The 72,089-nt window shown below is 37.3% G+C and overlaps 4 protein-coding genes across 8 annotated transcripts in view; all 4 read left to right on the top strand.

Moving 5' to 3' along the window:
• LOC139120028 (alpha-adducin-like) overlaps positions 1–3,032 on the top strand; it is an 11,947-nt gene extending 8,915 nt beyond the window's left edge. For all 3 annotated transcript variants that reach the window (XM_070684042.1, XM_070684041.1, XM_070684043.1), the window contains exon 8: positions 2,698–3,032. In XM_070684042.1, the coding sequence (XP_070540143.1) occupies positions 2,698–2,763 (66 nt within the window). In that variant the 3' untranslated portion in view covers positions 2,764–3,032. The remainder of the gene's footprint in view (positions 1–2,697) is intronic.
• Positions 3,033–6,391: 3,359 nt separating this feature from the next.
• On the top strand, positions 6,392–9,990 carry LOC139120659 (alpha-adducin-like). The gene is made up of 4 exons (XM_070685185.1): positions 6,392–6,406; positions 7,402–7,557; positions 8,169–8,399; positions 9,841–9,990. The coding sequence occupies exons 1-4, from the start codon at positions 6,392–6,394 to the stop codon at positions 9,988–9,990; spliced, it is 552 nt and encodes a 183-aa protein (XP_070541286.1).
• A 4,364-nt stretch (positions 9,991–14,354) lies between these two features.
• Positions 14,355–39,909, top strand: LOC139120031 (alpha-adducin-like). The gene is made up of 8 exons (XM_070684048.1): positions 14,355–14,373; positions 22,191–22,336; positions 22,784–22,939; positions 29,838–30,068; positions 32,015–32,158; positions 32,714–32,812; positions 33,281–33,466; positions 39,482–39,909. Exons 2-8 carry the CDS (start codon positions 22,274–22,276, stop codon positions 39,542–39,544), a joined length of 942 nt encoding a protein of 313 aa, XP_070540149.1. The 5' UTR covers positions 14,355–14,373; positions 22,191–22,273; the 3' UTR covers positions 39,545–39,909.
• Positions 39,910–45,021: 5,112 nt separating this feature from the next.
• On the top strand, positions 45,022–54,164 carry LOC139120030 (alpha-adducin-like). Of its 3 annotated transcripts, none has more exons than XM_070684045.1 (8): positions 45,025–45,106; positions 47,464–47,537; positions 48,074–48,229; positions 48,813–49,043; positions 50,461–50,604; positions 51,900–51,998; positions 52,352–52,537; positions 53,760–54,164. In XM_070684045.1, the coding sequence occupies exons 2-8, from the start codon at positions 47,475–47,477 to the stop codon at positions 53,823–53,825; spliced, it is 945 nt and encodes a 314-aa protein (XP_070540146.1). In that variant the 5' UTR covers positions 45,025–45,106; positions 47,464–47,474; the 3' UTR covers positions 53,826–54,164. The 3 variants fall into 3 exon arrangements, with proteins under 3 accessions (XP_070540148.1, XP_070540146.1, XP_070540147.1); XM_070684046.1 differs by lacking the exon at positions 45,025–45,106 and adding an exon at positions 45,864–45,903; XM_070684047.1 differs by lacking the exon at positions 51,900–51,998 and having other exon boundaries at positions 45,022–45,106.
• Positions 54,165–72,089: the final 17,925 nt, after the last annotated feature.

Here is a 72,089-nt window from a genome sequence, read left to right on the forward strand (position 1 = left end):
TCTCAAATTCCTTGATTCTGTCGATTTCCGAGCAGATTTGTATGATAGGAATAGGGCTTAGCAAGTAGGATTGCTTGAATGAATCCACGTAGTGCAAGTAATTTTTGGAGTAGTAGAACTTTCCATGATAACAGGGGCTGCTACCATTCAGGATTTTAACTATTATTATTTCTGCCATTTACATTTCTTTTGCGCACTTTTTTCTATTACAGATAATAGATGCAAATAGATCGGTTAATGAAAAAATATGTTCCAAGCAACCATTATAAAACAGAAAGATTTTCATTTAGACTCAAACTGTGGCCGCGACTTTTGGGCGGCGACAGTTTTTTCAAGAATTTTCACCTTAGCGCTATTTATCAAGAACACCTCAGTAGTCTTTGCTTCAATATGAAACAGGAATAAAATGAAAGATTTTGTTTTGTTAAATTTTGTACGATATACAAAAACTTACGAGTGCCAATTTCACTACTAAAATTAAGGGATGCAGTGACTTTAGATAAACTCAAAGCAGTTTTCATGTGACCCTTATCCTGCCCCACATGTACATGCACAAATAGACCCTCGAGAAAAACGTTTTACTCGAGGGTCTATGATGCACATTACCATCAGAACACGATTGGAACTAATTTGGGGTAATTGGATGGTGAAGTAATGTCGGTTTAACCTGCAAATGTAAACTCATCTGCTTTGCTTTTTAAGTCAAACACTTGTTTTTATGAGTAATTTGTAATATTGCAACATTCAACTATATGGCTCCTAACACTTTTGAGAATTTGAAAAATATGAATATCCAATTATCCCAAATCAGTTCAAATCCTGTTTCTGAAAATCACTAAAGATCCTTTCGTAAGACTGCTCGATCAATACCAAGCACAGAATCATGGAGATGAAGTCTATTCTCGCTTTGATACCTACCAAAGCCGTTTAAAGAAAATTCTGTTTGCCATCCTTGGATTTTTGAAAAACCAAGTTGCCAGCCAGGGGAAAAAACAAACACAGACAAAAAAAGGCAATTGTATTACATAAGATCATTTTTATGTGGTTTCTTTTGGAAAAATATTTTTATTTGTAATAGTGTTAACATTGTGTCTGTTTTCTTGATTTTCTCTGAAAACCTGAGCACGCCAACGGCAAACAAAGAATTTTATGTAACGCGCCTAAGGCTAGGTACACATACTCTCCTTAAAGGGGAGGCTGAGAATCTAGAACATTTTCTTAAATGTGTTTAGATACCCCAAAACTCAAAAACTATTCAAGTACCCCTCTGCCAACTCATAATGATTTTGAATTCCCCATCCCCCTTGTCTCCAGTCCACAAGGTCTTTAGCGAATTCCATGTTTCAGTGTCAGCACACGTCTTTGTGAAAAAGCAAAACAGTGATCACTATGGAAACACTGAAACTATAGGTGACTTCCCCTCACCTGCTAAAAAGCACATGATACTGAATTGGAAGCCTACAATATTATCTGGAACGGTATTTGACATTTTGTGTATAAGAAGCAAAGAGAGACAATGATAGGCTGCCATTTCGCTAGTGTTGCTGAAAGTTACGTCATCAGCATAAACTCAAGGAGAAACCATGCTGTGCTTTTTTCATCACTGATACATTTGTTTAAACATAAATTGGCATTGATGGTTTCAGTTTATCATTAATTAGGTACTTCATTAGCTGCTTGGCAATTTCCAGTTTTAAGTGTCTCCTCATCATCACTTTCAAGCTTGTAAAAGTTTTCTCCCTAAACATGAATATTCCTCTGTCCTTTTATAAAGTTGCGATAAAAGAAACATTCTGCTATTTGGATTATCACCTACTACAATAATGAAAACAAACGATTCAGGAAATATAGAGAACTAAAAACATCATTCCGTGTATGCCTCAATCTGACTGCTGTGTGCTGGTGAAGGGGTTTACAGTACCTGAAAAGACCAGTGACATTCTGGGCCAGGTCTACACTGCCCCCAGTCGCCCGGCTTTTTTCGGCAGCTGAGTTACTTGCTGTGGGCCAAGGCGTTCACCCCACGATCTACGCAACAGCTTATCATTCGCTCATCGATCTGCTGATGTTTAATCCTTTAATTTCCTATATGTTTTGATACCTATATGCCCACAGACTTGGAGCAAGTCTAGACCGGGTCTTATTACAGTATAGGTAGGTAGGTGAAAGTGTCTAGACAATAGCCAGAAAAATTCATTAATAGCCGGACAATTTAGCCAGCGGTGGATGTACAGTGACACGCTGGAAATTATGTTTTGCGATAACATACATTAACATGGTCATATTTCGCTACAACATTTTATCCCTCTTCGCCTGTGGCCTGTCACTGTGAGTCTTTTAAGAAATCATATATTTCTTATGATACTTCCAATCATCAGCATAATTTCTTTTTAAGTCAGCCCTTTTAGGCCCACAGCATTTTCAAAACTCCCCAACATACCCTTGTTATGTTCAGCTTCCCCTCAAACCCTTTAACTCCTGGAGTGTATTTGTGCGCAAACTCAGTTTTGAATTTAAATCCAGCCGAGAGTAACCTTTAAGGTAAAGTGACATTTTATTCATTTAATTATTAGCTTCACACAATTATTAGCTTCCACTTATTTACCAACCCATTTTGTTCAATGGAATATGGGCAGACTCAACGGCAGAATATGAAGGACCTGAGAGGTATTAAACCTATCCCTACTGATCTTGCAGGGTTTGAAGACTGGATACAAATACAAAAAGATGCCAAAGGCATTTCTTGAGAAGAAAACACAATGATACCAGAGACGTAAAGGCAAAACTGAAGATAACATTACAACCACAGGGACGTATGAGAAAGGATATGAACTATACTCCTTCCGTTTACGTGATTGCTGTTGCTGGCTTCTTTCTTGACCAGCGTGAGAAATCCTTACAGTTAACGAACTCTTTTGCATATCACACACAAAATGACCCCTCGGGAACGGCGATATTTTCTGTGACATATATAGTCGACTTGATTTCCATAACTTTAAAAGATAATAAAATATGACATTTTCGAACTGAAATGAATGAACTTATTTAATATTAACTGGGGGGGCATAAATTGTGCGCCAAATATGGGGGTTGTGTCAACCGGGCAAAAGTTGCTTAAGCCACATTGCAACATCATGGTGAATGCGACCTAAAAATCGTATTTCATATGAATTGTTTCTTATGAGCTAGAAAGTGCTTCGCAAGTCGTAACGACCAGGCCGAGACCAGCGGCTGGAACAGATGAAGTAGGTGTGACCGTAGAATACATGTAACTTTAAATTCTGACAATTTTTTTGTACTTTTGTTCCATGTATCAACTGTTGGGGGGTGGGGGTGGAGGGGGTTCGCAGCACAGGGAGCGTTCAGTCATTTTGCCAGGGTGGGCTGGGAAAGCAAGCGAGGGGATGTTATCTGATATTTGAAAACTGCAAACGGGAGACATATTTTTTTCAAACAATACAGAGGATAATCACGCGATTTTCAAAAATTCTACCCTGTCAGAAAATCTTATTTCAGTGCACCGAAACATCCCAGGAAATAAATGTGATTCTCTATGTGTTTCCATTCCCTGAAACAGGACACCGTGATCGGAAGACGAGCACTGCTTTACACATTCGACACGTGAATGTTGGTATATGTTAAGTGTAATTAAAGGCGTAGTAACTGTGACTTTTGATTATTGTTTTTCAGGTTTTTGTGGCATGTATCATCAACAGTTTCTAAGCGTACTTCCCCACAGCGTATTTAATGAAATACCCTGTACTCAGCTTGTTGACATTGATTGTATATCTGTGTCCTTCGTTGTTAGTGTTAATTCAGGAAATAGACTTAAATTTTAGTCTATAACAATTAAAGCACTTGACACGTTACATCGACAATACTATAGGTATTTCAAAATTCCATAGGAAGTAGACTAAGAAACTGTAGCTGATACATGGAACAACAGTACAAAAAAATTGTCAAAATTTAAGAGTTACAAGTATTCTACGGTCACACAAAAGAACAAAACTGTTGACGTATCGAATTCCTGTAGCAGTGGCGTGCACCGGAGACGTCATGAAATATTTATCATCTTCTAAGAAGGGGTCATCAAAATGTTTTTGAGTGCATAGAGGGGTTATATTACTTTGTCGGAGGCGCGAGGACATATTGCCGACCTACCCCGGCTATAATAACTGAATGCTGTCGTAGGATGAAAGGCAGGTATTCATTTCTGAAAGAGATCGGTGGTGGCGCGATTCTGAACATGGAATAAAGTTACGAAACGTCTAATCCTTCCGTAGATATCAATCCATGCAGTATTTGAAGGAAGAAGAACACTTGTTCGTAAGGAAATAGTTTTTTTTCAAAAATACCCTCTGACACCACTTTTGTCGGTTCAATGCGGACTAGACGTATCTATTTTTCCGTCATGTGACGTGTTTTCCGGAGAGAGAGAGAGAGAGAGAGAGAGAGAGAGAGAGAGAGAGAGAGAGAGAGAGAGAGAGAGAGAGAGAGAGAGAGAGAGAGAGAGAGCACTCTGGCCGCAACACCTGGGATACCACAGCTTGTAATATTCACTTTATATATTTCTTATCGCTCATTAAAATAATAATAACTACCGGTAATTGTTGATGAAAAACACTTTTCATTCATAATTCCCTATTTTTACCTCCAATAAGAAGTTTTGAACATTACTTTCTTCAACATCTATCTAACAGCACAAATAAAGGGGGACTTTATTGAACATTTATCTTGCACTTTTAATTTGCCTAACTTCAGTCAAAGTACACCAGAAACATGTTTTTCCCTCACTGCCGGTGAAAGCTTTGTTACAATTTCTCATATGCTAACATGCACAAAAAATGAGTCAGTCTCGTTGACTTTATACGCACTGCGCTATTTCGGCTAGCACACAGCGTAACTGTTGTTGCGTGAGGGCAGTATGACCATGGACGCGTATCAAGTCTTCATGTTTTTGATATTATGCAGTTACGCAACATGTCTCCTACAGTTTCATGCAGGGGGCTTCACACACTCAGTAGTGTTGTCTTTAAAAAATAGTGCGCGATTCTACCATGTCTCAAAACAATGCCCATAAAAATGAGTCTTTATACCGCCATGTTACAAACCAACTGATATTTCACAGAGTTTGGTAACCACAGGTTTAGGTATTCAAAGTGATTTCGGAAAAAATAATCGACGCCGTGCTTAATTCCTTGACAAACCGTCACCACCTGAAAACTCATTTGCATAAAAATCACACGTCTCCTACAGCGACAGACGCAAGGTGAGTTCCTGCACTCTCTTTCCTGTACTGCTCTACTTATTTCTGCCGAATGCATTCAAGACGAGACAACTCTACCGGCCGTATTTCGAAACCAGCAGGCAGAGCACTTTACATTGATTCATCCTACTTGTTGGTAATGTTTATCGGTGTCTAAAAATTCACTGTAAAGATCCTTCAGGATTCAATATTTTCGAAGCAAAACCCAGCGATCGATCGAAAGAACTAAGAAGAATGTAAACGCTGTTATAACATAGCGTTCCTAACACCAGGGGAGATGTCCATATTACCACATTCATGGCAATGATGTTAAACGTACAGTTCTTACTTTTCATTAGGAGTGAATGACCTATTGAAAATTAAGGTTAAGAATATATATCGCGCGCTTTTGTGTCATACCGTTTATTGTAGTGCTTATATGACCATTAGGTGACAGATATTGATAAAGTTCAAGCGTGCGTATGTTCTTGTAGGGCGATAGGAGACAATTATTTTAATAACCTTGTCCAGCGAATACTTCAATTATTTATCTTTAACAATGATAAATCATGGACCGTGTGAGCTAGGCAGTAACTATTTTACATCAAACATGAACGTAAAACGTCGATGCAACAGGGCAGCAGTCTGCAATCACTGGTTTTCGCATGAACTAATCACACGGATTACGCCTTTGTTCTCATTATCGGAGGTTGTGAAACGTTCAGCGATAAATATGACAAAGCAACCGCTGACCTTTCCAAACAAGAGGAAACCAGTGAAAAGCCGCTAATAAGCTGTGTTGGGAGATATATTGCCGTTTGAGTGACAACGTGAGGTAATATCGAGACCGATTGCTCCGTGCAAATCAGCCTATAAAATGATCATGAGTCTAGTCCAAAACTCTCTCCGCATAAACAGATTGGTCTGACTCGACCTATAGTAGTGCTTCTGATGTGTTGGGCCATAGACCCTAAAACAGCGAATCTATGATTAGTGCGTGCATGTGTTACACACGTAAAATTACACGTCAAGTCATCTTTGGTCATTGTGTGGCTTGTGAAGAAAGGTTTGAATACAGTCCGTGCATGTAAAAAATACGGCCTTTCATGTATTGTAAACAAGCTTAGACGATGTTATTTGGCAAAAATGGCATTTGTTTCAGTTAGTTTCAGGTCAGTATTCCCGCGTTTTCATAGTACAAGTGATGAAGTTCACCGAATCTTACCACGTACGGCCTTCTGCCTTTGGAAGTTCGTTTCTTGTTTGATACTTGGAAATCAAAGACGCTTCTGCATTGTCGTAAATGATAGGTCGGACGGCACAAAAAGCTTAGTGAAAAATATAGCGCAGTCAGTATAAACACGTGACTTTTCACCAAAAAATCCTGACAAGCTGATGACGTCGTGACTTTTACATGATGACGTAATAAGCAGACAATTGTTTTGGCGACGGGTCGTTCTTCAAAGGAGAGTTGGTAAATTTGATGTGAAATTTACGATTTACCGGGTGAAATTCTCAAGAAATATTTTGTTATGTTCAGGCATTAGAAAAATCAGTGACGTAAAGAAGTTATTAAAATACAGAATAAAAAAACAACAATGGCTATCGAAAGTTTTGGCTTCGAATTTTGATTGATTCTTGGAGTTTTCAGATAAATTATTTGTCTAACATCGAAAATTTTTATTTCCGTCTGTTTCCACTCAAGACTTCGAAAACATGTCATCGTCTGAAGGTTTAAAAGGAGACTTTGGGAAGATTTTATAAAGTCGTAGTGGAATTGTAAGTACTAGATATTTTTTCACATAATATATTTAATAGTTTATAATATATTATACTTTATATTTTTGAGTCTCTTTGAATTTCCAGTTTGATGCTGAGATGTGACACTATGAATATTGTTCAACAATTACCTCCAACGAAACATTTTTTTTAGTTCTGAAAAATGACGAGTGAAGAGTGCTTTATTTGCAAAGATATCGAGGACACATTTCCGTGTGTTATATTGCAATGTACAAGGTGGGCTTCAAACAATTGAGTCAGTGAACCTGGAGGAGGAAAACTAACTGTCTGCATGAATATCACGTCCATGAAAACGCACAACAAAAGCAGGCAAATAGAGTTAAAATTGACATTGTTGTACTCTGCATTTCTCTCAGGCCGGTCCTCACCAATACAAGTTTCCAATATGTGATGATGACTTGGATGGCCTTAACGCCAGTCCGGAAGAGAAAGAATTGAGATACAAATTAACTGCAGTCTACAGATTGGTCGATTTCCATGGATGGTCAAACAATGTCTTTAATCATATAACAGTAAGTTTACATGGTCCGAATGAAGTAAGATTACTTGTTGAGTACAGTGTTTAACCTAGCCCTTTGTTCTAAACTAGTCACAATATCTGAAATTCCAACCTTCTCTTTATTAAACCCGCCGACAGCGACCCTTTTCTCAAGTTACATGTACATTTCGCGAAATTTTCAAAAAAGTAAATCATATGCGATATTAACGGCACCACTAAAGTTTGCGTGGGCTCGGCGTCACACGTACACTTAAAACCTAGTTAGGAAAGACAATAGTAGGTCGCGCTAAGTACAATGCAAATATGATGGTAATTAGAGGTTGCGTTTTCCGTCATCAGCAGATGTTTTACAAAAAAAACGGAATGTACATTGTGAACTTCGATGATAAAGTATGAACGCAAATTTAATTCAAAAGCATCACGTAAGTAAAACTGATGTAGCAAGTATGCTTCAATTATATCATTGAATGTTTCACCATGCGATCCAACATGCACTTTCCATTTAAACGTATAACATGACTGTTTAAAACGTTATTCTCGCACACCCGAAACAAGTTCTTCAACAGTTGACCAAAACAAAATATTTCCAATTATCAGAGGACGATCACTTGCTGTTTCATGTAGGTCACTGTGTCTAAGGACTGTAAGCAGTTCTTAATCAATCCATTTGGACTGATGTTCTACGAAGTCTCAGCTTCCAATTTGATCAAGGTTGATCTTGAGGGCAACATCTTGGAACGTGGCAGCACTGACTATGGTTGCTTTCTCCCGGGTTGGTTGCTGCAGTCAGCAGTCCACGCTGCTAGACCAGACTTACAGTGCCTCATCAATGTGCACACACCGGCTGGAACTGCTGTGAGTATACCCCTTTAAGTTGCACTAGGTCATCTTACATTCAGTTATCATACTGGTCGTGTTTACAGTTATGTTCAGAGTGTCACACTTTTCAGTCAAACGAACTTGATGGATAGCTGATCTTATCAACGGCTTAAATTTGAACATCGTGCTTATGTCTCATTTATTTGTGATTAGCGTGTATTGCTTGTAACCTTGAATTCTAACGGCTTACAATAATTTTGCTTGTTTGCTGTTAATAAGTCGTCCCGATTATAAGCTATTTTACCAGAAATTAATCCAGGTCGTAGTCTACATTCAGTCTGGCGGTACGTAACTTTAGCCCTTCATAATTTATTGTTGTAAAATGGTATAAATGGAGTTACCCAGCAAAATTAATTTCAAAGTCTTAAATTTCTGAGCTTTGCGATCTGAACTATGCAGGCGACACAGAACCACATTCGGACTCATAATGTCTTGCAAAATAAACATTTTGCTAAAGCTACGTTCCCCTCTGTCATCAGGTAATGCTATTTGTGCCTTTTGCTACACACTAGAACCACATTATCGATTTACCTTCTAGATGCAGGATACTCTATATTAGTAACAAAGAGAAGCCCAGCAAAAGCCTTGCTGTGTTCCTACTGATTTCTAGGAGGTGAAATTTACGAAAATCAATCTTCCAAGGTTTTTATGCTCTGAAAGCTAGTAAGGGACATCTCGTAAAGCATAAAAATAATCATCTCGTAAGCACGAGAAACTTTCTCGTGAGCAAGAGAAACTATTGCTTGAGTAAGACAAACTAGCTTGTTAGCAAGAACAACTATCGCGTGAGCACGAGAAACGTTCTGTCTTACAATATTCACAGCCATAATCTCCCAACCGATTGAAACGAAAAATGAAATACTGGGGCCGACCCTTGTCGTTACAAAAGCGATTAACATCAGTTCAAAGATATTTTCAATGGGACATATTCGTCAGGAGATGTCAAAAAATCTAGGGACAAAGACGAAGTCACTACCATCGTATATTCGTGAGTTGTCGCTCAGCAGGAGGTAAACGAACCTCTCACAGGAAGGGAAGTTATGAAAAATTGTAACTTCATGCATTTGCGGAACGTTCTTCTTTGTTAAAAGTTCGAAGTAGATCTGGTAATACTCTGCGCCCTTTCCATTTTCTTTTAAATGCCTAAAAATCTTAACGTTTCTCTACTACAAATTACTTTATATATCAAACAACATAGAAATATGTCTATATGCAGTGTACATGCTTCCATTTCCCTCTTATCAGCCATCTCTTTTAAGGTTACACTTTGACATACGGTCTCAAAACGGCCTTGTCAGATTCGAGACAGGCACAATTTTCGAATAGATCCTGTATACTATGCAATCTGAGGTTAGTAATTTTGAGCTTCTCTCCTTGTTGACTGAGATTTTTTAAACAAGGATAATTTTCCTTGTAGGTGTCAGCTATGAAATGTGGGTTTCTCAAGTGTTGTCAGGATGCACTGATCGCCGGCGAAGTAGCTTATCATCCATACGGCGGGTTTAACATGGATGAGACAGAAGTGAAGTCTATTGTCGAAAATCTCGGACCCACTGATAAGGTATAACCATTACATTCTTTACAAGACTCATTACGGTTTTGTGACCAATTCGAACAACTTCAGCATACTGATGTAGGCGTCATCAATCACCGTTATGATTGATCCAAGGGATTGACTTGTACTTTGCTTAAAGTGGACAACTTTGTAACTGTTCAGTAGATACGAAACGTATTCTTTTATATCGAAATGACTACTTTTGAAATCGCTAGCTTGAAGACTAAAAAAGATGGGGGCTCTAGTCTGCAATCCAAGCCCATGGTTTCCGACTGTGCGAGCTAGGAGACAAAAAGTGTTCACAGAGGCTGAAACCCTTGGTTAAATGGTGCACTAAAACATCAGATAGACAACATCCTTACGGTTATGTGTTCATCATGAAAAGGCCAGTTACATGGATCTTTACCAGCAAACATCGGATCACGAGCAGGACAGTTAGGATGTGTGTTGACTCAAACATTTGCCTGTTATCAAAAGTATGAATTGAATTGATTAGTTCATTTTACACAGATGCTATAATTTAACATACCAAAACCGACTGATTATCAATTGTGGGTACTAGAGTGATACTTTGCGCATATAAAAATTGAAAATTAAAATTGAAACAGGACGCCACAATAAAACTCCGGTACATTAAAGAGTCTGCGAACTCTGCGATAGCAAATGTGTAGAAGATGAACTAAATTTCATCATTTCTTGCAAATTTGACACAGCCAAAGAAATCTCTTTTTTTGCTGCAGCTGCAAAATATAACAACACATTTTATGATATGCCTAACAAATTTGAATTCATAATGAAAAATACTAGCTAAGTATATCAATTCCTCTAGCACAGTACAAGAGAGATGATTTCAACTTTAGTATCATCAATTTTCCACACCTCATAAGTAATATGCTACTCTCACCAGCTTATACATTTCCCAGCTTATTCGATATGCTAGAGCATGCAGTTCATAACGGTGATTTTGTAGAGAGACATGGCCATCTCTCTTACAAACTGTTAAGGTAGAACGCACCTCGGGGAAAGACATTCGTACTCTCAAACTTTTACAGTTCTCTTCTGATATACCACATGCGGGGGTTCATTTTAAAGCTCTTGGTGATAGAAAACTTTTCACCGGCTTAGTTTTTTGAAATTCGAAAATTTTTATTTTTCGCCATAGCGTTAACACAGGGATGGCGGCCATTTTGAATTTCTAATATCGGTAAATCTTGGGTTATTTGTTTCTCTAGTACCAAAATTTGCACGGTAACCCCCTATTTTTATTCTTGATTTTGAAAGAGAATGATTGAAAGATTCCTTGAGGAAAGTTAGAGCAAAAGTTTAAGTCTTTCACTTTCGAGGTGCTTATTACCTTAAATCAAGGTTACACCAGAGCAAGACTTGTCTATACATTCAAACGCTTTTTTGGAAGGTATCGCAAGCTGGTAGATAAATACAATATCTCTCTTCGACAAATGATCACTGATGGCATCGGTGACATTGGGCCTTAGTTAGTGACCACTACCTATCTGACTTATAGATTGATATATGGCGGGTGCCACATGTGGGGCAGGATGCGCTTACTATTTTCGAAACACCTGACATAACTTCTTGGTCTTCTGGCCAGAGGTCCATATGTCTTTCTTTCATGAATATGACTTTGTTTGTGTACTATTTACAGTCTGTTCTGTGCTGTTTTGTGTCTATGTTTACTACTATTGTCTTACGAATTCTGACCTACTGTCATTGGATTATGGATTGGTATGATTGCGATTATTTTACAGTACATATCTAAATGTATGAAATTGAGAATGGAACACCCATTTGGAATGTAATCATCATTTTATTTTCTCGTTATCTTGATAGATTAATCATGCTATTGTTTTTTTGTATGAATTTATTTCTTTTTCTTGTTATTAGTTTCAAAAACTGTTTTGGTTTCTAACTTCTTCATTTGTTTTTGTAACGCTTTTCTTCCCTTCAGAGGGAAGATCTATCTAATAGTAACGTATATAAAGTATAAAACTCTTGCTAGATCTGATCATGAACAGAAATGTCTATTTGGTTACTAAGTGGACGCGATAACAGCATTGACTCAGGAATACACATTTTCATGAAATCTTACAAATGATAAATATACATGACAATTCACAAACAAATAAGTGATGCAAAGAGAGTATATCATTATATCAGTCCGGTTTTATGCATATTCCACACTATGCAATCGTCAATTAAGTCACTGGTATGATTTATCGAACAATTTCTGCCCATGGTTATTCGCTGGTTTACGTAACCTCCCCGGTATGCAATGCAAAGGTCAACATCTGTAAGATTATTGTATTGAGTTAATCATCACAATACCCTAAACTTGATCGGAGCTTTACACTGTCTCACTTTTTATGACTTATTGAAGGTCTTGATCTTGAATAACCATGGCTTGTTGGTTGGTGGAGAGACTATCCAAGATGCCTATTGCAGACTTGTTGATGTAATGGCTGCGTGCGAAGTTCAGGTGGGAAAAACGTACATTATGATGTTGGGAGAGAACAACCTTGAATGTCCAGAGTGCTTTCACGTATGCACAAAGACAAGAAATACATGCAGTCCCATACGTGAAAATCGCATTCATCATACGTAACATGTATTGACATGATAGGGCAGTACCTTCTTTTCATTTTTTGAAGTTTTCCTGTAACTTGATGAGGCATGTTATATCCTCCAGCATGTCGAACACCTTCGTCGTGGTGAGTGATGAGCAAGTGTCGAACATTATGTGACAATACCCTCTCTCTCTCTCTCTCTCTCTCTCTCTCTCTCTCTCTCTCTCTCTCTCTCTCTCTCTCTCTCTCTCTCTCTCTCTTTCTGTCATATCTGGTATATTCGACAGGTTCGTTTGATGGCGTCTGACAATTAAGACAACGTCATTTTGCCAGAAGAACTAATGCTAAACAAGGTGCAAGATGTTCTCCATCGTGATCGTAAAGCTGGTGGTGGAGAACTCAACAAAGGTGACAAAACGATGACAGTTAAAGAGATGCGATTTGAGGCTGCAATGCGAATGTTAGACAACATGGTAAGAAGCACGACACTGGTTAGAACTATACAACATTGTGTTATGGTCGAATAAAAAAATTAACTGTCTTCTTTACATTGACAGTTTTATGTGATTAAATCATCTGTTCTCCTTAATCTATTTGTCCAGAGATAAAGCTGATAACAACCCTTCGCCTTTAAAGAAGTTCAAGGACGACAATTTATGTACATTAATCGATTTCCATAGTTTAGATTGTGTCGTACGGTACAACACTGGCGATTAGGCTTTTGCCACAGTTATCTAGCAATTTTGTAAGTTTTGTCATTGAAACTACAGTGAATATGTAACTGACTGACTGTCTGTCTTACTGACTATATAAATAAATAAATAAATAAATAAATAAATAAATAAATAAGTAAATAATAAATAACATTAATCGTAGTAGTACCGTAGGTATTGTCCGAGACGCGTTACTTTGGGGATGACATAAAAGCGGAATTCAAAATGATATAAAGTGCATTTGTTTCAGTAAAAAAATAACGTCTAAGCAGCTGCGATCGCTTGATAAGGACAGGCAAGTTAAAATTTTTGCAGTATTTTTGGCCGCAACTTGCTCAAATGTTCTTTAAGGAGTATAACGTTGACATTGAGTAGCAAATACAAATATACCACGGCAGAAGTCTTTTTTAACTTTAACAGGAATGTATTTTTAATTCTAACAAGCTTTGTTGAGTAAAAGAAATTCTTCAAATGTGATAAAAGGTAATAATAACGACTAGTTGGTTGCACTAGAACGTTGAGTTAATTCTTTGATAATGTTTGTGTTTTTGTTTATTTATGTTTGTTTCTGTTTGTCTGTATGCTTGTTTATTATTATGTATTTGTATGCTTGTTTGTATGTTTGTCTACTTTTTGGTTTTGTCCATTTGTTTGTTTGCTTGTTTCTTTCTTTCCCCTGGCTACCCTGTGGTACGATCAGAGCTACTGTCTTCGTATCTGACATAGTGGTGCATTTTAGTATGCGTGGAGTGAACGTGGTCGGCAGTAATTTTTTCCCCAACAAAGCGAGAACTCCACTACGGCATGGTAATGAAAAAGAAAGCGTCGCCATTTCTTCATTACATCCACCAAATATTTTTCTATTCACAGATTTCCGCCAAGTCTCATTGACAACACTTTGGGCTGATTGTTGTCTACTAGAGTTGAGTTCAACCTTAACGTGCATGAAAAAGTGAACGTTTGGTGCGCATCAGGATCCGCAACATAATCATGCATGCAGCATTCGTTTTAATAAGTTTTCGCAGACCTAGTTGCTTCTCGTTTGAAAGTCCACGTATCTGGTTATAAATGTTCACGACCAGTTGTTTCCAAGCCTGAAGGTAAGTGTGTGTGTGTGTGTGTCAGTGTAAACATTACCTATCTTGAAAAATTATTTTATCAACACTTGAGAACGGTGATATTTATTAAGTTTTATTTTATTGAGGGTTTTGATGTTAATAACTGTTTAAGATGAAGTATATTGAATAAAAATTGCTAAATTGTGAATATCGTGTCGTCAACAAATGCAAATTTATCGCTTGATCATGCGTGTCATGTTTTGTTATAAACAAATGCAGATATGTGAAGAAGTGTGTTCAGCGTCGAAAGACCATTTTCGAATATTATTGACTATTTAGTATGTTTGGGGGGGGGGGCGATATTAAAAAGATTTGAAATTGACTTCTTTGTCTCTCTACATATGGCATGAAGTGTGTTACCCATATGTAAAATTCAACCAACTAAAATGTTTGGTTGTCATCCCTCTGCTTTAGTTTGATGGGCATTTGTAGGTCAGAGAAAAAGTTTTCATTCATACACTTCACAGTCGATAAGTCAATGTAAATCAGATATCTATTCGCCAACAATAATTCGTCTTCGCGTATAATGAATAAGGTTATAAGGCCTTAAAGAAGAGACGAATGAAGGGATAATATCTTTTATACTAGTTATATAATTACATTGTGCGTTGGAGAAGGTAATTCTGAAATCGTACTAAAATGCAAGAAAATACACTAATTTTGCTGTTCATCAAACTTCACCAGTTTAATTGGAGCAATTTGTGATGTCAGTGTTGCAAATCGTCCTCCTAACTACATTGACTAAATAGTAATACCCATGTAATTCACTACACATTATTAACGATAAAAGCTAAAAAAAAACTATATCATCTGGTTAATGTACTTGATAACCATGCTACAGTACCCATATCAACTTTCACATCCTCAAACAGTAGCCATATCAACATAATAGTAGTGGGTACAACTCAAACCTGCATTGCTACAAAGTAAACATGATAATAATATGTGATATATCTTCAGTTGAAATACGTCCCATTAAAAACACAATTCATTACTTGACTTTGAAAATATGTAGTTTACGAATTATATGTCAAGATTATGCACATTTTACTGTAATCTTCTGCAAATTTTAAGTTGTAAGCGGTATTTATTGAGTTGCAGGTTTCGAAATTACACAACAAGGTTAACGTTTTTTGTCATAATATTTGAGTCCTTTCGAATATGTGCCGCAACAAATATTCGTGAAACACTAACTATTAAAAACCCTACAAACTCAATTTACTTTGTACCTTGTACTTAATTTTTATGGCTGTTATATGTTTGATTTATGTTTGGGATAGACCATAAAAGCAAAAAAAATATTGTGGTCTGAATGACAACATGCAATTGTTTTCCACTACGATCGCAAAAAGGTACCCAAGAAATTCTGCATTATTTTTAGGTCGACCTGAATATTTTGTTATCTCAAAAACAACACATCTTCAAAACTTAATGTTTCCTCGGCAGACATTTTTTACACCTTACCTATTGCCATATGGTCAACCCCTCAATGCAGGTGCAGCTGTTAAATTAAAATACAATCGAATGAACACAGTACATACGACGATGTAACAAACGTTATTTCAGTATTCACAGGGTGGACTTCACTGGATAGTTCAACCGTGAAGATACGAGGGAAAGAACTCTATGAGTGTGTTACAATCGGTTCACAAAATGAGTAAATTACAACAACTTTCAGTGACATCAAATTGTGTGTAAGAAAAACACGAGTAAGCTACCATAAAGCTATCATTACCGAAGAATCTCTACTTCTACGTTACAGCATACATTTCTGAGATCATCAAATTCAAAAAAGTGCATACATAAACCAGAAATAAACATCTTACAATATAAAAGAGCAGAGTGAAAATATTCTCTATCGGTAATACATCAACCTATTAATGGATGCTACAAGTAAATAGCCAGATTGTAGAAAATACAATTAAAGTACAATTAATACCTTTCGTTGATTTATAATTTCTCCTTATCTCAACGTAAAAGTCAAAACCAGCCCGTAAAAGGCAGGAATCCCGTTCGAAAATACCACAGCTATGGACCCACAGCTAATTGAAACATTGCTCACATCTGTTTGCGGACACTGCCAAGGGTGTTAAATGTAGGGTGGCCAAGCCATTTTTTTCTCTTCTTTATACGCACAGTTTAAATGGATTTTAGCAAGAATGGGGTAAAAGAAGAAAAATAAAAAATAAATTATGCAAATAGCTGTATCCAGTCAAAAATGAATTTTTAAAGCAATAAAAATGCCATTTTTTCGGCGGACAATTTTCGGCAAAGTTTACAATTATTTTAAAGTATGCCGATTCCTTCAAGTTTGGCAACCCATAATTTTTTATTTACTTCACATGGAATCATTAAACTATGTGTCTTGTGCACAGATTTACCCAATATTACGGAAAAATCAAGATTTGACTGATGCACAGTCTTGGATTTTGAAACTGTGAGTGTTGAAAATTGAAAATATTTTGTCTGACTTAGTCAAAATTGCGGCGGCACCGTACCATCGAAAAATGGATGGATTTTTATGTTTTTATGAATTTTGAATTCACATAACTTAAAAACTAGAGCTCACAAGACAATGAAATTTTGTCACAATGTTATTTAATAACACTCAATTCTAACAAATCAATTTAAACTGCCAATTGTCTTTTAATGCAGTTCATTTTCAGCCATGAAATTGTAAGAAATAACAAAAATATTTGACCAAAATTGCGACCAAAATTTTGTTTTTGAAATGGTCATGTGAATTTCTTAAAATAACGTTGCTTCTCATGATTTATGACACAGCCCCATAAAACATTTTGTCTGTTAAAAGGCAGTTGGATGCTACATGAATCACATACTCACTTTTAGGTAAGAAAATGCAAGTATTGTTTTTTGCATGAAATGGAGAATATATGAAAAATCATGAGAACGGAATATTTTGGAGATTTTAAGGCCATTCAGTTGCTATGCTAGCTGCCAATACTATTTTAATTGGAGATTCATATGAAAAATAACATTAAAATGTTGAAAACATCTACTTGCAAAACTCAAACCAATTCTGTTGCTATGCTAGCTGCCAATACTATTTAAATTTTTTATTCATATGAAAAAAGGAAACATTAAAATTTTCAAAATTTCTGTAATAAATCTGACAATACCTCTTTTTTTAACTCGGGGGATAATATAAATACGTATTTGTTAATTTTTTGTAATCACTGTTGAAAAAAATAGTGTATATTTCTATATTTTCAATTATTTCTCAAGTATTATTTTCCCTTACTCGCCTCACAGCATGCCACTAGAGGGCGCTTTTCATTCAGGGATACACGCCTACATACTGATTTACTCGGAAAAAAATCGACCACATTTTGAAATTATCAACATTTTTATCATATTTAAACCATGCCATAAGCAAATGAACACTTATCATTGCCATCGCCATGAACGATCTGTTCAATTTCACCAATACTTGGCTGTCCGCTGTCCCTAACTTCGGCCTCAGGCAGGCTGTCAATGGTGTGTCAGTGCGACTGCTGTATCACCCCAATATGTAATAATCAACCAATATGTAATACTAACCCAATATGTAATAACACTTAACCCAATATGTAATACTAACCCAATATGTAATAACACTTAACCCAATATGTAATACTAACCCAATATGTAATGACACTTAACCCAATATGTAATAAAACTAAACTTGGGATATAATACTAAGCAAAATAATACAAAAATGCCTAACAACCATCAACACGTCCCTGTGTAGCCAAAACACTTCAAAACTTTAGATAAAAGTGGAGACAATTATTGAGATCAATAAACTTGCAAAAAAGCTAAGAACGCCCTTGTACCCTAATCAAGCCGTCGTCGAGCATTTAAATTTTAATTTTAATTGGTCCTTAATTTTCATACAGCGGAAAATACCTGAAAACACACACATTTCTTATAATCATTTAGCAATACGGAAAGGAAAGTTTCACCATTATTGCTAGTTCCTGACCTTACAACAATCAGAAAATGACAGCAATGGTTCAAATTTTTCGCTTGTTTGTTTACATGCAGAACGCTTATGGCTGTCAACATTCATAAAACCAAACACAATTTATGGTAAATATGAAAGCGACTACCGATATATTAATATGATGTGTAATATCACAACATTATGGGCAAATAAACGGGAATATTATCCAGACATAAATGTTTCAACAGATTAATAAAGAGAAGAAACTATACATGATAGCTCTGAAAGGCTGAAGTGACCAACATTGATTGAATGATAATACTGGCCTTTCGTTTATAAGGCATACTTTATGGGGTAGAAAGAAATATTCATTTATCTATTTTTGGTATTCTCTCAAAATATGTGCCCCCACACAATATTTTTTGGGTTAACTCAATATGTAATTAACGATCTATTTTGGATAAACTAAATATGTAATAAACCTTCCATGTAATTAAGTCCCCCAAGGAGAATGCATGGAAGATTTATTACATATTTGGTTAACCCAATATGTAATAAAGTCCACTAAGGAGAATGCATTGAAATTTTATTACATATTGGGTTAACCCAATATGTAATAAAATCCCCATAGAGAATGCATGGAAGTTTTATTACATATTGGGTTAACCCAATATGTAATAAAGTCCCCATTGAGAATGCATGGAAGGTTTATTACATATTGGGTTAACCCAATATGTAGTAAAGTCCTCATTGAGAATGCATGCCATGGAAGGTTTATTACATATTGGGTTAACCCAATATGTAATAAAGTCCCCATTGAGAATGCATAGAAGGTTTATTACATATTGGGTTAACCCAATATGTAATAAAGTCCCCATTGAGAATGCATGGAAGGTTTATTACATATTGGGTTAACCCAATATGTAATAAAGTCCCCATAGAGAATGCATTGACGTTTTATTACATATTGGGTTAACCAAATATGTAATAAAGTCCCCATAGAGAATGCATTGAAGTTTTATTACATATTGGGTTAACCCAATATGTAATAAAGTCCCCATAGAGAATGCATTGACGTTTTATTACATATTGGGTTAACCCAATATGTAATAAAGTCCCCATAGAGAATGCATGGAAGTTTTATTACATATTGGGTTAACCCAATATGTAATAAAGTCCCCATAGAGAATGCATTGACGTTTTATTACATATTGGGTTAACCCAATATGTAATAAAGTCCACCATAGAGAATGCATTGACGTTTTATTACATATTGGGTTAACCCAATATGTAATAAAGTCCCCATAGAGAATGCATGGAAATTTTATTACATTTATTACATTACGATTTCCTAATTACATTTCATGAAGAAAAACTAAATTGCATTAGACTTGAAGTGATCACCATGCATGATACAGATGACAAAGTGTTTACGTAAAACACCACAGACTCTGGCGGATGACTGGCTACTGGATTTTTTATCGATGGAATGAAACCGAGTTTACTTGGTTCACAATAAAGTTTTGAAGTTGAACTAACTGTTGCAAATGTTACAGCTCTTCAAATGTTATATAAAAATTAAACTCAACAAATAAAATGGAAATATAAAAGCTGGCATTTATATTATTGCCACTAGTACTCTATGTTCATTGGTTATTCTATGTTCTGCAGAACGTTTCATTTTGTCGTATTGTACTCATTGTTTGCAGACACATTTGTTGGCTTTCGCATGCCAAAATTATCTTAGTCGTCTCAGGCGCAAAACAGCCAGACTTAAGCTTACCACAGTGTATCTTCAGTATATCAACTTCACGGTCTCTATCGATTCCATAGTACCTCATTAATTAATGTTATGTACTTTGAAAACATACTCCATTGATATGTCACAAGCACTTGAAGGTTGAGAATTTAATTTGAAGATAATGAAGAAATGTCCCGAGGATTGGACGTTGAAGTAATTTTGTATGCGAATGTACGTATTTGGCTAAATGCTATTACGTACTGGGCTAGGATTATATATTGCTTAGAATTTTATTACCTATTCGTTTTGTATTACAAATTGGATCGAATATTATTACTTAGTGGGTGAAATGTTCTTACATGGTTAGTATTACATATTGGGTAAAAAAATACACAAATTTTTTTTTTTTTAAATTATCAACTTTTAGAAATGCTGCAGGTTGTGAAGGGGCGTGATCATGGTTGCTATGCATATTTTAGTCTTATTTTGGTCAGTATTATATCCCAAATTCATTTTTTATTACATATAGGGTTAAGTGTTATTACATATTGGGTTAGTATTACATATTGGGTTAAGTGTTATTACATATTGGGTTAGTATTACATATTGGGTTAAGTGTTATTACATATTGGGTTAGTATTACATATTGGGTTAAGTGTTATTACATATTGGGTTAGTATTACATATTGGGTTAAGTGTTATTACATATTGGGTTAGTATTACATATTGGGTTAATTATTACATATTGGGGTGATACAACTGCCTTCGCTTCCGCTGCCATCTTGAGTCACACTGTACTGAGGTCTATGAATGAACACGATTTTGTTTTTATGATTCGTACTTGTGCTCGTGGACAGATTTTCGTCATATTGCACAGAAATGTTGGAATGATGTTTAAAAAGAGCATGCTACAAGTTTTATGGCAAAAATATGTATCTAAATGGGAAAAATCTAAACCGAATTTACCGTACTCACTTCACCTCGTGTTTGCTGGGTAAACTCCCCAGAATATAACAAAAACTCACCCCTACATGTAAAGGGGATGGTCTGCCACTTCCTGGCCAAGTTTCACAGTTCTATGACAGCGTGCACAGGGCCCGAAAGCAATTCCGTTGCAAAATAGGTATTGACTGGATTCAGAAGTGCGTGCCATGAGCGGCGACCGCTCGAGCGCTGTGGCCGGTCAGTACGAAGTCGCATTTTTGGAGAGGAAAAACACTATTTTTCTATCGTTTTTTCTTCAGTTTTTTAATGAAACCTGTCTCATACATCGATTTTGATTGGAAATATCCATTTTTTCGGTAACTGAGCTACTTATTTTCAGAAAAAATGGCGTTTAAAATTTCACGAAAATCAAATTTCACTTTCAGTGTGCGTGAGTTGCGTATAATGTCGCAACATTTTAGCTAAACTTTGGCCACTCTATTAAATGTGTCAGGGGTTATGTCAAAATCAGGCGAGACATTAACGCTGTTTCTTTTCACTACAATGGTGTTTGGCGTGCTGTTGACAGGTTGATGAATTCGTTTGATGTCGTTGATGACATTTTGCTCTTTCGGCTGGCAGACAACAGTAGTGTACAAATGCCGTAGCAGTGAAAAAGAGGAAACCGTTCGTTGCGACAATTTAAAGACGTTTCACCGCTGTAGTTCTACTCTATTTTATGTTAACCGTCGATCAGAATGGGAAGGCCGTCAGTTTTTCTTTACCAGTGTTATTTTACAAACTCAACGATATCAATTTTGTTCTCACGTGCTGCACGTGCGTATATATGTGTTTTGTTTGTCTCTATGTTTGATGTATTTTTGCATAGAATGTAGGCAATCTGATTAAAATCAGATGTAGAGGACGGCGACGTCTATACTTACGCGGTATTCTCTTGCTGTCGTAGTAATAGGCCGACAGCCCGGACAGCAACATAATACCGGGCCGCGTAAGTATAGACGTCGCCGTCCTCTACATCTGATTTCAATTAGATTGAGCATGCATGTAGAGTACTTGAACGCCACAAACGTGATACTGTGACCTTCAATACTCGAATTGGTCCGGCTGAACTTGATAAACATTTATTTAATTTGGTTATTGATAACGTTGCTGTGATTTCATGTTCAGGTTTCTCTTGGTGCGTAGTAAACAGAACACAGAGTTATAAAGAGCGACAGTGCGATCAAGATTTTGAGGAAGAATTTGATCAGATGGCATCAAATACAGGTGTGAGCGGACATTTTGCGAAGGTTTTAGAAAGTACAACAACGGTTGTAAGTGACAAGCAACGTTTTCCTGTTTTAGTTGTGTTAATTTTTTTTCGTTGATGTTAAGATATGGCATTGTAATGTGTTTAACAACCAAAGCCATTCTTGAATGAATTTCTTGGGCTTTCCGTGCAAAAGATGTTGATGCTGAGTGAAAGTTAATAGATGAGAAGCTATCGAAGACTTATTCCTATGCATCTCGTCATAGACGATCTCACTTTTACTGTCTATGACGAGATTTAAATTAACCAGAAGGGTGTCGCTAAAGTCATTCAAAGCAACTAAATTGCCCATTTAAAGCCAACTTAAAGACGAAATATACTAATTCAAGCCCGGGATTCAAGCGAAAACGTCTAACGATTGTCTGCATGAATGCTATATTTCGATGAAGCGTCGCAAAAGCGAGATAACAATGTGAAAATTGATCATTGTTGCATCGAATATTTCTCGAAGGCTGGTCCTCACCGATTCAAGTTTCCAATCTGCGATGATGACTTGGACAACATTAACGCCAGTGCAGAAGAGAAAGAATTGAGATGCAAATTAGCTGCAGTCTACAGATTGATCGATTTGTATGGATGGGCAGACAATATCTTCAATCACATAACAGTAAGTTACATCAATCAAATAGGTGAGAGAAGCAGAAATACTGGTGGACTAGGATTTTCATTCGTGTTGACTCAAACCAGCCAAAACATGTTCGACGCTGGCCTGCCGTATTTCAGACCTGAGGACCTTTAAGTAGAATGCGTCTTTTCTGATATACTATTTGTGCGGGCTTATTTTAAAGCTCTTAGAGCAAGCAATTCGCCGTCTGAGTTTGTTGAAAATCGAAAATTTATTTTTCCCCATAGTAACACAGGGATGGAGGCCATTTTGAATTCAAAAATCAGTAAATGTCAGGTAATCTATTTCTCTCGTGACCGGTGACCTATGATTTTTATTCCTGATTTGGTAAGATAATGGTTGAAAGTTTGATTGAAGAAAATTTGAACGAAAGTAAGTCTTTCACTTTCGAGGCGCATACTACCTTAAACCCTTTCTTCGATTACATTCAGGTCTCGTGAAGTCTCATAGGAAGGCAAATGAGCTGCTACATCGACAACGTCATTTTATTGCACTTTGCTTTGGTTCGGCCTTTCCGGCATACCAAACCTTTTTAAAGAGCAATTTAAGAACAGAAAGAGGGATGTACTTCAAGGAGCACGAAACAGACACACTGTATATTGTAAACTACCAAAATAAAGCCGTAATACGACTGACGAAAATTATTGCAGTTAGGAACAGCGCATAGAAACAATCAGCTCAAGCAATATTCTCACAATCTCAAATTACACATTTATTTAATCACATGTGGTTTTTGTCAGTAGCTGGCTTCGATGCCATACGTTTTAACCATACACATGTATATCGACCCCATCGTCAGAGCACGAAGTGAAAGACTTACACTGGAGAACAATAATGAAACAGTAAATTCAAAACATACAAGAAATTATTCTTTGAAACCCTATGAACCGGTTTGCACTTGACCAATAACGTAATGAATGCCAAAAACATCCCTTTTACTTTCCAGAGTAAATCTCCGCGGAGCATAAAATTATTATTCATGAATTATAGTGTATAGTAGAAAATTGACACAAATACTCTACTAAAATCTATGACTGGTCAATCTTACCTTCTCCGTTTACTCGCTGTCGCACCCTTCATGTCGTCACTGAAAGTGGTATAAAGTTTGGCGTTACTTTAGTGTTCAAAGTTTAAAATCAAATCGACTGTGATGTACCTCTTGTTGACTTCCACTGACCAAACTTCGGTACAGTATCGCGAGGCTGTCCGATGGATAGAACTTTCTTGACAATCCATGGGGAATTCATGCCTTGAATCACTGTCGACATAACAGATTCCTGTGTCGTTCCATGACATTTCGAAATTTTAATCAAGCAGATACTCAAAAATGTGAAATCAAATTGTCAATAAAATGTTCAATTTCTGCGGTCGAACCTACCGGAATGATTTCAGGAAAACGGTACGGCTCACCAAACTCATGCTACGTGTATAGTTTAATCACAATTGATTGATATGAATATGTCATAGTTATTACACAGAACTAAGTTAAATTAAATTTCACGTGTCGGAAACGAATAGCTTCCCGTCTCTGCTTTGCACAATACGATATTGTTCACTCACTAAGGATATTTCTCCCCTTTAACTCTCTGTAGACTAGGCACCGACTTACAGATTTGGGCCCATGGCTGGGCTGTCAGTCTTTAAATACATCGATTCCGTGTTTTCTTGTATGCCAGTTCGCAGGGAGAGGTTGATGAGACACGTCTGAACGTTCTTTGTTTCCAAGTTGATATCACAACAATGTCCTATTGTATGTGTGCATAAGTAGATGAATTGTCTTACTATATCATCGGTCAAGGGCTTTATAAGGCGGCTGTGTTATTAATTTAACATTTAATATGACAAGACTCGAACTCAGATTTCTTCAAACTTAGCTTAAATTGACTACACCACGGTGCATCTTTGAACACGTGCACGTATGTATGTATGATGGGAATGTCTGTAAGATTTTTCAATTACAGAGCAAGCTCGTACACTGTAAAAATAGCGGACGCCAGACGCGTCTTTACGCGTTCAAAATGTAGATGTCGGTGTTCAAATTTGAACGGCTAGTGTTCATATTGTTAACACTAGTGTTCATATTATTAACAATGATGTTCTAAACCTGAACACGTAGTGTTAACAACCATCTCCTTCAAGTGTTCAAAAACTCAGCATTACAGAAATTTTGCAATACTGTAAAACAATTAACAATCTTTAGTGTTTTTTACTTTACAATGGCTATATTAAATTTACTACTGCATCGATGTTAGGCAAACGTACACGGATTTTGATGTAGCGAATTTCCCACTAAGTGAAAAATATCTCCGGTCTAAAATTACTGAAAGCATGTTTTTCCTAAAAAAGAAAGTGTAAAAAATAATTTTACACGTTTATTACGGGTTGAAATTTGGAAATTTGGAAAAGAAAATCAGATAACCACCATGAACGTTTTAATTTTAACATCGGCGTGCAAGAGGCGTTCTACTCCTTAACACTTGGTGTTCAAGTTTGGTGCCTCTTCTTATCCCGTCATGCATCAAACCGGAAGTTGCGGAATTTTTCTTGTAAACGCACGCTGAAGTCGTGATCGTGCGGAAGCAAGACCAGAAAGGGTAAGTTTTCTCTCCAAAATAGTAAAAGGTGTTGAATTTTGAAGCATCTGTATTATTATCCTTTGAAATTATTTGTGTAGTACTTTGGAATAGCTAAAATACGTGAAGAAACCTTTTTTTCTTTCAGTGGCTTATATACCATACACTAGCTGTAAATACGCAGCAGTGTTTTGGGCCATGGCGTATCGATCGCACTCGGGTCAAGGGTCATCACCGCAAAACTGTGGCGATGACCCTTGACCCCAGCGCGATTGATATGCCACACACCGTGCACCGCTGCGTAATCACAGCTAACACATGTCTTTTAGTAAAACATTAGTTAAACATCCCAGAGTGTACACTCTTTATTGTTTCAGCATATGAGAGTTGGCCTTTCATTTACTTTTCATCAGTTGATGACAAGAAGAAGCCAATATTTTGTAACGGTATCGAAAAGAGGCACTGAATACTAAAGTCACCCCTTTTCCTGAACCTAATAAGGGACCGTCTTAGATTATCGCAGAAGTTCAAAAAGCGAAATTCATTCGTTTAGGGGGGAGGGGGTTTGACCTCCATTCAATTAGTGAACTTCACTTTCGCACTTTTATTTTGTGATCACAAGTTTTCGTGTGTTCATTTTAAATAAAAGAAAAAAAATGCACACTCATACTCATGCCAACAACTTTGTAACTGTTTCCATCTTGTTCGTTCCCCAAACACAATTTACCGATAGTAACATTGTATCCTAATCATTTCATTCATCAAATTATACAAAGACAAAAAGTATCATTTTTTAAAATGTACTATTTATAAGCGTCTGCTCTAACCACTAGATGTCTTTATTCTCGCTTGATATGCACCTGGTCATAGTCGTTTTAAAATGATTGAACATGCCTGGGCCCAATGTCGAAGTTTCTCGCCGGAGTGACTCTAGCTATATGTCTACCTGGTGAGGAACAACCACCATGTAAACAGGCTGATATAACCGAAACCCAAATTCGCTGTAAGGAATCAAAGCAAGTGTCTGCGACAACGTAATCAAACAGTCGATGCATACTGGAATGGCCAGAACTGGACAGGGTTTCCTGTAACAAGTGAGGGATGTCCGTATATGGGTAAATCGCCTGAACCGTATGATGATTACTCGGATGTTACTGCATTTGCAAGTGCATTAGGGCATTGCAGACCAAGCCTCGGTTTGTTTAATGTTGTAATGTGGCAAGGGGAATACGTCTTTAGTAGCTATAGCAATATGCAACATTGTACTCTCAGGCAGACATGAACATTTCGCACTTTTGAAGTTTCGTTTAGGGGGAGGGGGGAGGGGGTTTTGATCTAAACGAAGAAATTTCGTTTCTTGAACTTCTGCGACAATCTGAGACGGTCCCTAAGGCCACCTTGTCTTTCATTTAAAGTCTCATGTCGCCATATTACCTATTGTTGCATTATTTTCAGGATGTGAAAAGTTGGATTGACCTGGTAATCGAAGAGTTATTACAGAAACTGATGGTACAGAAATTGAAGAAGATGAGTGTAGAGGTAGCTGTCTGGAAACAAGCTTGAAAACCTCAGTTCATCTCTAATGTAGATTTAAACTTCCGAGGGTCAGTAACTGAATTTTGATAAGTTTCTGTATTTTTGTTCTGAATTTATGTAAGCTTTGGTAGAACGCTATGATCAACTAAATGTTACTGGAGAATAAGCTTTCAAATACGTGTAGTCTCCCTTATCAGATGCAATGGTGGAATGAAGAATTAAAGCAGAAAGCGACAGAAAATTCAGAGTGAAAAATGTACACTCTGAATTTCTGAATTTTCTGAAATTTTCACTCTGAATTTTCTGTCGCTTTCTGCTTCAATTCTTCATTGCACCCTTGCATCTGATGAAGGAGACGTCACGTCTTTGAAGGCTTATGCTCCAGTAACATTTAGTTGATCATAGCCTGCTACCAAATCTTAGATTATTTTGTATTGTAGATCAGCACGTCTTTTGTTCTCGATTTGTTACTGTTTTTAGCTTTGCTTTTAGCGACGCAGAGCTTATCTCATAGGTGAATGTGAGAGGCATCGTCCTCAAATTTTTACATCCCAAGCTTTTTCTTCAAAACGGCCAGTACGATTCCTTTAATATTTGGAGTACAGGTTCCCAGAGATTACCCTAATCATATATGTTCAGGTTATGGTGAAATACGCAAATTTGTATTTTTGAGGCGAATTTTGCTATTTTTTGGCAAAAATCTTCTTCTGTCTTACTGGTGGTTCGACGTCTTCAATATTTGGTAAACATGTCCCTAAGAATGACCTTCGTAAAATTTGTGCTAGTTGTGATGAAATATTCAAATTTTTATTTTGCATGGCAATTTTTTTCGTTTTTGGTCAAAAAATCTTTAAAAATCTTCTTCAAAACTACTTAATGAACAGCTTTGATATTTTTGACATAAGTCTCTGCGGATAGCTTTTTCACATTGTTCAAATTATGCAGAAATATGCAAATTTGTATTTTTGAGACATAAAAGACATTTTAGACATTTTTAAGACATAGGGAATTATCAGAATGTGATATATTCAAGTTATGATGAAATCTGCAAGTTTATATTTTTGGGCCAATGTATATTTTTGGTCAAAAAATGTGTATCTTAAAAATTACCCGTCTGATAGCTTTGATATTTGCTACACATGTTTTTGGATGATCTCAATTTGATATGTTCAAATCTTGGTGAAATCTTTAATTGTGTATTTTTTGCAGCTATTTTCCCATTTTTGGTGAGGCTATCCCGAAGTGAGCTGTCAGAGATCCTTTACATAACACTGCGAGCTCTTTCGACGTCTAAGTCGCTTGTTGTATTGCTATATTGGTGTTGAAATGGCTAACATTTAGGTTGTTGCCATTGGTTTTAGACTGCAGTTTCCTTTTACAAGTGAATTTTAGTAAGGACTGAAATTTCCAGGTTCAACAGCAAATGCTTATTGACATATAGAACAAAACTTATGAAACGAAGTCAAAATTAGTTAATGTGTTTTTAATTTCTGAGAAGTAGAGTTTTGAAATGTCACTGATTTATTTCAGAGTTTATTTAAAGGTATTACAAAAAAACAAATCTTTTCGTTCATGAAGGACTTTGTTGGACAAGGAATGGGTTTTACACCTCCAAGGCCCCTTTACCAACTTTCTACATGTTGTGTCTAACTGTGACACTTTGTGACAACTTGACATGTTGTGTTTACTTTATGTGGACAACTATATACCATCTGCATCAGAGAAGCCTTTACTAACTTTTTTCCAAGTTTGCAATTTTCTATTAAAGAGGAAATGTCTTAAACCATCTTACAAAAACGGAGTAAACATTTCATACGAATACTTGTTTTCAACACAATAAGTACGCCAAATTTTGAGCTTTTTCAAAACAGATATTTTTGTACGTTTTTACAAGTATGAACATATAACGTAATCCACAATATTTAAGTTAAACCTGTTTTGTCATTACTTTGTTCATATATTTTGAAAACGATCGACAGTGTTTATAAAGATTTTCTTTTGTTTATGTTTTGATAGGAAGATGTTTACACCGTTGGTGTTTTCCTCTGACAAACTTTACAAAGTGGCCATGTTTATTTTCCCATTTTACACTAAATAATTGTATTTTACTCAAGGAATTTTTGTGTATTTTTAGAATAAAATAATTTTACTGAATATCAGTGGTCCGTTATGTTTCTTCCAGGCTTGAACACCCCTTGAACGCCAAAAGTTAATGTGTTCAACAAGTGCATATCATGTGTTCAATCCTTTAACACACTTATCGTTGAACGGCGTCCATGCGTTCAAAAAGTGTTACAGCCCTTTGAACGCGTAAATGCGTTCAATTTTTTGAACACATTTCATGTGCAACATGTGTTCAGATATGAAACACCATGTGTTCAATATAATGTCTGATGAACACATAGTGTTCAAAATCTGCACACGTGTGTTCAAAAATTGAACGTTGGTTGAACACATAGTGTTAAATTTCTGAACGTCTGGACGCGTTCAAAAAGTGTTACAAAAAGGCGTTTAATTGGTGTTCTATCCTTGAACACTCAACTTTACAGTGTAAAATGGTTGAATAGATGCACAAACTTTGTACAAGTAAATTGCCATCGCACACATACACATTCGACCCAACACGTACTTCTCATTTAATTTTTTCATATCTAAAACTTCTATTCAAGGATAAACTGTATGCAAATTCTTCAAAATTCGACGTGAATCAGATATTTCAAATATTATCCAGTGTGATTGTTTCATTGACGATCCCGTCTTATTGTATATAGGTTAATGCGTCCAAAGACAATACCCAGTTCTTAATCAATCCCTTTGGACTGAGGTTCTATGAAGTCTCAGCTTCCAATCTGATCAAGGTTGATCTGGAGGGCAACATCTTGGAACGTGGCAGCACTGAGTACGAGTGCTTCCGCCCGGGTTGGTGCATGCAGTCTGCAGTCCACGCTGCCAGACCAGACTTACAGTGCCTCATCCATGTGCACACACCGGCTGGTACTGCCGTGAGTATACTAACCCTAACCCTAACTGCTGAAGTAGGCTATGTTCAATTACTGTGTTTATCTCGTTTACTTACTATAGACAATGTAAAACTTCTACGTTCAACCGTTGTAATAGAAAGCAACACCTTTTAAAGGGAAACCGTCGTCGAAACTGCGCCTGTGCGAGTTTATTGTTTATTTACAAACAATGTGTTTCGTGCACGATATCAAGATGCACCTAATCATCTTAGCTGCAAAATTAAAATTATACGATGTACACATGTTGAAACTTTCAGCAATCACAAAAGTACCTTGGATACAGTGTTAACATTGGTCGTATGGGTCCCATACGACCTTTGAGCGCAGTTCCTACGAGTGCATCCCTTTAAGTTTGACATAACGCATTGTGGAACATCACTGTTTCGTGTGATGGCCGTTACAGTCTCCTCTTATCTAGAACGCTAATATGATTTTGTCGTCAAAGATGTGGCCAATTTGACATGAAATAGGGTAAGCAATATTTTTCCAGGCGATGGTCTGCATTTGGTATGCTAGTATTTAGGCCCAGTCATGCACAGTCATGCACAAATTATTAATTATTATTTAATCTAACAATGATACATTGTAGACATTGCCTGAAATAGGTTCGTGTTATCACGCCGCGATTGTGTCATTCCTTGAGCTTCACACTTCCAGGAATTGACAGATAAACATTTAAGATTTAAGATAACCTACTTAAAGTGACATTCAAGTGGTGTTGTCCTCTAAGACACCTCGCAGAGGGTGGTTGAAAAACAATAAATACAGTGTTTGTGGGGTTTTTACAACTCCAATGATAAAAAATTCTGTCTTGAAGCAATAGTAGCCTTGGACGGACACTTATTTACCGTTTGATTTTATACTAGTAACTGTCCCCTGTGATTTTCAGCTCCTTGTCTCCAAATTTGAAAATTTTCTTTCTCCCATGAAGTTGACAACGAATGCTTGCCGTTTTGAAATTCAAATGTCGACAAAGATCTATTGATCTGTTTATTTAATGACCTCTGGATTTAAGCTTTGGTTGTGTTTGAGTGTCCTTGAGCAGAGTTTGAACAACAACAACAACAACAACAACAACAACAGCAACAACAACAACAACAACAACAACAACAACAACAACAACAACAAGATACTTTCGCTCATGTAGGCTCACAACCCCTGAAGAGTTCACAACTGCAAGAATATACAATCGCAAGCTATTACAATATAACGAAGAAAGCATTCATAATCTGCAAAAGAGGCTGTCAAATATATGCGGAGGGGACTTTGTTTCAATTGAATATGATCTCTTGTCGCAAAGTAATAAGCTGGATAAAAAACTATGTCGATAGAGGGCGATCGATAACTTCGCCAGGCAGGCGAGGTTGACAGGTAATACATAAGATCGAGCAGCTTGGTAAAAACGGCAAGATACCTGAACCGCTGAAAAGTTTTCCTTCCATAGCATAACCTGTAATTTCGATATCATCGGCGAAAAGACGGACAAATAATTTCTTTTCAATTTCAATGACAGAACTGTGACGTCATTTTCAGAACAGAGCCTTTTCTCGTGCAACGAGAAATGGAAATCTATGTCTTCAACTTCCCGGAGTAACTGCAAACGGAAGCTGTTAAAAGAAAGCCTGTTTGATTTTACTTTGTCGTCAGGTGTTTTATAGAAGCTTTCAATATTGCTTGTTGACGTGACAGTACATTATTTGTCAAATACACAAAAGTGTCTGGTGTGTACCTACTATTATCTTCTAGATACGAACTCTCTTATCGGTTTCCATAACTTTATATTTCTCCTTATATGTCACTTCTTATATGTCAGATCCGAGAAAGGTGCAAGCATCGTTCATATGCGCTGCAATCTTTGTAGTTTTTATGAACGACTTTTCTTACAAAAAACAAACAAAAAAACAAACAAAAAAACGTTTTCTTTGTAGGTGTCAGCCATGAAATGTGGGCTCCTCAAATGTTCCAAGGATGCTCTTCTCGCCGGTGAAATAGCCAGTCATCCATACAGAGGGATTTTCATGGATGAGGAAGAGATGAAGTCTATTGCTGAGAGTCTAGGACCCAGTGCCAAGGTATAAACATTGAAACCCCTACACTATTCACCCAAGACTTGTGCCCAATTTCTAAGTTCATTATACAAGCTTCGATCATCAACAATATGGCCTTCTTGAGGAATTGAAACGTTCACTGCTTTAAGTAAACCAAACTGAAAGCTGTACTTAGATTTGCACACTTGACTTTCTCTCTTGTATAGAAACGAGCATTCCAAAAATCGCCAGTTCAAATATTTAGATAGTTGAGGTTTTGTTGTGTGCACATCACGTAATCTAGACTTTAGCCGTGGGTTTTGTATCACCCCCCCCCCCCCGAGTTTGACAATTTAGATCTAAATCAGTGATAGTGAGAGATTCACAAATCAGAGAGGAAGTCATGCATTTGGACAACACATGTATAAACATCACCTTTTCTCTCTTTAGATCATTTAACATTTAACGGTTTCTGCCTATTAATGTTCAGTGGCCTGCATAACATTCTTGGGAATCTGAAGGTAAAAGTGACGGAGACCCTAGTAACGAACAGCTTGATTTGAAACTTGAGACTCTCTCGTCCTCCTTTGATTTCCATAGGTATTGATTTTGCAAAACCATGGCTTATTGGTTGGTGGAGACACTATCGAAGATGCCTTTTCCCGACTAATTCATGTCATTACTGCTTGTGAAGTTCAGGTAGGTAAAGTCTACCAGAGAAAACTTTTTAGGATCTCCGCAGAAATGACAACTGTTTCGAGGACGGGGGTTCCGCATAAATGTCTTATTGCGTATGAATAGTTTTGTGAAGTAGCTTCCTTTGCCTAACTTGAACTTAAAGTTTCAGTGAAAGTTGATAACATTATGGTAAGATATTGATTTTTTACTCCTACTCATATATGTATGTATGTATGTATGTATGTATGTATGTATGTATGTATGTATGTATGTATGTATGTATGTATGTATGTATGTATGTATGTATGTATGTATGTATGTATGTATGTATGTGTGTATGTATGCATTGTATGTATGGATGGACCCGTATGTATGTATGGATCCGTATGTTGCAAAAAGCTTGTGCTCCTATGGGAAAACATTTTGGCCTTCTTCCTGGATCTTTCTAGTAATCTGACTATGTTTGTCACTTTATTGTTTTTACCACAGATTCGCTTGATGGCTTCTGGTAATTTAGATAATATCATTTTGCCCGAAGAAATGATGCTTGACAAGGAACGACGGGTCATCCTTCGTGATCGTAAAACCAGTGGCAGAGTAATGACCAAAAGTGGCACAGCAATGCTAGTAAAAGAGCTAAAATTCGAAGCTGAAGTGAGAATGCTGGATATTATGGTAAGATTTTCGTCTCCGGTCTTTTGGGAAAATTTTGCACAGTCGAGCACCATGTTGAAAGAGCGACACTGCGAGGTACATTGCCTTAAAGACGTGTAGAATCAACAATTAATATTTAAATATAGCAATTTCCCCAACTTTAATGTATAGAGTGGCACAACAGCAATGAAGCTTTTACCATAGGGATAAGAGAAATTGTATTCCTGTTGTTCCTAAAGCCGCATAGACAGACAGATAGATAGATAGATACATCGATGAATGAGTAGATAAAGAGATAAAACAATCACGATTGGAGTAAAAGTTTGGTATGCAACAAAAGTTTCAGTGTGGTGGCATTTTTTGTCAAAAATATTTAATAATTTTCGAAATACACTTTCACAGAGCGATTTTATTTGCTCCATTTTGTTATCACTGAGATTAATGAGCATGCACACACATCCCTTTAATTCGACTCAAAGGCCCTGTTGGTGATCCCTAGGATCGCTTTTGTTTTACTAGTCTGTAAGCCGATAATGCAAAGTGCCTTTTGTTTTCCATTGAAATTGCAATCTGGTGGGTAAAGTTTTTGATGAGACAATCTAGGCGCCAACACAGGCCTTTATAGTTTCAAATTACTTCTGACTTTTGCCAAACGTGACTGCAAAATTGTGCTTGTGTTTGCCTACTTGTCTCCATTACACTTGCGCTACACAATGACGAGAAATATGCAGTCGATCCAACGTGGTCATCACTTGAGAAAGTAAGGTGTATGGCAGCCATTCCGGTACACGTCATTGACTTCATCAGTACGGGCTGTAAAGTAAGTCTTTCATCCGTGGCAAATTTCCGTTCCGATATCACAAACATGACGACAAGACTTTGGAAACCGTTTGATGTATCACCAGTGGTGAATGAAACACACGTCTTCAGTTTGCGCTTATAGTAAACAGCTAAGGGACCGTTCAGTTTTTACGGCCGGGGGGGGCGGCAAAATCCAGGGGGGGGGGGTATCGTAATTTTGGAATCCGCAAAGGGGGTCATCGCTTTTTCACTGGTAGGAAAGGGGGGGTCACCACATTTTCAAAAAGATAATACCAACAAAAAAGTTCACTTTATGCCATGGCCATGATCGACCCTCTTTACCGGCGGGCCACCTTTGGTGGCCCACTAGAATAAAGTTGACTTTACGTAATGGCCCATGACCCTCTTAACCGGAGGGCTGCCTTTGGCGAACCACTCCAATAAAGTTTACTTTATACAATGTCCATGGACATGAGTTGTCTATGGAAATGAAGTTAAAAATTGCCTTACAGTCGTCCTAATTAACAGACGTTTCAATGGATGTGGCTGAGAAGTTTGTGCACTGGCATCTCTGCTACACGAATAAAGTGCGCCGTGTACCGGAGTTCAAATCCAAACCATGCGGGTAAATTTGACATATGGGTTTTGGTTATTTTTCACGGGGGGGGGGTCATCAATTTTTTCCGTCTGACAAAGGGGGGGGTCATCTTTTTTTCACAAAAAATGCAGGGGGGTCTATATTTTTTTGAACACCGGCAACAAGATTTTGCCGCCCCCCCCCCCCGGCCGTAAAAACTGAACGCTCCCTAATCAGCAAGAGTACGTCACTGTAAGTGTATCCGATGAGACGCTGTGACATTGGCTGTGAATTTCAATAAGCTTACACGAGATAAAGACAATGCGTGTCGCTGTGCATCTAAAACTTAACTTTGACGTGTAGCTGTACAAGGTCCAGAGATCTCATGAATGTATGCAAAGCTGTACGTGTAACCGACAAGTGCACTCGGTCACAATGGAGCCACATGAGTAGACAACCAAAGAAGATAACACCGTTTCAACGGTCAGGCTATCAGAACGACAGCATGGCAGTCATGTGATCTGAGCGCCCATTTTGACCCTGGTAATAGATTTCCCGTCAAGAGCCAATCGATACGTGATCTGAGCTAAAGCAATTTCTGTGTTTTTATCAGTCGAGACAAAGCCTTCAAAATATCACACTATCATAAATGATAGCAATATCAAAGTAACGGAAAGCAGTTCTGCGTCAGCTTGTCCGGCTGTGCGGAACAAAATAGACCTATCTCTCAAATTCCTTGATTCTGTCGATTTCCGAGCAAATTTGTATGATAGGAAAAGGGCTTAGCAAGTAGGATTGCTTGAATGAATCCACGTAGCACAAGTAATTTTTGGAGTATTAGAACTTTCCATGATAACAGGGGCTGCTACCATTCAGGATTTTAACTATTATTATTTCTGCCATTTACATTTCTTTTACGCACTTTTTCTATTACAGATAATAGATGCAAATAGATCGGTTAATGAATAAATATGTTCCGGCAACCATTAGAAAACAGACAGAATTTCATTTAGACTCCAACTTTGGCCGCGATTTTTGGGCGGCGACAGTTTTTTTCAAGAATTTTCACCTTTGCACTATTTATCAAGAACACCTCTGAGTCAGTAGTCCTTGCTTCAATATGAAACAGGAATAAAATGAAAGATTTTGTTTTGTTAAATTTTGTACGATATACAAAAACTTACGAGTGCCAATTTCACTACTAAAATTAAGGGATGCAGTGACTTTAGATAAACTCAAAGCAGTTTTCATGTGACCCTTATCCTGCCCCACATGTACATGCACATTGCCATCAGAATACGATTGGAACTAATTTGGGGTAATTGGATGGTGAAGTAATGTCGGTTTAACCTGCAAATATAAGCTCATCTGCTTTGGTTTTTAAGTCAAAGACTTGTTTTTATGAGTAATTTGTAATATTGCAACATTCAACTATATGGCGCCTAACACTTTTGAGAATTTGAAAAATATGAATATCCAATTATCCCAAATTAGTTCCAATCCTGTTTCAGATAGTGTGACTGAAAATCACTAAAGATCCCTTCGTAAGACTGCTCGATCAATACCAAGCACAGAATCATGGAGATGAAGTCTATTCTCGCTTTGATACCTACCAAGGCCGTTTAAAGAAAATTCTGTTTGCCATCCTTGGATTTTTGAAAAACTAAGCTGCCAGCCAGGGAAAAAACAAACACAGACAAAAAAACCACAATTGTATTAACATAAGATCATTTTTATGTGGTTTCTTTTGGAAAAAATATTTTTATTTGTAATAGTGTTAACATTGTGTCTGTTTTCTTGATTTTCTGTGAAAACCTACCAGCACGCGGACGGCAAACAAAGAATTTTATGTAAAGCGCCTAAGGCTAGGTACACGTACTCTCCTTAAAGGGGAGGCTGAGAATCTAGAACATTTTCTTAAATGTGTTTAAATACCCCCAAAACTCAAAAACTATTCAAGTACCCCTCTGCCAATTCATAATGATTTTGAATTCCCCCTCCCCCTTGTCTCCAGTCCACAAGGTCTTTAGCGAATTCCATGTTTCAGTGTCAGCACACGTCTTTGTGAAAAAGCAAAACAGTGATCACTATGGAAACACTGAAACTATAGGTGACTTCCCCTCACCTGCTAAAAAAGCTCATGATACTGAATTGGAAACCTACAATATTATCTGGAACGGTTTTTGATATTTGTGTATAGGAAGTAAAGAGAGACAATGATAGGCTGCCATTTCGCTAGTGTTGCTGAGAGTTACGGGAAAGGGGATTAATGGGGTGTGAGATTCTGCTTCTCACATGACCACAAAATGTATAAAATTCACATTAGACACGTACAACATTATCCAAAATCGTGACAACTTGGTCGTCTGCCTCTGTACTTTGACCTGCTTACTTTGTAGTTTCAGTCCATGTGTTACTCGTCGTGCCATTGGATAACATTTGGGAGTGAAAAGAAACAAACAGTTGAATCATCCAATCAGAGCTCGTGGAATATTTACTGCAGAGTGTGGGACGATTTCTTCGAGCATGGGATCGATTTTTCCCACACCGTCGATCCCGCACTCCCAGCAACCAGGAATGTGAGAATCACTATTCCCTGAGTGAGAAAAACTCTTGAAAATGTCACACATTTCGGAACATTGTCATGCATTCGTATACAAAGAAAACTGGGCTAGACAGCTTTACTATAAATGATTATGAGCATGGCCATAGTGGTACAAGCTATGATAACAAATTGAATACCAGACTTTCCAAAAGGGCTGAAGGAATAGAAAATGCAGCCATTCTAAGAAGAACAGTACTCAAAAATTAGGGCTGTTTTCTTAGGAAGTACCTGTGGACATGGATTAGAGTCAAAATCAAAATGACGTAAATCATAAAATTGTCGGCCCAGCCGCTATGCTTCTCTGATCAGGGCCATAAACTCAAGGAGAAACCACGCTGTGCTTTTTTCATCACTGGTACATTTATTTAAACATAAATTGGCATTGAGGGTTTCAGTTTATCATTAATTAGGTACTTCATTAGCTGCTTGGCAATTTCCAGTTTTAAGTGTCTCCTCATCATCACTTTCAAACTTGTAAAACTTGTAAACATGAATATTCCTCTGTCCTTTTATAAAGCTACGATTATTACCTACTACAATAATGATAACAAACGATTCAGGAAATATAGAGAACTAAAAACATCATCCCGTGTATGCCTCAATCTGACTGCTGTGTGCTGGTGAAGGGGTTTACAGTACCTGAAAAGACCAGTGACATTCTGGGCCAGGTCTACACTGCCCCCAGTCGCCCGGCTTTTTTCGGCAGCTGAGTTACTTGCTGTGGGCCAAGGCGTTCACCCCACGATCACACGTGCATCGATCTGCTGATGTTCAGTCCTTCAATTTCCTATATGTTTTGATACCTATATGCCCACAGACTTGGAGCAAGTCTAGACCAGGTCTTATTTAAATAATAACACATGAGAGCGAGGGCAATATCACGATTTATTGCCTGCCCAAGGGATGGTGGTCATGATCGAAATACTGATGATGCCCGAGCCGTAGGCGAGGGCATCATCAGTATTTCGATCATGACCACCAGCCCGAGGGCAGGCAAAAAATCGTGATATTGCCCAAGCTCTCATGTGTTATTATTTTTATTACACCGAACAAGCAAACATGCAAAGAAACAAAAACACAAAGACTTCTTCGAGTACAGTTCGCCTTCTGAGTCCGGACCTCAGCGTAAAATGTCAATGCCGAGGCTAGGGTTGCTGCTAAAGTTTGCCGATCTCCTCGGTGGCGTATCCAAATTTGTTGCCAGCATAGTCGCTGAACACAGAAATTGCATTCCTTGTTGCCATTTTTGTTCGTTTGCTGTTTACCTGCATCAAAATATCGTCTAACTGTGCCGGTGACAGCTCTGCAAGACGTTTCGCAGCCATAAGTTGCCAACTGCAAAGTACAACAAGCGAACGACAATTTGTTTTGCGCAGAAAGGATGCGCAGTAAGTAAAATGACGTCATCCATGTAATATCAAATGCAGAGGGCATCATCAAGTTCGCAGAGGGCATCATCACATTCGCAGAGGGCATCATCACGTTCTTTTACATGTCACGTGGGTCGTGTTTAACCAATGGCAGTGCACGCTGAATGAGTGAGGTGTAATAATACAGTATAGGTAGGTAGGTGAAAGTGTCTAGACAATAGCCACACAAATTCAAGGATGTACGGTGACACGCTGGAATGTTTTGCGATAACATACATTAACTGGTCATAATTCGCTACAACTGCCTTATTCTCCTGTGGCCTGTGGCTGTGAGTCTTATAAGAAATCATGTATTTCTTCTGATACTTCCAATGATCAGCATAATTTATTTTTAAGTCAGCCCTTTTAGGCCCACAGCATTTTCAAAACTCATCAACATACCCTTGATATGTTCAGCTTCCCCTCAAACCCCTTAACTCCAGAGGTGTATTTGAGCGCAGTCTTAGTTTGCAATTTAAAACCAGCCGAGAGTAACCTTCAAGGTAAAGTGACATTTTATTCATTTAAATTATTAGCTTCCGCTTATTGGCCGACCCATTTTGTTCAATGGAATATGGGCAGATTCAACGGCAGAATGTGAAGGACCTGAGAGGTATTAAACCTATCCCTCACTGATCTTGCAGGGTTTGAAGACTGGATATAAATACAAGAAGATGCCAAAGGCATTTCTTGAGAAGAAAACATAATGATACCAGAGACGTAAAGGCAAAACTGAAGATAATACAACGACCACAGGGACGTATGAGGAAGGATATTAACTATACTCGTTCCGTTTACGTCATTGCTGTTGCTGACTTCTATGTCATAATCTTCCAAATTGGCGCACAGAATAGTAAAATTTCACGCTCACAATACATTAGCGTTCTGGGACGCAAGTGATCAAGCTGACTTCTATCTTGACCAGCCTGAGAAATTCATACAGTTGACGAATTCGTTTGCATATCACACACAAAATAACCCCTCTGGAACAATATTATTTACTGTGACATATTAGTCGACTTGATTTGTATAACTTTAAAAGATAATAAAATATGACATTTTCGAACTGAAATGAATGAACTTATTCAATATTAACTGGAGGGCATAAATTGTGCGCCAAATATGGCGGTTATAGGGTTGTATCAACCTGGCAAAAGTTGCTAAAGCCACATTTGCAGCATCATGGTGAATGCGACCTGAAAATCGTATTTCATATGAACCGTTTCTTATGAGCTAGAAAGTGCTTCGCAAAATTTTTTAAGCTTACTAATAGCTAAGATCCGACCGTCTATGATGGGAAAGATTCTAACCCCATTTTAAAAGGTAACCACCAGGCGAGACCAGCGGCTGGAACAGATAAAGTATGTGTGACCGTAGAATACATGTAACTCTTAAATTTTGACAATTTTTTGTACTTTTGTTTCATGTATCAACTGGTGGGGGGTTGGGGGTGGAGGGGGTTCGCAGCACAGGGAGCGTTCAGCTATTTTGCCAGGATGCGCTGGGAAAGCCAGCGAGGGGATGTTGTCTGAAATTGGAAAACTGCAAAGGGGAGACATACTTTTCAAACAATACAGAGGATAATCACGTGATTTTCAAAAATTCTACTTTGTCAGAAAATCTTATTTCAGTGTACCGAAACATCCCAGGAAATAAATGTGATTCTCTATGTGTTTTCATTCTCTGAAACAGGACACCGTGATCGGAAGACGAGCACTGTATTACATATTCGACACGTGAATGGTTGTATATGTTAAGTGTAATTAAAGTAACTGTGACTTTTGATTATTGTTTTTCAGGATTTTGTGGCATATATCATCAACAGTTTCTGGGTGTACTTCCCCATAGCGTATTAAATGAAATACCAGTACTCAGCTTGTTGACAGTGACTGTATATCTGTGTCCTTCGTTGTTAGTGTTAATTCAGGAAAGATACCTCAATTTTAATCTTCAACAATAACAATTAAAGCACATGACACGTTACATCGACAATACTATAGGTATCTCAAAATTCCATAGGAAGTAGACCAGGAAACTGTAGTTGATACATGGAACAAAAGTACAAGAAAATTGTCAAAATTTAAGAGTTACATGTATTCTACGGTTACACAAAAGAACAAAACTATGGAAGTATCGAAGCAATTTCCTGTGGCAATGGCGTGCAGCGGAGACGTCATCAAATATCTATCGTCTTCTGAGGAGGGGTCATCGAAATGTTTTTGAGTGCATAGAGGGTTTATTATTAAACTTTATTTCAGACAAGTACAAAGACCGTCCATAGAACAAAAAAGCTACACAGTACACCAAAAAAGTACAACACCAGACTACCTACAAGAAAGTACAGACAGATTACAAGCACAATTAAAAAAAACAGGAACCCTGAGAAACAATAAGACTAACGATATAGAAGCTGTCTCCAATAAGATTGCAATCCAGAATACCTACAGTCAGAAAAAAGTAAAACTCTTCGAAGACTATTGTCGGTACATTGCAGTCTCCGGACAAGACTGTACACAAGTCTTCATCTGAAGACTTAAAAAATAGTTTACACGATTTTCAACAAAAGGCAGCTGAAATACTAGCATTTCGCGATAAGTCTAAAAACCAGCGCAAAGCATTATTGTGACAAATATGCAGGGTACGAATGGACGAAACATTAAAATCACACCAAAGTTGAGCACAATAGATGTGATTACAGAAAGTATTAAAAAGTCGTGACTTAACACTCAAACAGCAATTACGAAACTTTCTCAGAAGTAAGTTTGTTCTACCACATAATGCCCTACGTTGGGAGGCGATTTCATCATCATTTAAGTCTAATGTAAAAACATGACCAAGATACACAAACTTTGACACAAAATCAATACTATAACCCCTAAGGGTAATTGGTTGAATAATTCTACATTTGTTTCGAGATTTAAAACACATACATTTTGTTTTTAATACATTATATTCAATATCATTCTCTTCAGCAAAATTCTGAGTAGTTTTCTTAAACCCTTGATAGAGGGCGCTGCTAAGCACATTTCATCTGCGTACGATAAATGCTGTCGTAGGATGAAAGGCAGGTATTCGTTTCTGAAAGAGATCGGTGGTGGCGCGATTCTGAACATGAAAGAAAGTTACGAAACGTCTGATCATTCCGTAAGTATCAATCCGTGCAGTGGTGGAAGGAAGACGAAAACTTGTTTTTGAAATAGTTTTCTAAAGTCCCCTTTCGTACTAACCTTATGTAAACAATAACAATGAAATATTCACCATTAGCTTATCGCTTTATCTATTTATATCTGTAGCTTTGTAAATTCATGGTTCTACACAGGTTAATAGAAAACGTACATTAGTTTTGCATCTTTTAAAGTTAAACGGAATGGAATTCCGTAAATTCTTGATCGGATTTGTATTATTTGATGCAGAGTCGATAAAAGAGATTGTTTCGATTTGCATCAATGATTCTCGTTGTAATGATTTAGAGTCTTATAGACAGAACTCGGTAGAAAGTAAACCAAAATTTCGAGACTTTTTGTTTGAAATGCATACGTGCATCAGTGCAGGCAACAATAGGTGAAAGTCGGGGAGTTATTTTTTTGAAAGGATGGGCGTATACTTTTCGAATACTCTTGGGAGTAAAATTATTCTTCTAAGATTTTGGTTCTTCTGAACTAGTCGATTTTGTACATTTTGTGCATGCAAGGGTGAAAAAGTGCAAAGGAAACGAGACTAGAACGCGTATATCCGTTTTTACATGGCGTTTTACAAAATATATGCGTTATTCAAACAAGATCTAGTTCCCATCGGCCTCCTTCTTTGATGAACACGGGTAATGCACATGGCAGTGAAAGTCTCATCAACTGAACACAGCAGCAGATCCGGTAAGAGTAACTCGTAATAGTTACCACAGAAGCAGCCATTAAAGACAAATGAAAACATTGAACACATATTACCTGGTCATGAGGGCTATATAGAGCCCGTTAGCCCGAGGGGCCGTGCGTTACCAGAAACACATCGCTATTCCTCGGCCACGCACGGCCACGAGGGGTAATTAACAGGCACTTTTCCCAGTGTGGGCAAAAAATATTCCGCAAGAAAATAGTTTTTCAAAAATACCCTCTGACGCCACTTTTGTCGATTGAGTGGCGAATAGACGTATCTATTTTCTCGTCACGTTACGTGTTTTGGCGAATCGCAACAAAGAATGACCATGTGGCGTGTTAATGTTGCAATAGTTTTATGGTATGTCTGTCAGTAAATGCGCTTCAGTTTGCTCATTTGCACACGCCAACAGATTGCAATACGGGTGACGAATGGAGATTTTTTACTCGCCTATAACTGGTTGGAATATTACGTTTATTTATGAGCACTCTATCATGCAGGGTCATCAATATGAGGAATATGAAATTTCATTATGCAGAGGAATGATACTATGATAATGCCCCTTTACATGTTGAAATTTACTCTTCTCTTTGACGTTGCTAGTCTACTTAGTTCGGTGACTTCTTCTCGGCAAAACCACCGATGAGAGTTTTACAAGTAGTGTCTTGTGACGGAGGTCTTCAAAGATGCCAATCGTTGTTCATTTTTCTATGAGTCACAATTTCAATCCTGGTTAGTGGTTATGTGTCTTTATTGTATGTATTTTCGTATAATGTGAGTTTTCTTTATGTCGGCTTGCAAGTAGGACAACGTCACTCATTTGAGGTACCACTTTCAGGAAATCGACACTGTTGGATAGGTTGTAACGTACAGTACCAGACTGTGAAGAGGCATGTAATAAAATAGTATTGCCCAAATACATGGGTTTATGTGCCGTCGTAGCGGGAGACAATTTGCCTTCCTGGTGTCGGGCAAATTGTCACCTGCTCTCGGGTACATAAACGTATGTACTCAGGCAAAAATATATAATATTGAACACGCAAATGAACCATGGAGCACAAGGCTTTGCCTTCCGGAGAGAGAGAGAGAGAGAGAGAGAGAGAGAGAGAGAGAGAGAGAGAGAGAGAGAGAGAGAGAGAGATCACACTGGGATTTTAATTACACTTACATTTATCACAGTTGCACTTTTCTTTGATAAATACCGTTTCTAAGGAAAGATATCTTTTCCGATAATATTTATTCTTCCGAATCTCATGCAAATATGCAGCTACAAATTTCATTGAAAATGATATCATCTTCATCAGTGTACATTTCTCTGATATATTAATGTTCCTGTTTCTTACAGTTCCTAATGATTTGATATCTTTTTTGCTGTCTCCCTGAATTTCTGTACTTTCCTAAGTACATTGTATGTGAAAAGATTTTACCTTGTTCATCGAATTCCGCACTGAACTGAGACTAGGACTTCCATTTTACGCACAACCCTGTCTTTTAAAAAAATCAATGTCCCGGGAGAAAAACGGGGTCATGAAAACAGCCAAATTACACTAGCCGTGGTGCCTAGACCTAGGGGGGGGGCCGGGAGGAGAAGAAAAGAGAACTGAAAACGTTTTGGTCAGGGCCTCACAGCCTCTCACGTGCACAGCTCTGTTGCTTCCTAACCAGCTCGTATCAGCCAGTATCCCCACTACTCCAGTCTCCGCCAACTGTGCTCAATCCTATCGTGCATATTAATACTTATACTAATATTAATACTGGTCAGATAATAGACGCAACACAGTAGCAAAACTTCGCTAAATTATCAAAGGACAAATAAGTTGCACGGCGAAGGAGGAAAACAAATCGTTACAAAACCAGTGCTAAAATAAGACATAGACACCAAAGCTGCAAAGAAAGGTTGGTAGTATAAATCTTTATTAGCAATACATATCATAGTCAAACGTATTAAAATAAAATAAACCATAGCAATAAGAACATTGTGCTTAGACACCCCTACCCCGTCCCTACCCCTGGAGACGGATTTTTGTGCGAGGCCCTATGGTATGACCATGGACGCGTGTCAAGTCTTCATGTTTTTGATATTATGTAGTTACGCAACATGTCTACAGTTTAATGCAGGGGGCTTCACACACTCAGTAGTGTCTTCAAAAATAGTGCGCGATTCTACCATGTCTATAAACAACGGACATAAATAAGTAAATAAGTCTTTATGTCGCCTTATTACAAACCAACTGATATTTCACAGAAATTGGTAACCACAGGTTTGTTTATGTTAGGGTATTCAAAGTAATTTCAGGAAAAAAATTGATCGACGCCGTGTTTAATCTCTTGACAAACCGTCACCACCTCAAAACTCATTTGCATAAAAATCACACCTCTCCTACAGCGACAGACGCAAGGTGAGTTCCTGCACTCTCTTTCCTATATTGCTCTACTTATTTCTGCCGAATGCGTTCAAGACGAGACAACTCTACTGGCCCGTATTTCGAAACCTGCAGGCAGAGCACTTCACATTGATTTATCCTTCTCTTTGGCAATGTTTATCGGCGTCTCAAAATTAATTGTAAAGATCCTTCAGCATTCAATATTTCCGAATCAAAACGTAACCGATCGATCGAAAGAATTAAGAAGAATGTAAACGTTGTTGTAACATAGTGTTCCTAACGCTTGGTGGGATGTCCTTAATACCACATCCGTTGCAATGATGTTAAACGTAAAGTTTTTACTTCTTTTAGAAGTGAATGACCTATTGAAAACTAAGGTCAAGAATAGATCGCGCGTTTGTGTCATACTGTTTATTGTAGTACTTATATGACCATGAGGTGACAGACATTGATAAAGTTCAAGTGTGCATATGTTCTTGCAGGGCGACAGGAGACAATTATTATTTTAATAATCTATTCCAGCAAATACTTCAATGATTTATTTTTCACAATGATAAATCATGGACCGTATAAGCTAGGCAGTAAGTATTTTACATTAAACATGGACGTAAAATGTCGATGCAACAGGGCAGCAGTCTGCAATCACTGGTTCTCGCACGAACTAATCACATCTGTTCTCATTATCGGAGGTTGTGTAACGTTCAGAGATAAATATGACAGAGCAACCGCTGACCTTTCCAAACCTGAGGCGACCAGTGAAAAGCCGCTAAAATGTGTGGGGAGACATATTGCCGTTTGAGTGACAACGAGAGGTAATATCGAGACCGATTGCTCCGTGCCAATCGGCCTATAAAATGATCATGAGTCTAGTCCAAAACTCTCTCCGCATAAACAGAGTTGTCTGACTTAAGGTAGCTACATACCTTTTAGACACTTTCAGATTTTTATTTTTTTCTCAATTGAACACGTCCCAAACCCCAATAAAGTATACATTTTCTGAAAGCCCTGATATAGAGCTATCCGACCAAGCACAGTACACGGTCATTATTTGCATAAGAGTCACGTGACAAGCGTTTTGCTGAACCTTCCAAAAACCGGTTTTCCCGCCTTATGCAAACACGCTGCAAGATTTCCGGTTGGAATTTCTTCATTGACAAGCCTTGACAATATTCTTCAAAACCTTGTCTGGGATTTTCTTTAGGTGCCTTTGTTTTTTTTTTTTTTTAATGCGCTCTTAAAGGTGTTAGATGAAGGTGCTTTTCAAGGAATTTTAATTATCACGCCATATAATTTGAATGGAGCCTCCGGGAAAAAAACGCAGACACGGTTTTGAAGGATATTATCAAGGCTTGTCAATGAAGAAATTCTAACCGGAAATCTTGCAGCGTGTTTGCATAAGGTGGGAAAAACCGGTTTTTGGAAGGTTCAGCAAAACGCTTGTCACGTGACGATTATGCAAATAATGACCGTGTACTGTACTTGGTCGGATAGCTCTATATCAGGGCTTTCAGAAAATGTATACTTTATTGGGGTTTGGGATGTGCTCAATTGAGAAAAAATAAAAATCTGAATGTGTCTAAAAGGTATGTAGCTACCTTAACCTATAGTAGTGCTTCTGATGTATTTGGCCATAGACCCTAAAACAGCGAGTCTATGGTTAGTGCTTGCCTGTGTGGCTTGTGGAAATGGTTTGGATACAGTCCGCGCATGTCAAAAATACGGCCTTTCATGTATTGTAAACAAGCTTAGACGACGTTATTTGGCAAAAATGGCATTTTTTTCAGTCAGTTTCTGGTTAGTATTTCAGCGTTTTCATAATACAAGTGATGAAGTTCACCGAATCTTACCACGTACGGCCTTCTGCTTTCGGAAACTCGTCCAGTCAGGCTATACGTCTTTGGACTTCCACGATTTCTTGTTTGATACTTGAAAACCGAAGACGCTTCTGCATTGTCGTAAATGATAGGTCGGACACCACTAAAAGCTTAGTAAAAAATATAGCGCAGTCAGTATAAACACGGCACTTTTCACCAAAAAATCCTGACAAGCAGTTGACGTCTTGACTTTTACATGATGACGTAATAAGCAGACAATTGTTTTGGCGACGGGTCGTTCTACAAAGGAGAGTTGGTAAATTTGAAGTGAAATTTACGATTTACCGGTTCATGTTGTATCATCCAAAAATATTTTGTTATGTTCAGGCATTAGAAAAATCAGTGACGTAAAGATATTATAAAAATACAGAATAAAAAAACAACAATGGCTATCGAAAGTTTTAGCTTCGAATTTTGATTGATTCTTGGAGTTTTCAGATAATTATTTGTCTAACGTCGAAATTTTTTATTTCTGTCGGTTGTTAACCTGAACTCAAGACTTCGAAAACATGTCATCGTCTGAAGTTTTAAAAGGAGACTTTGGGAAGATTTTAGAAAGTTGTACTGGAATTGTAAGTACTAGATATTTTTTCACATAATATAATATATAATATTTTATAATATATTATACTTTATATTTTTGAGTCTCTTTAAATTTCCAGTTTGATGCTGAGATGTGACACTGTGAATATTGTTAAACAATTACCTCCAACGAAACATTTTTAGTTCTGAAAAATGACGAGTAAAGATTGCTTTATTTGCAAAGATATCGAGGACACATTTCCGTGTGTTATATTTCAATGTACAAGGTGAGCTTCAAACAATTTAGTCAGTGAACTTGATGTCTGTTTAAACGCCGGCTCGAAAAGGCCAGGGATCGGAGGTGTTCGGAAGATTATGAGGCGTTTCTGTCTTTTGTCTTCTTTTGACATTGCAATCATTATATAAATATGTTGCTGGACTATTGGATTAAGTCCGCACGGGGGTTAAAAGCCTACTGGAGGAGGAAAACTAACTGTCTGCATGAATATCACGTCCAGGAAAACGCACAACAAAAGCAGGCAAATAAAGTTAAAATTGACATTGTTGTACTCTGCATTTCTCGCAGGCCGGTCCTCACCAATACAAGTTTCCAATATGTGATGATGACTTGGATGGACTTAACGCCAGTCCAGAAGAGAAAGAATTGAGATGCAAATTAGCTGCAGTCTACAGATTGGTCGATTTCCATGGATGGTCAAACAATATCTTTAATCATATAACAGTAAGTTTACATGGTCCGAACGAAGTAAGATTACTTGTTGAGTACAGTGTTTAACCTATCCCTTGCTCTATACTAGTCACAATATCTGAAATTCCAACCTTCCTTTATTAAACCCGCCGACAGCGGCCCTTTTCTCAAGTTACATGTACATTTCGCGAAATTTTCAAAAAAAGTAAATCATATGCGATATTAACGGCACCACTAAAGTTTGCGTGGGCTCCGCGTCACACGTATACTTAAAACCTAGTTAGGAAAGACATAGTAGGTCGCGCAAAGTACAATGCAAATATAATGGTAATTAGAGGTTGCGTTTTCCATCAGCAGGTGTTTTACAAAACAACGAATTATGATAAAGTATGAACGCAAATTTAATTCAAAAGCATCACTTATAAAGTAAAACTACTGAGTAAGTATGCTACAATTGAATGTTTCACCATGCGATCCAACATGCACTTTTCATTTAAATGTATAACATGACTGTTTAAAATGTTATTCTCGTACACCCGAAACAAATTCTTCAACAGTTGACCAGAACAAAATATTTCAAATTTACTAGCGGATGATCACTTACTGTTTCATACAGGTCACTGTGTCTGAGGACTGTAGGCAGTTCTTAATCAATCCATTTGGACTGATGTTCTACGAAGTCTCAGCTTCCAATTTGATCAAGGTTGATCTTGAGGGCAACATCTTGGAACGTGGCAGCACTGACTATGGTTGCTTTCTCCCGGGTTGGTTGCTGCAGTCTGCAGTCCACGCTGCCAGACCGGATTTAAAGTGCCTCATCCATGTGCACACACCGGCTGGAACTGCTGTGAGTATACCCCTTTAAAGTTGCAGTACGTCATCTTACATTCAGTTATCATACTGGTCGTGTTTACACTTATGTATATTGTGTCAAACTTCTCAGTCAAACGATCTTGATAGATAGCTGACCTTTTTAACAGTTTAACCTTAATATCGCGCTTATGTCTCATTTATTTGTATTTAGCGTGTATTGCTTGTAACCTTGAATTCTAACGGCTTACAATAATTTTGCTTGTTTGCTGTTAATAAGTCGTCCCGATTATAAGCTATTTTACCAGAACTTAACCCGGGCCACAGTCTACATTCAGTCTGGCGGTATGTAACTTTAACCCTTCATCATTTATTGTTGTCAAAGGGTACAAATGAAGTTGCCCAGCAAAATTTAATTCAAAGTCTTAAATTTCTGAGCTTGGCGATCTAAACTATGCAGGCGACACAGAACCATATTTGGACTCATAATATCTTGCAAAATAATAATTTACTGCAGCTACGTTCCCCTGTGTCATCAGGTAATGTTATTTGTGCCTTTTGCGGCACACTAGAACCACATTATAGATTTACCTTCTTGATGCAGAATACTCTGTATTAGTAACAAAGAGGAGCCCAGCAAAAGCCTGGCTGTGTTCCTACTGATTTCTAGGAGGTGAAATTTACGAAAAACAATCTTTCAAGGTTTTATCTCGTAAAGCAAATAAAAATAATCATCTCGTAAGCACGAGAAACTTTCTCGTGAGTAAGAGAAACTATTGCTTGAGCAAGACAAACTTTCTCGTTAGCAAGAACAACTATCGCGTGAGCACGAGAAACGTTCTGTCTTACAATATTCACAGCCATAATCTCCCAACCGATTGAAACGCAAAATGGAATACTGGGGTCGACCCTCGTCGTTTTAAAAGCGATTATGACATCAGTCCAAAACATTTTCAATGGGGACATATTCGTCAAGATATGTCAAAAAATCTATTGAGAAAGACGAAGTCACTGGCATCGTATATTCGTGAGTTGTCGCTCAGCAGGAGATAAACGAACTTCTCACAGGAAGGGAAGTTATGAAAAATTGTGACTTGATTCATTTGCGGAAATTCCTTCTTTGTTTAAAGTTCGCGTAGATCTGGTAATACTTCGCGCCCTTTTTATTTTCTTTAAATGCCTAAAAATCTTAACGTTTCTCTACTACAAATTACATTATATATCAAACAACATAGATAGATGTCTATATGCAGTGTACATGCTTTCATTTCCCTCTTATCAGCCGTCTCTTTTATTTAAGGTTACACTTTGACATATGGTCTCAAAACGGCCTTGTCAGATTCGAGACAGGCACAATTTTCGAATAGATCCTGTATACTATGCAATCTGAGGTTGGTAATTTTGAACTTCTCTCCATGTTGACTGAGATTTTTCAAGAATAATTTCCTTTGTAGGTGTCAGCTATGAAATGTGGGTTTCTCAAGTGTTGTCAGGATGCACTGATCGCCGGCGAAGTAGCTTACCATCCATACGGCGGGTTTAACATGGATGAGGCAGAAGTGAAGTCGATTGCCGAAAATCTCGGACCCACTGCTAAGGTACAACCATTACATTCTTTATAAGACTCGGTACGGTTTTGTGACCAATTCGAATAACTTCAACCTACTGATGTTGTCGTCAACTATCGCCGTTTAGAATGATGAAAGGGGTTTATTTGTTCTTTGCTTTAAGTTACTAGTAGTATGCGCCTCGAAAGTGAAAGACTTAGACTAATTTGCTCAAACTTTCCTGGATGAACTTTACAACGATTCTCTTCCAAAATCAAGAATAAAAATCAGGGGTCCCTGTGCGAAAGTGGAACGAGGGGAAAACTTTCCCAATCATTTGTTGATATTTGACATTTTATGGTTGCATATAAAATATTCGATTTTCGAAAAACTAAGACAGTGAAGGTTTTTCTTACTCCAAGAGCTTGACAATGAGCCCCAAAAGTGGTAGACGAGAAAATAAATCGAACAATTTGAGAGTTTGAATCTGTTTCCGAGGTACGTTTTACACTTCTGTACGTAACGTACTCTTTGAAATCAAAATGATCACGTCTGTAATGGCTAGCTTGACAACTCAAAAAGATGGGGTTCAGTTGGTCTGCAAAATCTAGTCTTTGTTTCGGACTATGCGAGCTAGGAAACAGAAGTGTTCACAGAGGCTGAAACCCAGTGTTAAAATATTGTAAACTATAATATCAGATACACAATATCCTTACGAGGATGTGTTCATCGTGAAAAGGCCAGTTACATTGGTCTTTACCAGCACACATCGGATCACGAGCAGGCCAGATAGGATGTGTGTGTCTCAAACATTTACCCATCATCAAAAGTATGAATTGAATTTACAGTAGTTCATTTTACACAGATGCTATAATTTAATATACTAAACCCGACTGATTATCAAATGTAGCTACTAGAGTGCTACTGTTTGCGCATATAAAACTCTTGCTAGATCTGATCATGAACAAAAATGTCTATTTGGTTAATGCATTAGGGGACGCGATGACAGCACCGACTCAGGGAATGCACATTTTCATGAAATCTTACAAATGATAAAATTACTATACACATGACGATTCACAAACAAAGAAGTGATGCAAAGAGATTATATCATTGTAGCAGATAGGATTTTATGCATATTCCACACTAGGCAATCGTCAATTAGGTCACTGGTATGATTTATCGAACGATTTCTGCCCATGGTTATTCGCTGGTTTACGTTAACCTCCCGGTATGCAATGCGAAGGTCAACATCTGCAAGATTATTGTATTGAGTTAGTCATCACAACACCGTAAAATTGATCGGAGCTTTACACTTTCTCACCTTTTATGATGACTTGTTGAAGGTCTTGATCTTGAATAATCATGGCTTGTTGGTTGGTGGAGAGACTATCCAAGATGCCTATTGCAGACTTGTTGATGTAATGGCTGCGTGCGAAGTTCAGGTAGGAAAAACGTACATTATGATGTTGGGAGAGAACAACCTTGAATGTCCAGAGTGCTTTCACGTATGCACAAAGACAAGAAGTACATGCGATCCCATACGTGAAAATTGCATTCATCATGCATAACATGTATTGACATGACATGGCAATGCCTTCTTTTCATTTTTTGAAGTTTCCCTGTAACTTGATGAGGCATGTTTTATCCTCCAGCATGTCGAACACCTTCGTCGTGGTGAGTGATGAGCAAATGTCGAACATTATGTGACAATACTCTCTCTCTCTCTCTCTCTCTCTCTCTCTCTCTCTCTCTCTCTCTCTCTGTCTCTCTCTCATATATCTGGTATATTTGACAGGTTCGTTTAATGGCGTCTGGCAATTTAGACAACGTCATTTTGCCAGAAGAACTAATGCTAAACAAGGTGCAAAATGTTCTCCATCGTGATCGTAAAGCTGGCGGCGGAGAACTCACCAAAGGTGACAAAACAATGACAGTTAAAGAGATGCGATTTGAGGCTGCAATGCGAATGTTAGACAACATGGTAAGAAACACCATACTGGTTAGAACTATACAACATTGTATTATGGTTGAATAAAAAATAAACTGTCTTAAAGCGGCAGTCCTCAATCCCTGGCTTTCGCATTATATCTTGTTTACATTGACATATATGTGATTAAATCATCTGTTCTCCTTTGAAAGTTGTGTTCAGTTAATCTGTTTGTCCAGAGATAAAGTTGATAGCAACCCTTCGCCTTCAAGGAAGTTCAAAGACGATAATTTATGTACATTAACCAATTTCCACAGTTTAGATTGTGTTTTACGGCACAACAGTTGCGATTAGGCTTTGCCACAGTTATTTAGGAATTTTGTAAGTTTTGTCATTGAAACTACAATGAATGTGTGACTGACTGACTGACTGACTGACTGACTGACTGCCTGCCTGACTGACTGACTAAATAAATAAATAAATAAATAAATAAAATAAAATAAATAGATAAATAAATAAATAAATAAATAAAAGTAATAAATAAATAAATGAATAACATTAATCGTAGGTGCACCGTAGGCATTGTCCGAGACGCGTGACTTTGGGGATAACATAAAAGCGGAATTCACAATATATAAAGCGCATTTGTTTCAGTAAAAAACTAACATAGGCAGCTGCGATCGCTTGATGATAAGGACAGGCAAGTTAAAATTTTTGCAGTATTTTTTGCCGCAACTTGCTCAAATGTTATTTAAGGATTATAACATTGACATTGAGTAGCAAATACAAATATACCACGGCAGAAGTCTTTTTTAACCATAAACAGGAAATAATCGTAATTATGACAAATTTTATTGAGTGATAGAAATTCTTCAAATGTGATTAGTTAAAGATGATAATAACAACTAGTTGGTAGCACTAGAATGTCTGAGTTAATCGAAGACCCCTACATGGCCTTAATTACACAATGAAAATGGCAAAAGTAGAGTCGTGGTTACTCATCAAAATTTGACAAATTAAATGCTTGGCAGTTTCCTTACTTATCTCTAAAACGCTGATGTTACATCCATGATTATGATATTTACTTTGATATTTACTTATAGCCACCGTGATGATTAATTTGAGGTACAGTAACACTTTCACATATAAGTATTATTGACACCTGCTTATTTATCGATTCATGTTGTTCAATGTAATGTTTGCGGACTCTACAGCTGAATGTGAGGTGTCCAGGGAATCAAACCTATCCCTTACTCATTAATTTCCTTCATTGCAGGGCTTAAAGACTGGTTACAAGTACAAGAAGATGCCAAAGTCATTTCTTGAGAAGAGAATATCATGAACGAGTAGCGAAACCTACCTGTACGAGGAAAGATAAATATGAATTAAAATCTTTTCCGTTTCCGATATTATTGATGCTGACGTATTTCACAGCCGACATAATTACTGAAATCATATCCGGATAGTAAAGAAAATATTCAACGTGCAACGTCCCCAGATGACTCCTTGGTGACGGTGTTATTCAATTTACGTTGTGTATCACTCTGATACTACACATGTTGGCAAAGGTATTTTCAATGTAAACAGAAGTCAAGAGAAACTCGTTGGTGCATCGACATGTAAATTTAATAAAGATAAATTCAAGTTGTGTGTCGAAAATAAAGGTTCCCAACTCACTTCACTTGTGTCGTTCGGTTCTAGATATTTTTGATTTCCAATGATCACATCTCAGGAAATTTACTGGAATTAGTATTCGTAGAATGCAGTGCGTTTTGATGTTACGACCTAAGTGTACAGAAATGACAGTATGAGAAGGAAAACATGAAGCCTATGGTGACTGTGAGAATTCAAATTACTGTCAAAACTTTCAAATATGCAAACGACACAAAGGGCATTCATTTAATTTTTGTTGGTGTTAGACCATAGGAACGTACTAAATTACGAGAAAATACACTAATTTTGCTGTTCATCAAACTTCACCAGTTTAATTGAAGCAATTTGTGATGTAAGTGTTGCAAATCGTAGTAATACCCATGTAATTCACGACACATTATTAATGATAAAAGCTAAAAAAATAACTATACCATCTGGTCAATGCACTTGATAACCATGCTACAAAATCCATATAAACTTTCATATCCCCATACAGTAGCCATATCGACATAATAGTAGCGGGTACAACTCAAACCTGCATTGCTACAAAGTAAGCATGACAATTAATATGTGATATCTCTTTCAGTTGATATACAGCTCATTACTTGACTTTGAAAATATGTAGTTTACGAATTATATGTCAAGATTATGCACATTTTACTGTAATCTTCTGCAAATTTTAAGTTTTAAGCGGTGTTTATTGAGTTGCAGGTTTCGCAATTACACGAAATAGTAAACAAGGTTAACGTGTTTTGTCATAATATTTGAGTCCCCCGCAACAGATCTTTCGAATTCGTGCCGCAACATTCGTGAAACACTAACTATTAAAAACGTTACAAACTCAAGTAACTTTGTACCTCGTACTTATGGCTACTATATGTTTGAATATATGTTTGGAATAGACCATAAAGCCTAAAAAGTGGTGGTCAGAATGACAACATGCCATTTTTCACTGTGATCGCAAAAAGTTACCCAAGAAATTCTGCATTATTTTTAGGTCGACCCGAATGTTTTGTTATGTCAAAAACAACACAACTTCAAAACTTAAATGTTTGCTCGGCAGACATTTGTTTTTACAACTTACCTATTGCCATATGGTCTGCCCATCAATGCAGGTGCAGCTGTCAAATTTAAATACAATCGAATGAACACAGTACATACGACGGTGAACAAAACGTTATTTCAGTATTCACAGGGTGGACTTCACTGGATAGTTAAACCGTGAAGATACGAGGGAAAGAACTCATGAGTGTGTTACAATCGGTTCACAAAATAAGTAAATTACAACACCTTTCAGTGACATCAAATTGTGTGTAAGAAAAACACGTGTAAGCTAGCATAAAGCTATCATTACCAAAGAATCTCTACTTCTACGATACAGTATACATATTTTGATCATCAAATACAAAAAAGTGCATACATAAACCAGAAATAAACACCTTACAACATAAAAGAGCAGAGTGAAAATATTCTCTATCGGTATTACATCACCCATTGATGGATGCTACAAGTAAATAGCTAGATTGTAGAAAATACAATTAAGTAAATACCTTTCGTTGATATATAATTTTTCCTCATCTCAAACATTGTTAGACCTATATTTAAAGTCGGAAAGACTCGACTTCATCAATGAAAAACTACATGACAACAAGCCACCTCAAGTTCTGTTAACTGTTGGTTCTTCACACTTTTTACACAAATTTCAAGTACATTCAACTTAAATCTCAGCTAACTACTCTGCAGGCTGAGTTACAAAAACAAGAAGTTTTCGTATAGCAACAAAGCAACACACGTACCGTTTAGAGGATTTATTTTCCAATGTTATGTAATTTATGCCTATTTACCAGAAGACAAGTGTCTAGGAGCAACAAGGTTTTTATGAAAATCTGCCTGTATCTTTCCTTGCATGCTATAATAATTTCTTTACCTTTGCTAAGTTGCTAAGTTAAGGATATTTTTCCATTTCAATCATCAGACGGTAGTAAATCTTTATTGAAACTGTAGGATTACAATTATTAAAATTAATAATTTAATTATAACTCCCTACCTAAAATGAATAAGTTTGACAATTATTTTAGAAATAAGAGCCATCAGATACAACTCTAATAATTGTTAAGGAATATACCACATCTCACTTACTAATAAATCAAGAGGGAAATCTATTGGTCGTCTTCAAAGAAATATTATACACACAACTTAAAAGACGATATGGCTTTATCGGAAAGAACGTCCTTATATCTGTAAAATGTTTCAAGCTCATCTCGCGTTCCAACTGACCTCATTGTTGGTCAAACATATGTCACGGTTAGCTCTAACACAACCTGTAGATAATGTGAATCATTTTAATCGATGGCAGGTCACGGCTGAACAGTGAACTCCTATCCGTTTAGAAATGATAACTATGCATGACATAACGACAATTTAATGCTATATGAAACGTTAAACAGCTGCAATATAATAATTCGATTTTCAAATACTGTAAGTTCTGAAGACAAACAACTTTATGACGTTTTTTCGAATACTTGTTTGACTTTAAATTTTTAGCTTGGCAAACTGAAAATTCAACTGTTCACAGTGTCAACATTTAGCATGTGACGATGTTCTTCACTTTGAATACATACTGTGGAAAATATCGTGCACAGAAACATTTCTGTGTAATAAAATCAATACAAATCCTGGTGGAGGTGCTCGTAATAGCGATACTAATTCTACCATCGCCTTTGACTAACAAAATCTATTACTTTTGCGAGCACCATCACTGACACTTGCCCAGGCAACAGTTAGTGATATTGCCATCAAGGCGAGCTCATATCATGTTATTATGTATTATGTCATATCACTATATTGATGGGATTGGTTAAGGCGTGAAGACAACTGTACTTTGTTCGCGATGTGGATATCCAACAGGAGGAAAAACGCGAGTTCTGAGCTAGAAACAAAATTTCGCAATCACTCGTGCATAAATGTAATCTTCAAATATCATTCTACTCTGAACGTTTTATAACTACCGATACAAATCGAGTTATTGAGATAGTAACTGTCACAGCATCTGTATACCCTATGAGGAGATAACAATAAACATCATAAACAATACCGAATGCAGTCCGTCTTGTCATGAAAAGGATTAATGTACAGTTATTCCAATAAACAGTAGTTTCTGTCTGATTGCATCACAGTTCAGGAGGAGTTCTGAGTTCAATACCGACAAAGTATAGGGTGTATGATGACTGAAATCCCTGCATTCCTTAAATAATCATATTATTATTCACAGTTTAAAGTCGAATCAACAAGCAAAGAGGAAGAAAATATTGGTTTCGGAATGCTCTGTTCTTTTCCTGCAGGATCGCCTGCTGTCTAGATATTAGTAAAGAATCGCGGTTTAGCAGAGAGATTTCGTAAATTATTATGCTGGTTTGTGCCTTGTTGCTCATTCAATTGACACTATGTTGTTGAAATGACTATAATACTTACCGCTTATGTAGATCTTCATAGGCTAAGCAAGCGTGAGGATCACTCTGCTTCACACCGGTATGCTGGTGTGTATTCGAATATTCACAGTGGAGGATAAATACAAGTAGATGTGGAAAGGATACACGGAAGGCATGTTTGATTTCATAGCTGGAGTTATGAACTTTAAATTTCTAGTTATGCAAACAATGACTTAACGCTAAGCGAAACGTGTATCAAGTAGGGTAAAGTCAAACCCTCTAAATAATTCAGATTATGAAAGAAAATCTGTAACTGCATGTCTACCAAAGGATATGCATCAAGTCGGAAATGAAAAGTCAGTGTTCGTGATCATCTTTAGTTTCGAACTGGTTAAACGAGGCAATAAAGAACTAACGCTAGAAAAATCCTAGTCACACAAGTAGAGATCCTTCTACCGTTACCCTGCAATGGAAGCCAAGTAACGCAACTAAGGTACAAAACCTGATATCGTGACTGAGTGACTCTTTCTTTCTCTATGCAATGTGTGCATTGACATATACATGTCGAGCTTGATGCAGAACGCGGATTCTAGAGCGGGACCAATCACAGTGAGTTAAATTGAACAGTCAGGTTACATTACGTAGTCACTTTAGGACCAATCAGAGTGAAGCTGTAATCTTTGTATCAATTTTCTCATGTTGTTTTGGCGACAATTTTCCCGCCTAACGGGCACTGTAATTTTAGGGATTCGAGCTCTGGGGAGTTCAGAGTACCAGTGTTGTTTGTCGTTTTCTATGCAATAAAACCAAGTATTTTATATGCTTTTAACTTCTACTGCTGGTGTCCGAGACTCGTGACTGCCATCAAATAACCTGCTTCAACACTCCCCCACACCCGACGAAATACGAGCTGCCTAACGCATGTGACTACACAGTGATGAGGAATGAGGAAATGTTTTTTTAGTTGTTTTGCTGATTGTACCAGGTACCCCTAGGCTTTTCTATGAACTCATGTATACTTGTGTATTAATTTATTTTGGAGTACTTTTGATCCTCAGGTGGCGCACTCTATCAAACTCATATGAAATAGAATATGGCGTATCCATATGATTACATAACTAGTTCAAAGTTCAACGCGGAATCATTTAAAGAAATTCTATTTAATTTACAAAAGACGCACACCGATTACCCTTTGTTCAGTTCGCTAAATGCTAAAGACGACGTCATTACCTTGTCACCATTTGTTGTCGATCTGTGGTGTCATAGTCATTATCTCATTTGTATCTTCAACACACGGAGAAATATATGAAAATAATTATCGACTTACCGTATGCGAAATATGATAATATTGCGACTTACGTTCAGGCTTGATACGTTTCTGCAGGTAATGTCTGTTGTATTCTTCGCTTCTTCGTCAAGAATTCATATTAACATTCGTTACAATTTGTAACGCAAAATTTCTTATTTCCGTCAAAAACGTCTTACTCCCACTCATTGAATTTATTAGTTAAACCTTGATATTATGCGCCACCACAGGATCGAAAGTCCTCCACCAAACATTAATGCGCAAGTATACAATATTTTATAAGAAAAGTTAGGGGCACTGATGCAGCCAGCCAAACAACAAAAGTGTGATTTCCTTGTCATTTATTTACACGTGTTAGGCTAACCGCTTCGACAACTTATATTCCTTTAAATAGTTGTATAACAAGACTTTGAACAGTAACAGTAACCTGTATAACTTCCGATGCTGAGGAACAGCAGGAGGACCCCTAATTGTCTGGCTTAGATTGTTCTACAATATCTCATTGAATTTTGACCATTCAAAACCAAAATTGATCACGAAACTTGACAACAAATGTACATGTTTCACTTCGGACTTACAAAATAACATTTCACCACTGTCTGGGTGAATATCCTTTGGCAACGTACAGATTTAGATTGTTTTCCATATTGAGAATTGTTTGAAAGTGTTGGACTTTACTCTTCTTGATACGTGTTACACGTAACGATTAGTCATTCTCGGAGTTGCTGGAAAGTTCATAACTGCAGCTATGAAATCAGGAACTGCCTTCCGTGTATCCTTTTCACGTTTACTTGTATTTATCCTCCACTGTGAATATCCTAATATTAAGCATACCGATTTGAATCACGTTGATCTTCATGCTTACCTTTTTAACGTCGGAGAATGGCGGTATTTCAGGCATTTCAACAACATAGCGTTAATTGGACAAGCAACCAGCACAAACCACCATAAATGTCCATAACAACAACAGTTTAATAAATCGAATGACTAAAATTTCAGTCATTAATCAGATACTCTTAAACAGTATGCTTGACAGTCTCCGTGACAGAGACTGTAATTCTTGTAAGATTTCAGTATACACTGAATAGACAATTTTTGAAACAGAGGTGTACTTCAACAATTGTGTTGTTACCGATTTTTACATGCTTAAGAAAGTTCTCTTAAAAAGTATTTGGTCTTGAACCATTATTTTGATAAACTGTCGTCGGACTGAACATATGTGCACGCAACGGGAGCTTTCTATACACATAATCTAGGATAGAAATATAAAAGAAATGAAATAAAAGCAATTAATAACGTAATGACATAAACTTACACTGTCTGACGTTTATTTCCCCGCTCGTAGACAACACAGAATATAACATCACTCTTCTTACATTCTCCTTGAAAAAGTTATTTATTTCGGCATGTTCGGAATAGTTACGCCCTCTATGTTGTAGAAGTAAAAATATCTAGCAGTGAGGACTGTTGCAGTATCATTTCCAGGGGATATGTATAAACTTGCATGTATTTCCCAGAAAATGTAGAGAGAGATCCTTCTTTCCACATTGTAAAGACGGTGCAATAGTTAGCTGAGTTGTCTGATAGCTCAGTAAAAAGCTTCGCGCTTTTCCGATTACTATATGTGTGTTTGTACTGTGTCTGTGTGTCGTCTGCTCCATGCACACTGTGTTGCTCGGTCGCGCACAGGATTGTAACATCTAAGTCGGTTGCTGTGACCAACTCTTTTGGGTTGGAAACGGTAGCCGACTGGTTTTGTGTGAAGCCTAGCAGCTAGGCGATGTTGCCGTGAGTGTGTGGGGGTTCGAATCCCGTTTGGGTTATAGTAAGCACCTATTGCCTGGTCATGAGGGCTATAGTGCCGTCTATTACCCGAGGGGCTGTGTGTTAGCAGAAACATCGCTATTCCCCGAGGCCGTAGGCCGCGAGTGTATAGGGATGTGTTTCTGGTAACACACGGCCACGAGGGGTAATAGACGAACGCTATAGCCCGAATAAAGACCAGGCTATAGGTGTTTTATAACACACCACATGCTCATGTTGTATTGTTATATAGTTTTTTAATGTGCTTTGATATTTTGCACCGCAACAATCCGTTGTGACAAGTTTACTGGGCGATGATTCCACAGCAGTTTCAGTTGTACGTGGTACCATTTCTTTCAAAAAATATTCTAAGCATACCTAGCGACATCCTTAGTTGCACTTTAATCTTTCCGTCGACGAGCTGTTCAAGTTCCTACGCTGTTGGAAAGTTGGAAAATGTTGGAAAATCTGTTTTAGAGAATGTGTCCCACCTATCCCGGACGCGATCACATTCTAGTCAACCGCCATTGTTACAAAGCTGCAGACGACACTACGGTCACGTGACCAGGCACTTTTCCAAATTTGGTCCGTACTATTTCCCTAGGGAAATAGCTTTTCAAAAAATACCCTCTGACGTCACTTTTATCGATCTGGTGGGACTAGACGTATCTATTTTATCGTCACGTGATGTATTCTGGCGAATCGCGACACGGAATGAGCATGTGGCGTGTTATAATAAAAAATATATTTCTTTATCCTGGACAGTATCTGCTGGTGGATATTTACTTGTCCCCGAGTCTGTCTGATAGCTCAGTAAAAAGCTTCGTGCTTTTCCGATTACTATAGTGTGTTTGTACTGTGTCTGTGTGTCGTCTGCTCCATGCACACTGTGTGCTCGGTCGCGCACAGGATTGTAACATCTAAGTCGGTTGCTGTGACCAATCTTCAACTCTTTGGGTTGGAAACGGTAGCCGACTGGTTTTGTTTGAGGCCTAGCAGCTAGGCGATGTTGCCGTGAGTGTGTGGGGGGTTCGAATCCCGTTTGGGTTATTATAGTAAAAATTATAGTTCTTTAACCTGAGTGGACAGTTTCTGCTGGTGGATATTTTGGCCGCGTTCAAAAAAAGTTGGGGGGGGGGGCTGGAGGAATCAGGGGGGATTCGAAAATTTTTGGGGTAGTCGAGGGGGGGGACTTAGTTTTGCTCTGCCTATAGGGGGGACCTGAAAATATTTTGACTCGCAACATTTTGATGTCGTCCAATGGTTCTAATGTTAGTAATAATTAAACAAAATCTAGAACCGTTTTGTCATATTTTGTCTTTAATCTCGAAAAAGTCTAAAAATGTATGAATACCATAAATTTTCGTAGAACAAGTTTGCCTTGTAATGGGGCAGGAGCTACAACTAGTGTTGATAATTTTTCAATACTTCTATGCAATGTATCAAACACAGTTTCTTAGTGTCTCTCTACAGCATGCTGAAAAACACAATATTCAGTTTGTCAACAAAGCCTGTTTGTCTAAATATTGGTGATAATTGAATGATACAAATGCACGGTACACGTAGGCTGTGTTGGCAAGCTGAATATTGGATAGCTCAACATGCTGTAGGGAGTAGAACAAGAACACAATTGTATAAACTGAACAAAAATATTGTCAAAATAAAAAGTTAATACAACTACTGCCCCGCTACTACATACTGGCAGTGACAGTGATACATGTAGCTCTGACTCTGATGTAGTTTAAGAAGAGTTTCGGTCATAGGACACTCAATTGACAGTGAAACATACATCTACTTGTACACAAGATCCAGCCAGAGAGCAACACATAGAAGACTAGGGGACTAACAGTTACCATGGATTTTTGAATTTTGGCATATGAGAACAATCAAATATTAGAGAAAAACGATGGGGTCACCATACTTGATCTTATACAAATGTACGATGAAAAGTCAGTTTTTCTAAAATCACTTAAAATCAATATATAAAACCATTCATTTCAAGTTCATGCAGTGAATGAAATTTTCACATCTCATTGTACCAATAACACAAAAGTAAAACTTTGAACAGTAAAGACTCTAATTTAAATGGAAAAATGTGTGACTAAATGGAATCTTTTATTTTTTATCAAATTTGCCATTATTAGACCCAAAATTTCTGAGATTAAAACATTAATTTCATGGAATATTTTAACCTTCCAGTATTGTCAATTTTGTAAAACATTTTATAAGTGGCATCTAAGTTGTATATGTCTTGTACTTTTGAAAAAAAAATTTGGTAGGTCACTGTGCTCATTTTTTCACAATTTGGTTAAACATAGCTAGGAATACACAATTTTCATACTCTCTCATGATTATCATTTTGTGTGCTTTTCAGTTGGTGCCATTGAACTGGCCAGAGTTGGATAAACTCAAGTCGGCTTAGACTGAGAAATCCAAAAAGTTCACTGATGCATTTAAAAATGAATCAATTCAAGAACTTGCCCTAGGTATATGGCTCAACAACTTGCTAATAAGAGGTAGTGTTGAACATTTGCGTGCAGAACGACATATTACATGTACATGTTTTTTTTACTCTGCGGGCATTCCTTATAAATATGCGGCTATATGGTAATTGGGGTGGGGGACTTGAAATTTTTTGAGGGTATTGAGGGGGGATCTGAAAAAAAAAATAAGATTTCAATCGCGATTCTCCAGCCCCCCCCCCCTCACAATTTTTTTTGAACGCGGCCTTACTTGTCCCTGAGTCTGTCTGATAGCTCAGTAAAAAGCTTCGTGCTTTTCCGATTCCTATATGTGTGTTTGTACTGTGTCGTGTGTCGTCTGCTCCATGCACACTGTGTTGCTCGGTCGCGCACAGGATTGTAACATCTAAGGGACGGACATTAGATCTTGGGAGGGGGGTGGTGAAAAACAAAAAAAAAAATTTCAGAGCAGAAAGTTAGAAAAAAAAATCTTCAAACTAGTTTGCAAAATAAAAAAATAAATAAGAAGACAAATGCGTAAAAAAAATCTGGAAAAGTCTTAAAATCTTGAATTGTTTTAGATTTTACCGACAGGAAGCAACTTTCTGTATTTTTAGTAGATCCTCCAGTCAAATTTTTAATTTTAATTTATACATTTAGAGTGACTGTATCCCTTATACTGGAAGTTGTGATTATCTTATCTTTTCAGGACTTTTGTATTCTGATCACTTGAAAATTATAAAATTATAGAGCCTGTTTTCTACTTGTTTCCTGCCATACAAACCAAGCAGGTACACTAGGTAAAACATTGAAACTATGGTATGGTTGTCAAAACAGAAAGTTATATTTGCCTTTTAAGATCAAGATAAACAGATGCAGGCCACATCAGGTTCATTTTTTTCACAGCATTTTATTGCAATGATGAATGCAAGAATGGGTGAACAAGTAGAAACACGTCAATAATGATAAAACAACATACCAAGTCATTACCAAGTCATTATGTATTATTTTGCTTTTAAAAAGGCATTTTCAATTCTTTTTTCTCAAAAAACAGCCTCAAAAAACAACAGCAACACATTTTTTAACATTCAACAATATACTACGTAGAGTGCCATCTATCCAACAAATCCCAACACAAAAACACACAAAAGGGTTGAACTTTGAAAGTTTCTCGATAGCAAATACTGAATAAATCTGCATGACTAATCGTTTGTGTGTAGCAAATGCTGAATGACAATTATCTGAAGAATTTTTCCACCACAAATAAAGAGCATGATTTATGTAGCAAATTTCAAAGAAATTGGACAAGCCCTTTCAGAGAATACAGATTTTTTTACCATGAATGGCATAAATTGCCCTAAAAAGACAAATATTGAAATTTCACCACATCTATACACATCTAATCAATTTGGACATGCTGCTACAGAGAAATAGATGTTTTGATCAAAAAAGGGCAACAATTGCTCTAAAAACACAAATATGCAAATTTCACTATATTTTGCAAACAGCTTCTCAGCTTGTCAAAATCAATTGTAAATCATGAGATATGCATGATGTTTGGTGGGGTGAATGTAGGCATTTCACCAAGCAGTAGAAAGGGAAGCCAGGAAACCAAAATAGTCAATGTTCAAAACTATAGGAAGCTACTGAGGAGCAAGAAGACCATGTTTCAGAGGAAGATGTGTAATCTGAAAAAAATGCTCCCCAAGTGCCACCAAATAACACCATTTAAATCTCTATTTTCAAAAATTCCAATGGCATGTCCCCCCTCCTGACCTCCCCCGCAAAAATACTCCCCAAGTGCCACCAAATAACACCATTTTAATCTCTATTTTTCAAAAGCTCCAACGGCAGGAGGGGGACACCCCCTCCTGACCACCCCCCGCAAAAATACTCCCCAAGTGCCACCAAATAACACCATTTTTTGCTCACGTGTGAACACGTGAGCATATGTCGCAGCGATGTCTGTCTGTCTGTGTGTCTGTCTGTCTGTCTGTTGGTCCATTTTCTCAAAAACGGCTGAACGTATTTCAGTCAAATTTGGTAGACATCTTCAGAATTCAAATGGCTAGAACTGAAAAGGTTTTGGTGGGCGTGGCTTGGATATTAATGAAGGTATGAAAGTTTTAATTTTACTGATACATGGTAGTCTATGGGAAGCCGGTATCTGTGGTTTGAGGGCGCTATCCCCACCTTACACTCTGGCTAGACGATGCTGAAATTAGACTCGGTTTCAGATTCGGTTTCGGATTCGGTTTCGGATTCTAGAGACTGAAAGAAATTTTATATTTTCAGCCAATTGTTACACTGTGGAATACGGATTTTCCTTACTTTCCCTGGACCCTTTTTTCAGCTAAAATAATATCTAATCACACTAAACAAAGTGAAAATAAGTATATAGGGATAACTTAGCAATACAAATTATTTGACAAAATGTCATGTGATCTCGATGACCTTTGACCTTAAATATGAGTATATGTCCATAACTCAGTAACCACAAGTGCTACACCCTTCATATTTGGTATGATGGGAGACCTTATGACATCACATCCTGTACCTTATTAATTATGTGCATATCTAATTCTGAGCCAGCAAATAGAGCTAGAGGTCTGATTTTTGGTATATAGGTATAACTTAGCAATACAATTTTTTTGACAAAATGTCATGTGACCCCAATGACCTTTGACCTCAAATATACATATATGGCCATAACTAAGTAACCCCAAGTGCTACACCCTTCATATTTGGTATGATAGGAGACCTTATGACACCACATCCTGTACCTCATTAATTATGCGCATATCTAATTCTGAGCCAGCCAATAGAGCTAGAGGTCTGATTTTTGGTATATAGGGATAATTTAGCAATACAATTTTTTTGACAAAATGTCACGTGACCTCGGTGACCTTTGACCTTAAATATACATATTTGTCCATAACTCAGTAACCACAAGTGCTACAGCCTTCATGTATGGTATGATGAAACACCTTATGACGCCACATATTGTACCTCATTAATTATGCGCATATCTAATTTTGAGCGAGCCAATAGAGCTAGAGGTCTGATTTTTGGTATATAGGGATAACTTAGCAATACAATTTTTTTGACAAAATGTCACGTGACCTCGGTGACCTTTGACCTCAAATATACATATTTGTCCATAACTCAGTAACCACAAGTGCTACAGCCTTCATGTATGGTATGATGAAACACCTTATGACGCCACATATTGTACCTCATTAATTATGCGCATATCTCATTCTGAGCGAGCCAATAGAGCTAGAGGTCTGATTTTTGGTATATAGGGATAACTTAGCAATACAATTTTTTTGACAAAATGTCACGTGACCTCGGTGACCTTTGACCTCAAATATACATATTTGTCCATAACTCAGTAACCACAAGTGCTACAGCCTTCATGTATGGTATGATGAAACACCTTATGACGCCACATATTGTACCTCATTAATTATGCGCATATCTAATTTTGCGCGAGCCAATAGAGCTAGAGGTCTGATTTTTGGTATATAGGGATAACTTAGCAATACAATTTTTTTGACAAAATGTCACGTGACCTCGGTGACCTTTGACCTCAAATATACATATTTTTCCATAACTCGGTAACCACAAGTGCTACACCCTTCATGTTTGGTATGATGGGACACGTTATGACGCCACATACTGTACCTCAATAATTATGCGCATATCTCATTCTGAGCGAGCCAATAGAGCTGGATGTCTGATTTTTGGTATATAGGGATAACTATAGGAGAGAAATTTTTTGACCAAATGTCATGTGACCCCGATGACCTTTTACCTAAAATATATGTTTATGTCAATAAATAAGTAACCACAAGTGCTATGTCCTTTGTATTTAGTAGGATGGGAGACCTTATGACAGCACACGCTTTACCTCATTAATTATGTACACATCTAATTCTGGGCAAGCGAATAGAGCTAGAGATCTGATTTTTTGGCATATAGGGATTAATTAGGAATATAATTTTTTTTTTTGAAAATGTCATGTGACCTTGATGACCTTTGACCTTGATTATACATATATATGCATATTTCAGTAACCACAAGTTCTATACCCTCCAATTTTGATAGGATATTAGACCTTAAGATGTCACATCTTGTACCTCATTTATAATGCGCATATGTATTTCTTGGCTGGCCAATACTGCTAGAGGTCTGATCTTTTTTCCTGATTTAGAACCGTAACTTAGACATGCCTCATGTGTTTCAAATTGGGAACAACGACATAGACCTATGTGCCCATAGATCTCAACATATACACTCAAATGATACTTCTTAATGACCACATTTTCCTGCCCCATCAAGACTAGTACTCCTATTACAAGTGGGGACTATGTCATTGTAAATGACTTGTTGAGTTAATGGTTGTATCACAGTATTCGATATATCTAATTCTGTATTTTTTCCATTTTATATTCTGAATAATTACATTAAACATATTTCACTGTCTCCAGTACATTTCATTTAAGTATTTTCACTTCATGCACTTTATCCCTTTCACACATGTTCAAATATCTGACCAGAGAACAAACACTAAATAGTCCAGGATGGGAGCTACAGTGTCATTGACGCTATTTTTACTTCAGCCAATTCCTAATTTGCATATTAAATGAATTTTCATACTTAGGGATTCATCTCTGAATTGACTTGATCAAAATTGATGTAACTTGCTATGTACATTTCAGACACTGTAATACAATATTATTGAAAGTCATTAATCATTTTCTCTTCAGCAAATTCCTAATTTGCATGTTTAATGAACTTTCCTAATTAGAGATATATATCTGAATTGACTTGACCAAAGTTGACAAAACTTGCTACATATATTGCAGATACCATGATACAACATTATTGACAATCATTAAGCATTTTTACTTAAGTCAATTCCTAATTTACATATTTAATGAACTTTGCTTATTAGGGATATATACTGGGATTTACTTGATCAAAGTTGGCAAAACATGACAACATTGATGATTATACCTGGTTAAAACAATATCGAAAGTCATTTCACATTTTCATGTCAGCTAATTTACAATTTGCATATCTAATGAGCTTTCACAGCTCGGCATATATGGCTTGAAGGACTTGGCCAACGGTAATTACACTTGCTATATAAATGACAGCAGTCAAAGAACTTTAATATTTTTATTTCAGCTAATTACATATTTGTATACTTCATGACCTTTGAGAATTAATCGGCGGTGATTATTGTTCATTATGTTTATCATAATACTTTCAATGAAGTTGCAAACATCTGGCAAAGGTTCAAATTTACACATAACTGTATGAAACACGTGAGCATTTTCAGTTCATATCTGGTAATCTCTATTTTTCAAAAACTCCTACAGCATGTCCCCCTCCTGACCTCCCCTGCAAAAATACTCCCACGTGCCACCAAATAACACCATTTTCATCTCTATTTTTCAAAAGCTCCAACGGCAGGAGGGGGACACCCCCCTGCTGACCCCCCCCCTCAAAATTACTCCCCAAGTGCCACCAAATAACAGCATTTTAATCTGTATTTTTCAAAAGCTCAACGGCAGGAGTGGGGACACCCCCCCCCCCGCTGACCTCCCCCGCAAAAATACTCCCCAGGTGCCACCAAATAACACCATTTTAATCTCTATTTTTCAAAAGCTCCAACGGCAGGGGGGAACACCACCCTCCTGACCTCCCCCTGACCGCTTGCGCGGCCGTTTGTGGTGCTTTCACCACATCTTTGCCCTCTTTATCCTCAGACAGCGACGAACTAAAAAAAAATTATAAATCTGAAAATTTACTCTGAAAAAAAAATTTGCAGACCTAATCTCAATTGGAAAAAATTTTTTTAGAAATTTACAATAGTAAAAAATATTTTTTTCAATTTCATTGTGACCACCCCCTCCCAAGGTCTAATGGTCCATCCCTAAGTCGGTTACTGTGACCAACTCTTTTGGGTTGGAAGCAGTGGCCGACTGGTTTTGTGTGAGGCCTAGCAGCTAGGCGATGTTGCCGTGAGTGTGTGGGGGTTCGAATCCCGTTTGGGTTATAGTAAAAATTATAGTTCTTTAACCTGAGTGGACAGTTTCTGCTGGGTGGATATTTACTTGTCCTCGAGTTTGTCTGATAGCTCAGTAAAAAGCTTCGTGCTTTTCCGATTATATATGTGTGTTTGTACTGTGTTTGGTGTGTCGTCTGCTCCACGCACACTGTGTTTGCTCGGTCGCGCACAGGATTGTAACATCTTAGTCGGTTGCTGTGACCCACTCTTCAACTCTTTTGGGTTGAAACGGTAGCCGACTGGTTTTGTGTGAGGCCTAGCAGCTAGGCGATGTTGCCGTGAGTGTGTGGGGGTTCGAATCCCGTTTTGGTTATAGTAAAAATTACATTACCACCTAAAAGAAGGGTAAACCTGTAGCACACATAGCTTTTCGCGAACGAACTTTATTCAGGATGATACATGTAGGCAGTCAATTTGCAGTGAGGGAAAAAAGGTATTTCAAAAAGACTAGTCAAAAGCGTGACACCCGGTTGCGTAACATGCGAACCCTGCAGTTAGAAGGAGAATGAATGCTATTTTAGATTTGATCTTAGACCGACAGTAATTGTCTTTAAGAAATAAAAAAGTGTCAGTGTCATCTACAGTCAGCAATCTTTCGATTTATGCTCATACGGGTTTTGACAGCTGAGAAAGCATTATATTACCGAATCATTTATAGCTCCTATTTTCATGTAAATTTCGACAATGACCGATCATAATATAACGTAGCATTGGCTACCTAAACTCTGATAATTTCGATGCAAAACAAGTATTTAGAATCCATTTTGTTGACCTTGCATAAATATGACCTCAATACTGCAAAGTACACTATTGACATTTATCAGGCGCTTCTTCTAACTAATGTGATGTAATTAATGGCATGAAAAGAAAGGTTCTGCACGTTGTTAATTCACAACTTTTGCGCTGAAGTAAATGGCTCAGCCGAGCTCAGTGTAGCAATGTTTCGATTTATTTTATAAATTGAACTTTTGTTTGAAATAAAATCACTTGATGAGATTTAATTTTTAGGAGTGGAGAACTGAAGAATACAAATAAATTCACTCAATTCCCCTTTATTGTTTATAATCTGTTTATGACTCTCCTCTCGACACTTTTTTACAACATTGTAGCAAAACTAAAACAAATAATCAGACTGAAATTGTAAATGCTTCCCGTTTCTGAGTAACTTTAATCTTTCACAGACTGTCAAAGCCGGAACAATTAGATATCACGCTTCCTGTTTTTATTGCTCTCAAAGAGTTGCTTCCTTTAAATTGTTTTTTTCTGAAATAAGGACATAAAGGTACACACAATGGAGTATAAACTTTATATTCAGCATAACAGCTTTTCCCCACACAGATTTAGACGTGGCTGGTAAGGCCTATTTGGGCCAAATCGGCCATACCCACCTCGTCTATTAAAATTCATGCGTTTATTTTTCTTGTTTACGCACACATTTTATAGATTGGAAATCTAGGTAATGGCTATTGCATCAGGTTGACATCCCCCACATGTGGGCAGCGAATTCAGATTACTCTTTTGGTAGCTCTATGCATGGAGCTATCTTCATGCCCTTTGTAAGACAATTGCGATTCCGAATAAAGCAAGACAAGTTTGCTACAATTACAACACTAACGTTCATCAAACAGGAAAAACTATGCAGACCTAGCAAAGTCGTTTGTAATGACAATGTTTTTTTATTTTTTATTTTTTTATTTCGAGTTCTTCCCTTTTACGAGAGATCACTTAGTTGAGAAAAAAAGAAAAATACAGAAAATACAGAAAAATACATACACATACATTATACTCCTATTTCTGAGAGAGGAGTCATACTTCAAAATTCGACATTTGTCTAAAATCTTTCTGTAACTCTCATTTCTTGTTGCAATATAAAGTTCAGTCTGCTTTGAAGTTCTAATATTTAACTTCACTAATCTTAAAGAAGGGTTCATCTTCTTTATTTTACAATCAAAATTTTTTTCTTTACTATCAATAACAGATGATTCAGAAGATCCGAGAAAGAGGTGTCACCCAGCAAAGGTTGTTTAGCGGATAGTTTCTGTGGGGCTTCAGTCGAAGCACCCCATAACAAAATGAAACCATTCCAAATACACTGGATACTTTCACATTCACAAAAAGATGCATCAAGGTCTCTTCTACTCGTTCACAAAAGGTACAAAGACTACTCTTTGTACGAGGAGGGTTCATTTTGTACAGTCTTCTGTTTGTATAAATCAAATTGTGTACTAATTTCCATTGAAAGTCTTGTAACTTGGATTCTAGAGACACTTTAAAGGGTAACAAAAATATTTCTGGCCATTCCTCTGTATCAATGGTGAACAAATGTGAGAAGTAAAATTTACATTTTGCTGGTATGAAATAATTGGATGAAAAATGCTTTCTAATATCTCTTACTTTGCAGCTAGATAAGCAAACAAACTTTGTTTTGAGACAGATACTGAGTGGCAATACTGGTCTTACTAGGAAAGGGTCACAATTTTTCCACTTCAATGGAATAGCATCAAGAATACCCAACCAAAACATAAAATGGTTTAAATTACATCCAAGAACTTTAAGATCAGCTTGATTTTTAAATTTAGAATTGTTCCCAAAAATATCTGATAAATAAATAATACCTTTTTTGTACAGATATGGATGAAAAACAGATTTGTTATCAATAAGAATATTCGCATTATTCCATATAACCTGCTCCACTGGAGGGGTGGAGGAAAACGGATTGATTTCCTGCCAACAATACAGCATACTTTCATAGAACTTTGGAAGCCAAATGGGCAACACTTTAACATCATAGTTACAATGGAAAATTAACTCATTTCCAATATCTTTTGTAAAGTAAGAAAAAAATAGCTTCCAAGGATGATTGACAGAGTCA

Source organism: Ptychodera flava, chromosome 20 (assembly GCF_041260155.1).
Source record: "Ptychodera flava strain L36383 chromosome 20, AS_Pfla_20210202, whole genome shotgun sequence".
Classification (NCBI taxonomy): domain Eukaryota; kingdom Metazoa; phylum Hemichordata; class Enteropneusta; family Ptychoderidae; genus Ptychodera; species Ptychodera flava.

Coding starts and splice junctions, on each gene's coding strand:
- LOC139120030 (XM_070684045.1), top strand. CDS start 47,475: ATGTCATCGTCTGAAGTTTTAAAAGGAGACTTTGGGAAGATTTTAGAA. Junction 49,044..50,460: donor ACACACCGGCTGGAACTGCT/GTGAGTATACCC, acceptor TTTCCTTTGTAG/GTGTCAGCTATGAAATGTGG. Junction 51,999..52,351: donor TGGCTGCGTGCGAAGTTCAG/GTAGGAAAAACG, acceptor TATATTTGACAG/GTTCGTTTAATGGCGTCTGG.
- LOC139120031 (XM_070684048.1), top strand. CDS start 22,274: ATGGCATCAAATACAGGTGTGAGCGGACATTTTGCGAAGGTTTTAGAA. Junction 30,069..32,014: donor ACACACCGGCTGGTACTGCC/GTGAGTATACTA, acceptor TTTTCTTTGTAG/GTGTCAGCCATGAAATGTGG. Junction 32,159..32,713: donor GTCTAGGACCCAGTGCCAAG/GTATAAACATTG, acceptor TGATTTCCATAG/GTATTGATTTTGCAAAACCA.
- LOC139120659 (XM_070685185.1), top strand. Junction 7,558..8,168: donor ATGTCTTTAATCATATAACA/GTAAGTTTACAT, acceptor TGTTTCATGTAG/GTCACTGTGTCTAAGGACTG. Junction 8,400..9,840: donor ACACACCGGCTGGAACTGCT/GTGAGTATACCC, acceptor TTTTCCTTGTAG/GTGTCAGCTATGAAATGTGG.